The following is a 72,089-nucleotide window of genomic DNA, read 5'->3' as shown; positions in this document are numbered from 1 at the left end:
TAATTTATATTATGTATTATATTTAAAATAGATTATATTTTTAAAACATAATATTTAAAATAGATTATATTTTTAAAATAGATTATATATTATGTATTTTATTTTGTAAAATTTATTTTTAGGTAAAACATAAATTATAGAATATGTAATATAATTTATATTATATATTTTTTAAAAATAGAATATTATTTTAAGACTGAATATTTAAATTTTTTATTAGGTAAAACAAAATTTATATTATATTATTATTTTTTAAAATAGAATATTTATTTGTTAATGGAAAATAAAATATTTAATATGTTTAAATGGTAAGAAAAAAATTTAATGTTAAACAAAATTTATAATATATATTGGTAAAAAAGAAAATGTAATATTTATAGTTTAGTATGTTATTTTGTTTAAAAGGTAAGAAAGAAAATTTTGGTAGAAAAATAGAATATCATAGTATTATATGTTAGATTTTTATTAATTGTTTTTAATAAAAAAATAATAGTTATGTAATAAAAATATTCTATTAAATGAATTTAAAACAAACACATAATATTATTATATGTATTAATTGTAATATTTGTATTTAAAAATATTTTATTATTTGAAGCATATAATGTAGATTGTTAAATTTTGTATTAATATATATTTTTATTATATTAGAATAAAACTTAAAAAAAATAGAAAATAATAGTTATGTATTAAAAATATTTTATTAAATATGTATTTAAAACAAACACATAATGTTATTATATGTATTATTTGTAGTATTTGTATTTAGAACAATATTGTATTATTATTTGTAGTATATAATGTAATAGTATAAAATGTATTAGTTGAGCATATATTGAATAGTTACAAATTTACTCATATGAAATTGTATGATTGTACAAATATGCAGTATGGAATATTATCTGTACTATCGTAGTTGGATGTACGATAGATTAGAACCAGGAAGACGTGTACTTAAACCAAATTTCATAGAAGGGGTTGATGGGTTTATCAAGTGGGCATTTGTTCAGGAATGTTGTCAAAGCGAAGGGGGGGTTAGGTGTCCTTGTCTTAAATGTGAATGTAGACGTATAATTAGTTATCCAGAGGAAGTAACACGTCATTTACATAGAAGGGGTTTCATTAATAATTATTGAGTTTGGACGTCTAATGGTGAAAAACTGCCAATGAACGTGCCATAGACTAGCAATTCGCATGCTTCAAGTAGTAGACCGACTATGGAATATGAGGAAAACTTTAATCTGATCGGTAACATGGTTGAGGATGCTTTTGGTGTGAATGTGACCTATGATCAACCTGAAGATTTTGATGGGGATGAGTTGTCGAATAAGGAAGCGCAGAGATTTTATCAGTTGTTGAATGAGATGAATATACTGTTGTTTGAGGGGTCGTCGGACTCAAAATTATCAATGTATGTGAGATTATTGGTTGCAAAGGCAAATTGGAATGTTCCTGATCAGTGTTTGGAATTCTTCACTAAAATGATGTTGGACTCGACTCCTATGAAAGACAACTTGCCTTCAACTTTTAATGATGCAAAGAAGTTGGTGTCGAAGTTGGGTTTAAGTGTAAGAAAAATTGATTGTTGCATTAATGGTTGCATGTTGTTTTATGATAATGAGTTTGGTACTAATGATGGATTGTTGGAGGAATTTAAGTTCTATGAAAGTCCAAGATATCAAATTCAAAGTAAAGCTGTTAATCGTAAGCAAACACGTGTAGCAGTGAAGTCCATGTTTTATCTTCTGATTATACCAAGGTTAAAAAGAATATTTGCTTCAATGTATAGTGCAAGTCAGATGACATGGCATCATACAAACAAAACAAGTTCAGGCACTATGCGACATCCATCTGATGACGAGGCTTGGAAGCACTTTGGTCGAATACATCCTGATTTTGCCGCAGAACCTATAAATGTCAGGCTTGGATAATGCTCTGATGGATTTACTCCATATGTCCAAGGGTCTGGAACTGCATATTCTTGTTGGCCAGTTATTGTAACCCATTACAACCTTCCTCCTGAGATGTGCATGACAAAATCGTACATGTTTCTGACATGTATCATTCCACGACCGTCGAGTCCAAAAGTGATGTAGGAGAATTGTGCGTATCAAAGAAGAAATCGAACGTCGGAAAGCATTTTAATATTTAAGCAATTTTAGTTTTAATATTTAAGCAATTTCTATTTTATTTGTTTTATTTAATTTTGTTTTGGATTAAAAGCCCATAAGGCCCAATAGGGTTTATTTGTTTTATGTATTTAAAGACCTTTGGTATAGCCATAAGGATGATCTCTTTTATTGTAATAGAATCCAAAGTTTTCTTTATTCCTGGTGGACTCCAGAGCTTATCTATAGGGCTTGCGCTTGCAACCCTGTTTTCATTCAAGGTTTAGCGCTTGCTATTCCTTTGGCGGCTTCCGACTGCGTCAGTTGGCATCAGAGCAGGTTTTCTCCTGTTCTTTTCGTAGCTTGACAACTATGGCGGATCAACCGGTGACCAAAGCAGATCTTGAGGGAATTACCACGGCTTTCACCGCGGCTCTAACTGCTTTGACTGAACAGATGGCGAATTTAGCAAATCAGGCGAACAACGCCAACAATGGGAATCGGCGAAGAGACAGGAGAGGGGAACCGATTAGGGTTCTGCGGGGTGGAAACTGTGTCGATGATTCGAGTTCTGATGAGGAAGAAACTTACGATGAAGAGGTTAATCGTGGGAATCTACGGAACAACCATGACTATCGAGTGAAGGCTGATATTCCATTGTTCTACGGAACTATGGGAGTGGAGGAGTTTCTTGATTGGCAGATTGACGTCGACAGATTCTTCGACTTTATGGGTGTCCCTGAGAACAAACAAGTCAAGATGGTTGCGATCAGGCTTAAAAGTACTGCAGCTGTCTGGTGGGATAAACTTGTTGTTCAAAGGCAGAGACAAAGGAAAGGGCCAGTCAGAACTTGGAGAAGAATGAAACAATTGATGCTGGAGCGGTTTTTACCGGAGGATTATGAGCAGATTCTTTATAAGATGTACATTGAGTGTGTTCAGGGCAAGAGAACCGTGACCGAATACACAGCTGAGTTCCTGCGGTTTTCTGAGCGCAATGAATTGGGAGAATCAGAAAGCCAGAAAGTGGCTCGATACATCAGTGGCCTAAAGGGATCCTTGCAGGAGAAGATGAGTTTACAGACTGTATGGACCGTAGCTGAAGCATCTAGTTTGGCTTTGAAGGCAGAATTGATGGAGAAATCCCCTCGAAATTTCTCGTTTATTGAAAGGTATTCACCCCAAAGTAACTGTGAATCAGCAGGTGACAAGGAAAAGAATGCAACACCACGAGATTCCAATCTTGAGAATAAGGGGGCTAGCAGCTCTGACAGTGTGCAGCATGGTAAAGCACCAATTCAGAGGCCAAATAATCCATATGCTAGACCCGCTATAGACACATGTTATCGTTGTAACGGAAGAGGCCACAAATCAAATGTTTGTACAACAAGAAGAGTCGCTGCTGTTGTGGAAGAAAGGGAGGAAGATGAGGAAAGAGAAGATTCTACAGTTAAGAACGATGAGTATGCCGATGTTGAGTTTGCGGTGGAAGAATCTGATGAGAGGGTAAATTTTGTGTTGCAGCGAATGTTACTAGCATCCAAAGACGAAGGGCAGCGCAAGAATTTGTTCAAGACACATTGTTCTATCAAGAACAAAGTGTGTAATCTAATTGTGGATAGTGGCAGCATGGAGAATCTGGTGTCAAAAAAATTGGTAGATTATTTGAAGTTGTCCACAAAACCACATGAGAAGCCATACAACCTCGGTTGGGTAAGTAAGGGCTCCCAAGTTCGAGTAACACTAACCTGCAGAGTTCCTATCTCCATCGGAAAATATTATAGAGAAGAGGTACTTTGTGATGTTCTTGATATGGATGTTTGTCATATTTTACTTGGTAGGCCTTGGCAGTTTGATAATGATATCACTTATCGAGGACGGGATAACGTGATGATGTTTACATGGGGCACACATAAAATTGCTATGGCTCCTGTTTTACACTTTGATAAGAATCCAGAAGGAAAGAAGTCTAGATTCTTGATGATGATGCAGAGTGAAAAGGAGCTTGATGAGGCTGTAAAAGAAACTGAATGTTTCTGTCCAGTGATGATCAAAGGGTTGATGAATGTTGAAAAGGAGGAAACAACAATTCCAGAAGAACTGCTAGGGATCCTAAAGGATTTCACGGAGTTGACCGCAGATGACCCGACAAACGATTTGCCTCCTATGCGAGATAAACACATGGAAATCAAAGTTTTCAATGTGGGAGAAGATGTGATGGCGTTTCGGCGTAAGGAGAGGTTTTCAGTTGGTACTTATAATTATAGCAAGCTGCCAGATGAAGTTCTTTATCAAGAAGAGAACTCGGGGTCGAGTTCTTCAGAAGTGAAGGAGACTGATGTAGGAGAATTGTGCGTATCAAAGAAGAAATCGAACGTCGGAAAGCATTTTAATATTTAAGCAATTTTAGTTTTAATATTTAAGCAATTTCTATTTTATTTGTTTTATTTAATTTTGTTTTGGATTAAAAGCCCATAAGGCCCAATAGGGTTTATTTGTTTTATGTATTTAAAGACCTTTGGCATAGCCATAAGGATGATCTCTTTTATTGTAATAGAATCCAAAGTTTTCTTTATTCCTGGTGGACTCCAGAGCTTATCTATAGGGCTTGCGCTTGCAACCCTGTTTTCATTCAAGGTTTAGCGCTTGCTATTCCTTTGGCGGCTTCCGACTGCGTCAAAAAGTTGGAATTGATGTGTACTTACAACCTCTAATTGATGATTTGAAAAGATTGTGGATTGGAGAATGCACCTATGATATATCCCGTAAAAAAACTTTACTTTGCGAGCAGCCTTGATGTGGACCATTAATGACTTTCCAACATATGGCATGTTGTCTGGTTGGGGTACACATGGCAAAATGGGTTGTCCGTATTGCATGGGATATTCTAAGGCGTTTACGTTAGATAAAGGGGGGAAGAGCTCGTGGTTTGACTGTCATTGAAGATTCCTACCAAGAAATCATACCTATCGAAGAAACAAAACATATTTCAAAAAAGACGAAGTGGTAAAAGATCTTCCTCCACCCCGATTGTCACCGGGTGCAGTATGGGACCAAGTTTGCCACCTACCAAAATTCACAGATATTGGTAAAGCATGTAGAATTCCAGGATACGGGGTCGAACACAATTGGATAAAAAGAAGTATATTTTAGGACCTCCCGTATTGGAAAGATAATTTGTTGCGCCATAATTTGGATGTTATGCATATTGAGAAGAATTTTTTTGATAATGTATTTGTCGCACGCTCGCGAAATATGAACAGAGTCGCCACTAATATATTTATCCCAAAGAGGGAAAGGAATATCAGAAAACCTAGAATAAACAAAGGATAAGAAAAGGTCTTGCGACCAGAGATAAGGTACGGGAGTCGGTTATGCGAGGGGAAGGTACTAGCACCCCTCACGCCCATCGTACTCGATAGTATCCACCTACGTTTGTTGCTATCTAAAGGGTGTGTACTTATAAATCTAGAGCTTAATGCTAAGGGAATGCATGCAAAGGAAAGAAAAGAAATACGGGGAAAAAAAGGTTTATAAATAGTTGTGCTCGCTTAGGCCCCGCGACCTAATGCCTACGTATCCTTTTCAGGAATCAGAGCGCCGTAGTTCGGCTCTTTTGTTTTTGTTTGTTTTTGTGTTTTTTAGTTGAACAGTTACATTCGCACTCCGCTGCTCGACCTCTGGAGTCTTAAGCTGGGAATAGAGCGGAAATAACGCGTCCGATTAGGAGATAGAATGCCCTGAAGGCAAGAGAGAGAAGAGAGAAATTTGTCGAGCGTTTCGGGTGTACCCCTTAAACAAGGGAGACTCGAATTACTCTTGTTGGTGTTTTTTAGATTAGGAACTTTCACTCAGGTGGTTCCCTTAAACAAGGGATACGAGTGTGTCCATTCCCTTTTTCATTAGTCAAGCATTTATTAGTCATTTTTTAGGTATTTTCTTGGTATCTTTTAAGGGAGTTTAAATCAAGTATCTATTAAGTGTTTTAAAGTTGAAAAGGAAAAGAAATGAGAAACTAGCCTAATAACCAGCCTAAGTGTTAAAATGGGAATTTCTAGATCCTAATGTTATCATGGTTTCTCCCTAAAGTTAGGAATAAAAGAATACATGGAAATTAAAGTCACAATTAGAAACAAAATTGAGAATGATACTAAGGTGCAAAATTACACACAAGCATGAAGTAACAAGTCAAAATATAGTACAAAAATGAAGTAAAATACCCCTATTTTTTATATTGATTTTTATGAGAGGAATTGGATTCTAAATCAAGTAAAAAGACTAAAAACAAATAGCCTAAAAACTAATATATTTTTATGAACATTATATGTCAAAAATTAGCACTAAGGTCTAAAATTAAAAGGAAGAAAATTAGCATTTTATTTACTCAAAGGAATGGTAAAAAAATCTAATTAGAACCTGAATTATACTAATTGAACAAAATGGAAACAAGGGGTGTAAACTGAAATAAAGGGTGTGATTAGCAGGCGCTGGACCCGGTGAATTGGCCCAGCATCATAGTTTTTATTTTGTTCAGAATGCCAAAAACGTGGTATGTAACACCCTTCTAAACCCCGCGGCAAATTAAATAAATTTATTCAGAGTACATGAAATAAGGGTGCCACAATTTCAAAATAGATTAAAACATCATTCAGTCGTGTCATGCATTCACTGAGGCAATTCTTATAATTTAAAACAATTCATGTCAACACAGCGGAAATAGTTCAACAGATTAAGTTTAACATTTTCAAACCAATCCTTCAACATAAAAACAAAACTAGAATTATCAAACTTAAACTCTAAACGTTCGCGTCCCCAGTGTTACAACTATCAGAGCATGACACCTGACGCTAACCAAACAACTGACTCATGAGCTAATCCTCACCGAGTCGAATAGCCGCTATCCTCAATCTGAAAATGACAACATGTAAGGGTGAGTCTTCATCATAATTAACAAATGTTATAAGGCTATAAGGCAATAACACATCATAGCTGTATTGTTCACCCAATTGTTTCACAAACAGACATTCAGACAAGTTTCATCATCACAAAGCAATCAACCAACATCATCAATATTTATAACACTGGAATGCATCCAATCATGTTATAAAAGTCATGCATATGAATGCAACTGACACTATGCATGTGGTACCAACGTCATCAATGGGAATAACCCATGACCGATCCAACATCATCTAGATACGGCCCTGCCGGCACAGATTCCACACAATAGGAATCATGCCCTTCACTGATCCAACACACCCTTATGGATACAGTATCACCAATGAACATGAATGAATGCAAACATATATGAACATACTTATACCATCGTCAAGTCTATGAGTAACATCGTCAAAATACCCATTTCATCATAATCATCATCATTATCAAGCATGTTTACATATATATGCATCATTCAATCACAATCACATCATTAATCATCACATAGATTATTTAATAAGGTTCGTTTAGCTCAAAACGGCACGCGAAACGGACCAACGGATCAAAAGTTACGCATTTTACAAAATTCTGCATTTTTCAAAAACCTTCAGTGGTAATCGGTTACCCAAAGGCCAGTAACCGGTTACCCTGACTCACGAAACACATCCCCCTGTTTTTTGTATGGGTAATCGGTTACCCTGTTTTCAGTAATCTATTACCGACTTCCAGAAAATACATTCCCCTGTTTTTTGTATGGGTAATCGGTTACCCTGCTTTCAGTAACCGATTACCGACTCCCAGCCAGCAATATTTCCCTTTTTACACTGCAGTAATCGGTTACCCTGCTCTCAGTAACCGGTTACTGCGTACCTGCAACCCCAAATTCTGCAGAAAACAGCATCCCAACCATTCCCAACTCATTCCAATTACACCAATTCGAATAATAGGAAATGAAATGCACACATACCACGAAATACACATCACAATGCATCAATTACACATCAAACAAAGCCATGATCACACAATATCATAGAATTCATGCACAAGATCAATTATCATACAATTTGATTCAATCCCTAAACCTATCATATGACTCAATTGACCCGAATCCTACATCTATTCAATATTATTAACCCCTAACCCGATAATAGATGATAATCAGAGAAGTCCCCCCTTACCTTAGTCAAATCCTTGAGTGGGTCTTCTCCCTCTTGGTTCTCTTTCACGTTCTTCAGCTCCTCTTCTCACAACTTCTTGTTTTTCACGTTCTAACTCTTTTTCCTCTTGTTTTTCCTTATTTCATGAAAACATAAAATTAGAGATGGGCTCCCTTACACTTACACCCCCATATTACTAATTCCACCATAAGGCCCAACAACTTAACATTTTATATTTCTTTCCACATAATTCCAATAAAATGCTAATCCAAATTAATTAATTTAAAATTAAATTAAACTAATTAAATTAGAAATTTTGGGATGTTACATGGTATGGGCCACCTGGGGGTGTGAGTTACGATTCGCTGGCCCAACATTATCAACATCCAATTTGAAATTGATTCAGATTTTATTATTGATTCAATTATTGTTAATTAAGTCCATACTTATGTTACATTAATACATTAATTAGCAAGATTAGATGTTATCAGATTAATACCAGACTTTATGTAAAATATAATTAAGCAATAAAATTGAAAAGGGGAATTTAGGGTTACTTGTGGCTATCGGACTTGCAAGCTCGTCTTCTCTTTCTCCCTCATGGCAACACGGCGGCGGAGATTCCTCCGATCTTCACTCATCTCAATCGGAAACAAGTCTGGTACTTCTTCACTCTTGGTTCGACGACAAGAAATCCAGAGATAAAGTATTTCACAAACGAGTTTGATTATCGATCCTTCTTCTTCCCTTTTTGGCGAACTCTGCGTGATGCTGAGGTGATGACGTTGAAGATCGAGTGAGGGCGAACAATGATGAACGGATTGAAGCTATGGCCGTTTTGCGATGCATTCGGCTCGTTCGTCCTGTAACATTGCGGTGAAGATGCTGAAATCGTTGTGTTGACGACGAAGAATGTGGCGATGTATGAACTTAGTGAAAATTTAGAGGACGAACGAAGAATTTCGGATAATCTTCAGGTAACCACACTCTAACTTAATCTCCTTCTATTCCACCTCGTTCCTTCGCTTCTTCCTCCTCTCTTCTTTTTTTTTGCTTCGTCTCTCTGCTTGTGAACTATTGTTGTGTTCTGTTGTTGTAATGCAGAGGTTGATGAACGTGATTGCAGGTTAAAGGTGTTGCAGCTGATTGACGAATATTGATGGAAGGAGATGGATTATGCGGATTATGATGTTGTTGAGACGATAGTGAAGAACACCAATGAAGAGAATTGTGAGCTTTTTTTTTATCTTCTGTTATGAGATATGAAGAGAGGATTGAAGAGTGTGATTGGAGATTGAGAGAATCAAATAAAATTGTGAAGAAGGTGAGCAAGAGAGAAGAGATGAAGATGATTGATGATGATTGCAGAGAAGAAGCTGAAGAATGGAAGAGATTGAAGGTGGAGGAAATGGAGATCGAAGGAGGTTGAGTGTATGTGAACAATGGTGAAGAAGGAATGGTCCAGATGATGAATGGCGTGATCGAAGAGATGGAAGAAGATGGTTCAGAGAGAAGAAAGGAAGATCAATGATGAAGAAGGTGAAAAATGGTGGAGAGGTTGATGAGAGTGGTTGGAGTGTGGAGATAAAGAAGAATGGGGAGAATAAGAAATGGAAGTTGAAGGTGAGTGAATCAGAAAAATGGTGGAGGCTGAGAAATTAGAAGAATGGTTGAATTGAAGAGTGAAGAATGTTGAAGAGGGAGCTCAAGAACTGAAGCCAAATTCTGATTTATAGAGGTGAGTTCCCTCTCTGATTTTTCTGTTTGGATTCAGTTGTAGATTGTTAGGTTGGTTACTAGGTTTTTTCTGTTACATTCAGTTAGTATTTTGTAACTGATTTCTGTTTGAGTTGGTTTGCTGTTATAGGTTCTGTTATTGGAAAAAAGGTAGTTTGGAGGTAGTTAGTTATTATAACTAACTTTTTGGTGGCTGTTAGAAATAGGTTAGGGGTTATGCTGAATCATTGGTTAGAATTTAGTCAGGATTAGAGAAAAAAAATGGTTTCGAAGGGTTATGTTTGGACAGGTTTATTTGCAGTGATTTTGGGTGATGTTTATGACTATGCAGGCTTTGAATTGATGTTTGAATTGTTTGGTAAATGTATATGTAGGTGGGGCTGAATAAGGGACTGTTTTGAATGGTATGAATTACCTTCTATTTTTGTTGTTCTGAATTTTTGGAATGCTGTAGTGTCTTCAATAAATAAAATTAGTGAGACATTGAATTGGATTATGTGGGTGCCTTGGTAACTGACTGAGTTTGTTTTGATTATGCAGGCCTAGAAATTTGGGGATAACAAAGTACAAGTGGGAGCAGAAGTCGTACAGGTGAAGAGGTTTAAGAAGTCTATGGAAGTTTCGGACAGAGGTCAAAGGGCAAAGTCAAACTCTAATTAAATTATGTCAAGAGTGTATTCTTTTGTAAATTCAATTTTACAATGTATTTGGTTCTTGAATGGTATACTTATAAGTAAAAGTTTGACATTGTATAGAATTATTCAAATGATGAGAAGTTTGCATCCATTCTTTGAATGTAATTTTCCAAGTCTTTTCCACTTTTGTGTAATGTCCTTGTATTGGATTTTGAAATGGATCTTCTATCTTTGAATGAATTTAAGGTGCGGCTAGTGGTTGAAACAAAGTCGAAGTGCGATCCCTTGAATATTTCATAAAGTTCTTTTTTTTTTCTCAAATTCAAGTATGCTTTCACTTTTTCATATACTCAATTTTGACTCTCAAAGCTTGTTTCAATTTGCACCGAGAGTTGCTTGCGAGACACCACTGAATTACCAAGCCATAACAGATGAATTAAATCTTTAAAGAACGAATCATCTCTTTGAACATCTGACTATCAAACCATGAGATAAGTTCAATAAACCAATTTCTCACTAATTATTTAGAGAGATAAACTCTAAGCCATAAATTTCATTTGGTTATTTAATTAATGAACCATGAAAGTCATCTGATTAAATGCCAGAAACCGCCTTCTTTTTCATGACAATTAGACGAATAAATAAACTTCATTCTATTAGTCCTTTGACCTCTTTATTGTCACACGGAATAGGGAAATAAACCCTAACCCACGTTCCAGGAGAACTTTAGTTGAAGCAAACTTGCAAAAGACAATGAGTTCACCATAAGACCTTTGATCCCATTTCTTGAATTAATTCCTGAATGAATGAAAGGTTATGTACATGACCTATGGAAGCATGCAGATGAATGAGAAACATAAGCCAGTTAGAAGTAAAATTAAGTGGGCAAATTTTGGGGTGCAACAGCTGCCCCTATTTAATCATCTTAAACTTGAAAGTGAGATTGGCGCTAGCCTTTCGAGCATTCAAGGTGGAAGAAGATTAAATACCAAAAGAACCTAAAAATTTGCCTGATGAGAGATGTGATCTACTGGGGAAGAAGTAGTGTCAACTCTGGGTCGGAGAATAGAGGGAAGTCAACTATGGGTTGGATAAGAAAGAAAGAAGATCAACTCTGGGTTGGGAGAAAGTAATTGGATAATGACTATGGGTTGAAAGTGGAAAGATGAACAATTAGAAATAACCGTCAACTCTGGGTTGAGTGGGAAAAATAAAAGGTGACCGTCAACTCTGGGTTGAGTGGGAAAGGAGAAAAAGAGATAACTGTCAACTCTGGGTTGAGTGGGAAGGACAAAAGACGTATTCGTCAACTCTGGGTGAGAGGGAAAAATAAAAGGTGACCGTCAACTCTGGGTTGAGTGGGAAAGGAGAAAAAGAGATAACCGTCAACTCTGGGTTGAGTGGGAAGGAAGAAAAGAAATATCCGTCAACTCTGGGTGAGAGGGGAAAGGAAGGGATCAACTCTGGATTGAATAAAAGATAACCGTCAACTCTGGGTTGAGTGGGAAAAGGAGTAACCAATTCTGGATTGAACAAAGGACAACCGTCACCTCTGGGTTTAGTGGGAAGGAAGAAAAGAAATATCCGTCAACTCTGGGTGAGAGGGAAAAGGAAGGGATCAACTCTGGGTTGAATAAAAGATAACTGTCAACTCTGGGTTGAGTGGGAAAAAGAGTAATCAATTCTGGATTGAACAAAGGACAACCGTCAACTCTGGGTTGAGTGGGAAGACAAAAGATAACCGTCGACTCTGGCTTGAGAGGGGAATAAGAAATGACAACCGTCAACTCTGGGTTGAGTGGGAAGGGACAACAGATAACCGTCAACTCTGGGCTGAGTGGGAAAAGGAATCAATTCTGGATTGAAAGAAAGATGATTGTCAACTCTGGGTTGAGGAGTAAAAGATCAACTCTGGATTGAAAAAAGGATAACCGTCAACTATGGGTTGGATAAGAGGTAAACATCAATTCTGGATTGAGAACGGAAAGGGAAATCAGTATTAGTGGGACAAGATATAGGCCTCAACTCTGGGTTGAAGAAGAAGGGAAGAAAATCAACTCTGGGTTGAATAAAAGATAACCATCAACTCTGGGTTGAGTGGGAAAGACAAGAGATAACCGTCAACTCTGGGTTGAGTGGGAAAGGAGAAAGATAACCGTCAACTCTGGGTTGAGTGGGGAAGGAGAAATATAACCGTCAACTCTGGGTTGAGTGGGAAGGACAAAAGACGACCGTCAACTCTAGGTTGAGTGGGAAAAGGAAATTCAACTCTGGGTTGAACACTAAAACATCAACTCTGGGTTGAAGAAAGATGAACATGGTTGACTTTGGGAGATGACACCACAATGGTAACTCTGAGTGATCCAGTAGAATATCAATTAGAATACTTGTAGGGACCTCATCTGATGAGTAGCTTGGCTTATGCTTCACATGTTTGATTTATTTTATGCACTTCTGGAGATGCAATGAAATGATTTCTATATGCAGTGTACTGATTGATCAGGGTTTCTGCTTTGTGTGGAATAGATTAGGCGGAGTTCTGAAACTCTGCTTGAGATTCAAGGTGAGGTGGATGCCCTTGCTTTATTGATGATTGGATCCTTGTGGGAGAAATGATAATGATAATGCAATGATATGCATGATGTATGTATGACTATGGATGGAATGATTGTTTCCATGATACGAAGGATGGAGGATGCCCTTGCAAAAAGGTTATTGCTTGAAGGATAGAATTAGTGAGGGTGTTTGGCTTAACTCCTCAACACCTATCTCGATATCTGACAATTGGTTGAAGATGAAGAGATGAATTATTACTAGCTTGCCCCAACTTGTATGATCTTTTGATGTAGGACTTTGATAATGCTTGAATCATGGAGATTTGCAATGGTCTGCCCCAGTGTTGATCATATGAATGCCCCAGATTGAAAGGAACTCTTCCACCAAATGGATGCTTCAGGTACTTGCTCAGTGGATGACCAACCTTTGCCTTTGTAAGACTACTCGATGGAATTTCAATGTTGAACTTTCCTTGGTATCAAGTACTTACTTTCAGATTAGAGACGATTCTGTTTTGAAAAAGATAATGAGAATGCAATGCACATGTTAATCTCGAAGAAAAGTTTTTATTTGTCAGAAGGTTGTATTGATACTAACACAAGTGACAAGCAACATTAGGAGTCAGTTTTGACATGATTTTACAGTTTGTATGCTTTCGGAACGAACCCTACTTCAATTAGGACTTTGAAGGGTTGTAACATGGCCGGGTTCACGGTTTAAGAAACAAAGGATAAAGGCTCAAGTTCTACTTAACCCACCCCTTCTTCGTGATGTTCTCCAGTCCTACGTTCAGCTAGTTTGACACGAGTGTTCACCTTTCAGGAAGGATTGTGATGGATGAGGATCCTTTATGGCTTCGATGGAGGTGGCAGCCACCCTTTGGTGTTTTCGTTGATGGTCACAACAACTTGTCCCTTGGAGGGTTTTTCTTTTGCTTTATCTTTTGTTTTCCCTAACTTTTGTCTGGACAAAAAGTTTCTTTTAATTTTGGTTTTCGTTGTCCAGCGGGATATGCCCTAATTTTTGCCTAAGTCATTTGCTTCAAAGCTTTCCTTTTTTCTTTTTGACTTAGCGGGCTATTGTTTCTCTTTTTTTTATATATCATGGTTCGTACTTTCTTTTTTCTTTTTTTTGTCTCGTGCGGGAACAAGTTGTATGGATTTTGTGATTGACTTGTAGAAAAGGTAGCGACTGTCTTCTTCTCAGTGAAAGAGAGACATCCATTGTGGATTGTGCTCTTCTTCTTTTGTTGTGAGATATGATTGATCCTCTGATGGAATACCTGAAAATTGAGCGCTCGGTCGCACTAACTGAAGACTACCCTGCCCCTGGTTAAGATTGAGGGTTTTGTATTTTTTAAAAAGAAACTACTACTCCTTAGGCTCAAAGGGGTTGACGAGGGTTTCACTCCCTTATAACTCTGGTGTTTAGGAAATGAAACAATGCCTGTACATCGTCAGCAGGATCTTTGTTCCAAAAGCATACGATTATTAGTTCATGTGTTTTTGATTTTCATCATCCTCCTTTTTTAGTTGCTTAAGACAAATGAGTGAAGTATCAATGAACATAATGACAAAGATGAAATGATTTGAGAAAAACATGTATATTGCATTATTTTTATCTATTCAAACAGAATGAGTTTCTTACAATGAGAAGTACTTGATAACAACAAAAGTAATACAATTGAAAATACTTTGAAGTAATCTAGACAATGGCAAGCTTGGCCTTATGCAAATGAAATGTTCTCTGACAAACACAAAGTCTTCAGGCTCTAGTGGTGGAAGGTGCCCCCTTTAGGGGGCATGGAGTTTTCTGATGGTAGCTTGATCTTATTTGTAATTCCCCATGATTCTTCTTCTGCGGGCTCTTGTCAGATATCGGTGTGGAGGAATCGTCTTGACTGATCTGATAGAGAGGAAGAGTGGTAAGAGTCTTGGTAACCATGGATGCAAATGTATGAATGCAAAATGTTAGTGATGATGCGAATGCAGCATAAATCAGGATCAAGGATCAAGGCCTCTTGGATAGTAGCTTCTCATGGTCAATAAGATATGGTCGAACCCTCCAGATTCAGAGGTTCGACGTTGCTTTCTTGATAAATAGGCGGTGCATAAGTCAAATGAGGTTGAATCCTCCAGATTCAGAGGCTCGACATTGATTCTGATAGATAATCTGTGCATAAGTCAAATAAGGTCGAATCCTCCAGATTCAGAGGTTCGACGTTGATTCTGATAGATAACTGATCTAGAACTTCTGTATAAGTCAAATGAGGTCGAATCCTCCAAATTCAGAGGTTCGACATTGATTCTGATAGATAATCTGTGCATAAGTCAAATAAGGTCGAATCCTCCAGATTCAGAGGTTCGACGTTGATTCTGATAGATAACTGATGTAGAACTTCTGTATAAGTCAAATGTCCCAGGATCAAAGGTTCGACGCCTTTTATTGAATACCAGAAATCCGGGTATGATGAAGGTCAAGTTTCCTGTCCCACCCCAATCTCACGGGTATGAAGTCTAGACACGGACAGGTGGTCCCTAATGGTCACCAGGGTTAACGATTCCCATGGGGTACAATGTGTTTGAGGCAACAAACGTGCCAGATACAATGTTCCATGAAAGAACCTCGCCTGGTTGTGGTACCCCATGTCAAGCTCGATCATATCAAACGCTACGGGAGTTGACATGGGCATCCACACTAATCCTATGTGTCACTGGCCTGGGTAGTGGGCCTTTTACCTCACAAAAACCCCCACCTACAAAGACAAACAGAAAAATATGTGGCCCCCACGGGAGCCCATAATATAGTCCAGGATGCGAGAAAATAAATATGATATGCAAGCAGTAAATAGACATGATATGCAAGCATAAAATAAATGAAGCAAAGCATAAGCAATATATAAGCACACCCAATAAACAAACAAACAAAGGCTAGGATCGACTCGCTAAGTACAGACCCGCAATAGGTCTAACGTCCCCAGTGAAGTCGCCAGCTGTCGCACGCTCGCGAAATGTGAACAGAGTCGCCACCAATATATTTATCCCAAAGAGGGAAAGGAATATCAGAAAACCTAGAATAAACAAAGGATAAGAAAAGGTCTTGCGACCAGAGATAAGGTACGGGAGTCGGTTACGCGAGGGGAAGGTACTAGCACCCCTCACGCCCATCGTACTCGATGGTATCCACCTATGTTTGTTGCTATCTAAAGGGTGTGTACTTATATATCTAGAGCTTAATGCTAAGGGAATGCATGCAAAGGAAAGAAAAGAAATACGGGGAAAAAAAGGTTTATAAATAGTTGTGCTCGCTTAGGCCCCGCGACCTAATGCCTACGTATCCTTTTCAGGAATCAGAGCGCCGTAGTTCGGCTCTTTTGTTTTTGTTTGTTTTTGTGTTTTTTAGTTGAACAGTTACATTCGCACTTCGCTGCTCGACCTCTGGAGTCTTAAGCTGGGAATGGAGCGGAAATAACGCGTCCGATTAGGAGAAAGAATGCCCTGAAGGGAAGAGAGAGAAGAGAGAAATTTGTCGAGCGTTTCGGGTGTACCCCTTAAACAAGGGAGACTCGAATTACTCTTGTTGGTGTTTTTTAGATTAGGAACTTTCACTCAGGTGGTTCCCTTAAACAAGGGATACGAGTGTGTCCATTCCCTTTTTCATTAGTCAAGCATTTATTTGTCATTTTTTAGGTGTTTTCTTGGTATCTTTTAAGGGAATTTAAATCAAGTATCTGTTAAGTGTTTTAAAGTTGAAAAGGAAAAGAAATGAGAAACTAGCCTAATAACCAGCCTAAGTGTTAAAATGGGAATTTCTAGATCCTAATGTTATCATGGTTTCTCCCTAAAGTTAGGAATAAAAGAATACATGGAAATTAAAGTCACAATTAGAAACAAAATTGAGAATGATACTAAGGTGCAAAATTACACACAAGCATGAAGTAACAAGTTAAAATATAGTACAAAAATGAAGTAAAATACCCCTATTTTTTATATTGATTTTTATGAGAGGAATTGGATTCTAAATCAAGTAAAAAGACTAAAAACAAATAGCCTAAAAACTAATATATTTTTATGAACGTTATATGTCAAAAATTAGCACTAAGGTCTAAAATTAAAAGGAAGAAAATTAGCATTTTATTTACTCAAAGGAATGGTAAAAAAATCTAATTAGAACCTGAATTATACTAATTGAACAAAATGGAAACAAGGGGTGTAAACTGAAATAAAGGGTGTGATTAGCAGGCGCTGGACCCGGTGTATTGGCCCAGCATAGTTTTTATTTTGTTCAGAATGCCAAAAACCTGGTATGGGCCACCTGGGGGTGTGAGTTACGATTCGCTGGCCCAACATTATCAACATCCAATTTGAAATTGATTCAGATTTTATTATTGATTCAATTATTGTTAATTAAGTCCATACTTATGTTACATTAATACATTAATTAGCAAGATTAGATGTTATCAGATTAATACCAGACTTTATGTAAAATATAATTAAGCAATAAAATTGAAAAGGGGAATTTAGGGTTACTTGTGGCTATCGGACTTGCAAGCTCGTCTTCTCTTTCTCCCTCTTGGCAACACGACGGCGGAGATTCCTCCGATCTTCACTCATCTCAATCGGAAACAATTCTGGTACTTCTTCACTCTTGGTTCGACGACAAGAAATCCAGAGATAAAGTATTTCACAAACGAGTTTGATTATCGATCCTTCTTCTTCCCTTTTTGGCAACTCTGCGTGATGCTGAGGCGATGACGTCGAAGATCGAGTGAGGGCGAACAATGATGAACGGATTGAAGCTATGGCCGTCTTGCGATGCTGTCAACTCGTTCGTCCTGTAACATTGCGGTGAAGATGCTGAAATGGTTGTGTTGACGACGAAGAATGTGAAGATGTATGAACTTAGTGAAGATTTAGAGGACGAACGAAGAATTTCGGATAATCTTCAGGTAACCACACTCTAACTTAATCTCCTTCTATTCCACCTCGTTCCTTCGCTTCTTCCTCCTCTCTTCTTTTTTTTTTTGCTTCGTCTCTCTGCTTGTGAACTATTGTTGTGTTCTGTTGTTGTAATGCAGAGGTTGATGAACGTGATTGCAGGTTAAAGGTGTTGCAGCTGATTGATGAATATTGATGGAAGGAGATGGATTATGCGGATTATGATGTTGTTGAGACGATAGTGAAGAACACCAATGAAGAGAATTGTGAGCTTTTTTTTTTATCTTCTGTTATGAGATATGAAGAGAGGATTGAAGAGTGTGATTGGAGATTGAGAGAAACAAAGAAAATTATGAAGAAGGTTAGCAAGAGAGAAGAGATGAAGATGATTGATGATGATTGCAGAGAAGAAGCTGAAGAATGGAAGAGATTGAAAGGGGAGGAAATGGAGATCGAAGGAGGTTGAGTGTATGTGAACAATGTTGAAGAAGGAATGGTCCAGATGATGAATGGCGTGATCGAAGAGATGGAAGAAGATGGTTCAGAGAGAAGAAAGGAAGATCAATGATGAAGAAGGTGAAAAATGGTGGAGAGGTTGATGAGAGTGATTGGAGTGTGGAGATAAAGAAGAATGGGGAGAATAAGAAATGGAAGTTGAAGGTGAGTGAATCAGAAAAATGGTGGAGGCTGAGAAATTGGAAGAATGGTTGAATTGAAGAGTGAAGAATGTTGAAGAGGGAGCTCAAGAACTGAAGCCAAATTCTGATTTATAGAGGTGAGTTCCCTCTCTGATTTTTCTGTTTGGATTCAGTTGTAGATTGTTAGGTTGGTTAGAGACCCTAGGTTTTTTCTGTTACATTCAGTTAGTATTTTGTAACTGATTTCTGTTTGAGTTAGTTTGCTGTTATAGGTTCTGTTATTGGAAAAAGGGTAGTTAGGAGGTAGTTAGTTGTTATAACTAAACTTTTGGTGGCTGTTAGAAATAGGTTAGGGGTTATTCTGAATCAATGGTTAGAATTTAGTCAGGATTAGAGAAAAAAATGGTTTCGAAGGGTTATGTTTGGACAGGTTTATTTGCAGTGATTTTGGGTGATGTTTATGACTATGCAGGCTTTGAATTGATGTTTGAGTTGTTTGGTAAATGTATATGTAGGTGGGGCTGAATAAGGGACTGTTTTGAATGGTATGAATTACCTTCTGTTTTTGTTGTTCTGAATTTTTGGAATGCTGTAGTGTCTTCAATAAATAAAATTAGTGAGACATTGAATTGGATTATGTGGGTGCCTTGGTAACTTACTGAGTTTGTTTTGAGTATGCAGGCCTAGAAATTTGGAGATAACAAAGTACAAGTGGGAGCAGAAGTCGTACAGGCGAAGAGGTTTAAGAAGTCTATGGAAGTTTCGGACAGAGGTCAAAGGGCAAAGTCAAACTCTGATTAAATTATGTCAAGAGTGTATTCTTTTGTAAATTCAATTTTACAATGTATTTGGGTCTTGAATGGTATACTTATAAGTAAAAGTTTGACATTGTATAGACTTATTCAAATGATGAGAAGTTTGCATCCATTCTTTGAATGTAATTATCCAAGTCTTTTCCACTTTTGTGTAATGTCCTTGTATTGGATTTTGAAATGGATCTTCTATCTTTGAATGAATTTAAGGTGCATAAAGTTCTGCATAATCAAAACTTCCACTGAAGGTGAACTACCAACGTCCCACTGGAGGTATTGAAGAGAAATACATCGACGTACCACTGACGATGAAGATATAACAAAATACACCAACGTTCCACTGAAGGTGAACTACCAACGTCCCACTGGAGTTAGAAAGAGATGCCCCTTCGTATCACTGATGGTGAAGAGCAATCAATAATACTTTTTCAAAGATTTAAGGATGCAAATACAAATGCATAATCTCAATATTCATCGTCCAGCAACCAAAATTCAATCCATGACCAAATGGAAAGAAGCTGCCCCAAAAAGACTGGACCAAGTGAGGGAAAAACCCACTGGTCTTCTGTTCGTAGACATCTGAACAGAATAACTGAAACATATTATCCACCTAGAAACAAATTCAGTGGGGATTTTCAAGGAAAGTGAGCTTTTTCTGCTTAAGACACTCTAAATGAAAGAGCAATCTGATTGACAATAAACTTTATGATATCGAATGTGAATGCATGACTGTTTTTGATGCATGTTAATGATGCATATGCTGCCAATACTTAGCACAAGGAGTAACTCAAGAGATAGAGTACAAAATAACAATCAAGCATGTCTCGAGCTGAATCACTAGAGCAGAAACTGCTATAACAGTCTTTTGATGGCCTCAGAATAAATGCTACCCAACACTAAGGGAACATTGGAGCTGAGAGAACAAAAATAACTGAGTTCTTCATCATATTCGAACCAGGCCAAAAGTACATTAGGTGGGCTATATTCTTCCCCTTTTGTATATGAATACATCAACATATCCATTCCTTGTAATGCACTCATATATCAAAACAAAACTTCTTTTATATTTTTTCAAAAAGATTTTGTTGAGATCAATTTTCTTTTGTTTCAAAAATTACTATCAACAATAAATGACATTTTGAGAGATATGAAAGAAATAAGGTTGCCAATAAAGGGTAAAGGCTCAAACTTTTTTAATAGAATGGTGGCCTGCAAAAGGCAAGACCCCATAGATGATTACAAAGTTTGGAAAGTGGTAATTTTGTGGAAAAGGTACATTGAAATGTAATGACCCCGTCCTCTCTCTCAACTTGGAATTCCTAAGCAAAGGCTTCCGTTGAAATGTGTTGAACTTCTTCATGATAAACAGATGACTGTTGATGATCAAGTCTTGTCTGATGTAGTTACTTGCCATGAATCCCTAACTTTTGCCTGGACCGCTGTAGCGGGGAAAATCTGATATCGAAGCCATGAGATTGACTCGAATCAATATTTCGTTTGAAATCGCCACCGCGCTTTATTTTTTCAAAGGAAAAGGGAAAAGAACGAAAAAACCCAAAGTTTTGTTTTTAAAACAAGAAAGAGAACTCAGGTTCGGGTGTTGATTATACAAGGGGAAGGTTTTAAGCACCCCTCATATCTGTGGTACTCCACAGGAACCTTTTTGAAAATTTGTGTCGTGTGTGCTAAAAAAGGTTTATTTTATTTTAAAATAAGCTCGACAAAGCATTAAGCTTTGTGCCTACATACCTCCTCGGTGCAATGGAGAAGTCAGAGCTAATGTAGTTCCGCTTAAAGGGAAAAACGTTTTAAAAAAACGAATAAACACTTTATCGTCGTTGGAGAGAAATACTCAGCCATTGATCTTGAGCATGAGAACAAATGAGTTCTTTGCATCGCAAATGAAAGAAGGGCTCCAACTCGGATAAAATCTACGAGTATGCCACTAACTCTCTCACGCGGAAAAGATCTCATTATATCAATCAATTTCAAAATCGTGGGGTATAACCACTCGTTTCGACAATTAATAGTGTCTAAACTTTTTGAAGAAAAAGGGAAAGGCCACTAAGGGCAAAAGATATTTTAAGAGAAAAGGTTTTGAAAAGATTGCAAACATAAGAAGGTTTTTTGAAAAAGGGAGAAGATTTTGAAAATTTAAGAATGGGAGGAGATGAAGAGGCAATCCTATTGCGTAAAATAAGAGCTAAGGAAAAAACGATCTAACCAAAAAAGAAGCCAACACTTGACATTATAAGTCAAGGTAGATTTCCCATCCTTTGGACTTATCATTACCAAACCAAACATTATCACTTGGGGATCCGGATGAAATTATTATCTTAGCACCACTTTGCATTAAGCACATTAAAATTCTGACGAAAATCGGGCAGAGTAACGGTTGTTTTCGGGTAAAATCCTTATATCAATGCCTTGGAATTAACCATCAAGGGCTTTCAAGGAAATACCTGCACATACAAACAGACAACAATCCAATGCCAGACAGACAGAATAACAACAGAGTAACAATAGAATAAGGGTCCAGAGGCACTAAGTCCATAAGTCCATAACTCCAAAATGCTCGGGATAGTAACCAATAGTCCAAAAGAGAGCCTTAAGTGTTTTTTTAGATTTTTGTTGATTATTAGTGTTTTAGCATAAAAGTAAAGTATGGTCCAAGTGGACAAAAAGAAAATGGCGGAAACATAAACATAGTGTCCAAGTGGACAAAGAGAAAATAGCGGAAATATAAACGTCCAAATGGACAAAGGAAAAATAGCGGAATGTAAATATGATGAAATGATAAAATAAAGCAATAAAGCGAAAAATAAAGAGCAATATAATAAATTGCGGAAATTAAAGTTAGTTGTTAGATGTTAAATATAACCATCTTGAAACTTGTCAAGTATGTTATCAAAGTTAGTAAGAAAGATCGATGGTGAGTGAAGGATGTTCTCGGATTTAAATTCAATGGAACTTTATCAGAAGCTTGATAAAATCATAGCGACTACACGATAAATTTCCATAAGTCTTAAATCAACCGCATACAATTCTCTTCCATATTTGATCTTTTTTTATTCGGGACACGAAATATTGCGCTATGTTAAGCAGATCGCCAAGTGATTTATGTAGAAATCACCCTACAACGAGGCCTGTCAAAACTTTATGTGCTAATGCATGCGAGAGAAGTGATATGTAGATCACTCTCCGAAAGCAATACCGCACGAAAAGAAAATAAGGAGCGATCTAGTCTTTACCAAGAATCCATAAGAATTCTCAAGGTGTTAAGACTTTCATCGATCAAAAGAAAAAAAGGAGAAGAAGAAGATAAAATGCATAAAGTAAAATCATCTCACACTATCATTAATATCATTCATCTAATATTATGGATTTGGTACTTTCAAACCTATCAACATCCTAGATCCAATGATATTAATGAAGTAGAGGAAGAAAAATAAAATGCATAAAAAGATAATCAACTCACACTATCATTAATATCATTCATCTAATATTATGGATTAGGTCATTTCAAACCTATCAACATCCTAGATCCAATGATATTAATGAAGTGGAGGAAGAAGGAAGCCAAAACAAGCATAAAAAAGGCAAAAAAACACATTCTGTCCCAGGGGAAATCGATTTGCCTAAGGAGGAAATCGATTTCCTTAGTGCAGGTTTTCAAATCTGGCGCAGAAACGGAATGGAAATCGATTTTCCTAAGGAGGAAATCGATTTCCTCTGTGTAGTTTTCAAAAAATCAGCATTAGGAAGCATAAAACTTGACTTAAGCAAACATACAAACACCTTATGATCACATATCAATTGGAGCACAAATTTTCCATCAAATCACCATCAAATAGGACCAATATAGCATCAAAGATGCATCACACACAAGCACAAAAGAATCACATTATGATGGATGAATAAAGATGAAGAAAATTACCAAATCTTGAACAAAACTTAGATCTACTTCAAGAATCACCAACACAAATCTTGATCTCTCAACAATTGAAGAAAAAAGAGTGAAATGGATGGTGGTTTAGCTCAAAGTTTGTGAGGTTCAAGATGTGACTCACAAACTTTATGAAAGAAAAAGAGCTTTGGTGAAATTGGTAAGGATGAGGAGAGAAATTGCAAGGGGTTTTTTGGCTCTCAAAGCTTGAGAAATGAGAGAGTAGTGGCCTCTATTTATAGGATGAGAGCAAGAGTAGTGGCAATTTGGTCATTTTCTCTTAGTTAATTAACTTGTGTTTAATTGGTGATTAAAGTGGCATTTAAATGGTAAAAATTGTAAAATGAGGTTAAAATGGAATTAATGAAGGGAATTATTTTGGTGAGGTGGAAAATTGGTAAAATGACAAAAATGGTCAAAGAAAATAGGTGCCAAAATCAAATCAAGCTCCCCTCTCTATTTTTTTTGAATTTCGCCTTAAGGAAATCGATTTCCCCCAGGAGTGAAATCGATTTCACTCTGTTCCAGAAGAGAATTTGGCGCAAAATACACTAGGGAAATCGATTTGCCCAGGAGGGAAATCGATTTCATGCTGTCCAGAATGTGATTTTGTTGAAAATTGCTGTAGGGAAATCGATTTACCCAAGAGGGAAATCGATTTCATCAGTCCAAAATGTGGAAAATGCATTGTTTATTGCATGTCTTGGCTTAGTACCTACAAAACAAAAGCCTACAAAGAAACAAAGCAATATTTTTGGTATTTGGGTTAGTATAATATGCATACAAGATAAACAATCATTGGTGCTTGACGGTCCCTCTTATTGATGAGGTGAGTGCAACACCACAAAAAAACTTCCAAGTGAAGCTCTTGATTAATGATTGGGATATGAATGATATATGATCTTAGGGTCAAAAATTGGGGTATGACAGATGCCCCTATTTAAGTTTCTTCGATCCGGAGGTACGATGATTGCAAATCTTCGTTTTGACGAGATTGAAGAGACTTAAATATATAAAACACACAATTTTTGATCCTAAGATGCAATGCAAAGGTTTAATGAATGCATATGATGATGATGAAACATAGCAACACTGGGGATGCAAAGGAAATCCACTGGGAACACAAAATGTCTTTGTGGGAAGAATTCCACTGGGGAAGATAAGAATCTGTTGGAGAGACGAAACTTTGCTGGGAAAAGAAACTTCACTGGGGAAAACATTTCGCGCCAGAGAGGTTAAAGCATCACCTTTCACTAGGGTGAGAAAAGGGGACATCCTCTTTCACTAGGGATGAGAAATATGCATCCTCTTTCACTGGGGAATCAGAATACCTATCCTTCGTTAACAGAGAACACACCATCGTTCTACTGATGATATGAATAGAAATGCATCGACGTACCACTGACGATGAAGATAACAAAATACACCCATGTTCCACTGAAGGTGAACTACCAACGTCCCACTGGAGGTAGAAAGAGATGTATCGCCGTACCACTAACGATAACATATACCAACGTTCCACTGAAGGTATTGAAGAAAAATACATCGACGTACCACTGACGATGAAGATAACAAAATACACCAACGTTCCACTGAAGGTGAACTACCAACGTCCCACTGGAGGTAGAAAGAGATGTATCGTTGTACCACTAACGATAACGCATACCAACGTTCCACTGAAGGTATTGAAGAGAAATACATCGACGTACCACTGACGATGAAGATAACAAAATACACCCACGTTCCACTGAAGGTGAACTACCAACGTCCCACTGAAGGTGAACTACCAACGTCCCACTGGAGGTAGAAAGAGATGTATCGCCGTACCACTAACGATAACACATACCAACGTTCCACTGAAGGTATTGAAGAGAAATACATCGACGTACCACTGACGATGAAGATAACAAAATACACCAACGTTCCACTGAAGGTGAACTACCAACGTCCCACTGGAGGTAGAAAGAGATGTATCGCCGTACCACTAACGATAACATATACCAACGTTCCACTGAAGGTATTGAAGAGAAATACATCTACGTACCACTGACGATACACCAACGTTCCACTGAAGGTGAACTACCAACGTCCCATTGGAGGTAGAAAGAGATGTATCGCCGTACCACTAACGATAACATATACCAACGTTCCACTGAAGGTATTGAAGAAGAATACATCGACGTACCACTGACGATGAAGATAACAAAATACACCAACGTTCCACTGAAGGTGAGCTACCAACTCAATAGTTGAAGGTATAAGAAAATTGAATTACCGCCTCAATAGTTGACGATGAGCTACTGAGAATAATAAGTTGCCGCTAAGAATAGGGATCAACTTCTTCTTTAATCAAGGATATGGCTTGAGAAAAGGAACTGGATGCAAACTGTCACTTCTGATGAAGGGACTTACCATTTGCTGAGCTTCTTCCATTTGGATGCAAACTGTCACTTACACTGAAGAGACTTACCATTTGCTGAGCTTCTTCCACTTGGAATCAATAAGTTCATAAAGTATGAGAGATTATCACTTGATTGGAAGATAAGATTAATATGTGGAGACATACAAACTTGCTCAAATAAAGAGGCTTGCATTTGTTGTCAACAAAACATGCTAAGGACAGAACCTCCCCCTTGCTTTCAAGTACAAATTCCAACGGAGTGCAATGACAACACTGCCGGGAAATAAGCCTTTCAATATCTGATAAGAACATCAATCACAAATGAATTTTTCATTGTTGAGGAAAGCATAATCCTTAAGAAGTGCAAAATAAATGCCTCCTCAATCTAGGTTTCCCAGCCTAGAGAGGTTCAAAATAGTATTGCAAGAGGCCAAAGTTCAACTCCAAGAACAAACTGGATAGAAACGGCCAAACAAAGCTTTGCCCCTTGAGGAATAAACTCAACTGGGGATTAATTCCATCCTGACAAGTGAGCTGAGAAGGAATACCGAAGCAAAATTCTTCCACGAGGACCAAACTCAGTGGGGATTATCAATCTCTGCAAGGAATTTACAGATCATCTTCTTCTTATCAAAAAGATTGGACAACACATCAAGCTCTATTATGGGGAATCAGAAAATTTCTTTGGAGAAAATCACCATTCCGAACTTGCAGAGGAAATAAGAAGTTAACATCAAAGCAAACAAGTTAACATGCGGGGGATTTTAGTTCAAAACTCAACACAAGGTGAGAAAGAAAACCCAACAGTCAACCGTTGTCTCAAAACTTCTTGGTAGAGAGTGACATACTCTGGACTAATCATGGCAACAACCTTTGTACTTCAAGCTAATGAGGTGATCAAGGTAACTTCTGATTCACAACTTGCCCCAGACTACATAGTCTATGAAAGGAAACTACCTCAAAAAGGTTCATAGAGATCCTTGGCATCATGAAGACTTGGAATAATCTGCCCCAGATCAACAGATTCTTGGAGAGATTTGTCAAATCTCGACGTAGCTGCCCCATATTGACTAAACTTGGCACATTCTTTTACTCGACAAAGTCTTCGAGCTTTGCCCCATGATGGTAATCAAACTTGCAAAAGCATTATACTGGGAAAACAACATGCCCCTGGCAATGTTTTAGTTTTCTACTGATGATCAGATGTAAACTTCCTGGATGTCAAACAAATGTTTACAAGCAGAAAAATGTTTATTCTGAGAATGATAATGAAAATGCAACAATTATGTAAATCTTGAAGTTTCATTAAAAAGATGTCACAAAACCTTGTGAATGAATCACTAGTTAGGTATGACATTGATTTTTTTATGCATATGATACCAGCACCAGCTTTCAGCATAACCGATAGGAGTCAGGAACGCTTTCTTGTTTTAAGCATGCTTTCGAAATAAACCCTGCTTCAATTAGGACTTTTGAGGGTTGTAACGTGGCCTGGTTCACGGTTTTCAGAAAAAAAGATTTTTAGGCTCAAAGTTTATTTAGCCCACCCCAACTTCGTGATGTTCTCCAGTCCTATGTTCAGTCAACTCAACATGAGTATTCATCTCTCAAAAGGATTTTGTGCCATTAAGGACCTAATGAAGCTTTCTTGGAAGTAGCAGTCACCTCTTTTTGTCTTCGTTTTTGTACTCACACAGATTTGTTCATTTTTTAGGACTTTTGCTTTGTAGTCCTTTCTTTTCACTTTTCACTCTTTTCTCTTTTTTTTTTAAATTTATTTCCCTAACTTTTGCCTGGACTGATTCTTTTGAATTGGTCGTCCAGCGGGATGCTCTAACTTTGTCCTAAGTCACTTGTTTTCAAGTTTTTGACTTAGCGAGCTTTGTTTCTCTTTTCTTTTCTTTTCTTTTTTATTCTTTTGATTTGAACAAATCGTGTGACATTGACTTTGTCTTGACTTGTTGAGAGGGTTGTGACTGCCTCATTTCTTGGCGGATGAAGGACAACCATTGTGGTTTCACATTTTCCAGCCTTTTGATGCGCGGGGAATAACCATTGTGGTTTCCCATGATCCATCCTTTGATGCGCGGGGAATAACCATTGTGGTTTCCCCATGATCCATCCTTTGATGTGGATATGACGTATTCGACCCTTGGATGCACAATCCTTTTTGAAATATGAACACTCGGTCAAATTAACTGAAGACTACCCTGCCCCAGGTTAAAAATTAGGGTTTTTTCGTTTAGAAAAGAAACTCCTACTTCAAGGATCAAAGGGGTTAACAAGGGATTATCTTCCTTATATCTCCGGTGTTTGGGAATTTGAAACAATGCCTGTACATCATCAGCAGGGTCTTATTCAAAAGCATACAACCAGAAATTTTGCGTTTTTAGATCATCATCCTCCCTCCAATCTTTGCATAAGCAAGAGTTTGGAAAAAGCAATTGGTATCATAATGCATAAAAACAAATTAACATGAGTGAAACGAATGGATTACTTCAAGACAAACATTATCATTGCATTAGCATTAACATTCAAAAATAAACAAGTTTCTATATGCAAACAATGCATTGAAAAACAAGAAATATTACGAATGAAAACCAGTAAGAATTCTAAAAACTGAGAAAACTCTCTCCATCTGGGCATATGCTGAACGAAACATCTTTCGAACATCAGGATACCATCAATAGTGATTCAATCATGCTTTGGCAAAGAATTGGCTTGAACATCATAACCAACATCTTGGAAAGTCAAAATACCAACATGGATTAATCTTTGAACTTCATTTTTTAGAGGCCAGCAATCCTCTAAGCCATGTCCAGGAGCATTCTGATGAAAAGCACAAGTAGCGTCAGCTTTGTACCACCAAGGGAGTTTCTCGGGAACAGGAAGCGGCGACCTTATCTGAACCAAATTCTTACGAATCAAAGCAGGGTACAATTCTGTGTAAGTCATGGGGATGGGATCAAAATTCCCCTTTTGAGGTTGATTTTGCTCGTTCGGTGGAAAATCTTGTTGACGAGTACTCTGCTGATAATCTGGAATTGCATGAACTGAATTGGATACAGGGATAACAAAGGAAATATGCTGATGTTGATGATGATTGTTTCCTCCCCTGATTCTCTTTCTTGAAAAGTCATTACCAAACTTCTTCATACTACCAGCTGAGTTACCTTCTTCAAGCAAACATTCCTTTCGGAGTTCCTTTTCTAGAAGCGCATTCATATCCACCTCTCCACGGGAGTCAGTAGGTGTACGGACTACTATCCCCTCAGGAAAGGATGAGTTCAGAGTTTCAAGAAAGACCTTTGCCATCCTTTCTTCCATCATAGAAGGGTTGACTTGGGCAACAACTAAAGCCTCAACCAGAGCAGTCAGATGCTCCATACCAGCCTTCAAAGTAACCACCTCTTCACGGAGCTCAAGAATCTCTTGTTTGATGCTTTCCATTTCTTCTTAGCAAGAGTGTTGTACTGATGATACCAGGAGAAAGGAAATAAGGCTCTGGAAAACTTCTTTAGAAAGCAGAACCAAATGCAGAATGATGCATGCAATGCAGATGATTTGTTTTTTTTTGTTTTTTTTTATTTTAATTTTTGAGTTTCAAGGAACTTAAGATATTAACTTGTAAACACTCAAACATTGGACTAAAGCTTTGATTAAGTTATCATCAAAATCAATCATCCATTTTGGTGGATTAGAATTTTCACCCCATCAACACCCAAGATCCATTGAGTTTGATGAAACTTATGATGTTTACAAGGAAAGACCTCTAAGTTCCTTGAAAATAAAAAAAAAAGAGTTTTCATGGATGCATGAATGCATGGTTTATGCATCAACCACAACCAAGAGCATGCAAGGTCACATAAGATCATAGTTCAAAGGTTCGACGTCACGAGCATGGAGCCATGGGTCCAACCATCCCAAAAGGTATGATCTAAGGAATTTTGTACCTGCCGGTCGGGTTCTACAAAGGTTCCCAGAGTTTTCAATCTTCTATCGGATATTACCGGCACGCACAATTGCTTATGGGCGCCAATAATATGCCTAAAAAGACCTCGTCTGAGCGTAGTATCGCATGACAACAAGCTCAAATTGGTACTTGATCTTGTTTCTGCACTACATCCTAAAAAGGCTTAGATGGGTTAAAAGGTTCTAGGCCATTCAGCTTCTACGGACACTCACTATTGAAAGCAATAGCGTTATCACGATGGTTCGTAACAACCTCTGCTACCTTCCATGAGGCCTCCACTAATTGGGGTTCCACCATATGACGCTCATGGTAAGGATTGCTCCTGACATGCGACTATTGGTCTTACCACCTCCTATCTCAAGTTACTCACCAAAGTTCGGGTTAGAACTTTATCTCATCACAGAGGAACCATCGAGCACCAAAAAGAAAAAAAAAAGAAAAAGAAAATAAACAAACAAATCACACAATAATATATACAGATAAAAACACACAGATAAACAAAAATAGGCTTAACACACTTAAAACTGGATCCCCAGTGAAGTCGCCATTTTTCTGTAGCAGGGAAAATCTGATATCGGAGCCATGGGATTGACTCGAATCAATATTTCGTTTAAATCGCCACCGCGCTTTATTTTTTCAAAGGAAAAGGGAAAAGAACGAAAAAACCCAAAGTTTTGTTTTTAAAACAAGAAAGAGAACTCAGGTTCGGGTGTTGATTATACAAGGGGAAGGTTTTAAGCACCCCTCATATCTGTGGTACTCCACAGGAACCTTTTTGAAAATCTGTGTCGTGTGTGCTAAAAACGGTTTGTTTTATTTTAAAATAAGCTCGGCAAAGCATTAAGCTTTGTGCCTACATACCTCCTCGGTGCAATGGAGAAGTCAGAGCTAATGTAGTTCCGCTTAAAGGGAAAAACGTTTTAAAAAAACGAATAAACACTTTATCGTCGTTGGAGAGAAATACTCAGCCATTGATCTTGAGCATGAGAACAATTGAGTTCTTTGCATCGCAAATGAAAGAAGGGCTCCAACTCGGATAAAATCTACGAGTATGCCACTAACTCTCTCACGCGGAAAAGATCTCATTATATCAATCAATTTCAAAATCGTGGGGTATAACCACTCGTTTCGACAATTAACAGTGTCTAAACTTTTTGAAGAAAAAGGGAAAGGCCACTAAGGGCAAAAGATATTTTAAGAGAAAAGGTTTTGAAAAGATTGCAAACATAAGAAGGTTTTTTGAAAAAGGGAGAAGATTTTGAAACTTTAAGAATGGGAGAGATGAAGAGGCTATCCTATTGCGTAAAATAAAAGCTAAGGAAAGAACGATCTAACCGAAAAAGAAGCCAACACTTGACATTATAAGTCAAGGTAGATTTCCCATCCTTTGGACTTATCATTACCAAACCAAACATTATCACTTGGGGATCCGGATGAAATTATTATCTTAGCACCACTTTGCATTAAGCACATTAAAATTCTGACGAAAATCGGGCAGAGTAACGGCTGTTTTCGGGTAAAATTCTTATATCAATGCCTTGGAATTAACCATCAAGGGCTTTCAAGGAAATACTTGCACATACAAACAGACAACAATCCAATGCCAGACAGACAGAATAACAACAGAGTAACAATAGAATAAGGGTCCAGAGGCACTAAGTCCATAAGTCCATAACTCCAAAATGCTCGGGATAGTAACCAATAGTCCAAAAGAGAGCCTTAAGTGTTTTTTTAGATTTTTGTTGATTATTAGTGTTTTAGCATAAAAGTAAAGTATGGTCCAAGTGGACAAAAAGAAAATGGCGAAAACATAAACATAGTGTCCAAGTGGACAAAGATAAAATAGCGGAAATATAAACGTCCAAATGGACAAAGGAAAAATAGCGGAATGTAAATATGATGAAATGATAAAATAAAGCAATAAAGCGAAAAATAAAGAGCAATATAATAAATTGCGGAAATTAAAGTTAGTTGTTAGATGTTAAAGATAACCATCTTGAAACTTGTCAAGTATGTTATCAAAGTTAGTAAGAAAGATCGATGGTGAGTGAAGGATGTTCTCGGATTTAAATTCAATGGAACTTTATCAGAAGCTTGATAAAATCATAGCGACTACACGATAAATTTCCATAAGTCTTAAATCAACCGCATACAATTCTCTTCCATATTTGATCTTTTTTTATTCGGGACACGAAATATTGCGCTATGTTAAGCAGATCGCCAAGTGATTTATGTAGAAATCACCCTACAACGAGGCCGGTCAAAACTTTATGTGCTAATGCATGCGAGAGAAGTGATATGTAGATCACTCTCCAAAAGCAATACCGCACAAAAAGAAAATAAGGAGCGATCTAGTCTTTACCAAGAATCCATAAGAATTCTCAAGGTGTTAAGACTTTCATCGATCAAAAGAAAAAAAGGAGAAGAAGAAGATAAAATGCATAAAGTAAAATCAACTCACACTATCATTAATATCATTCATCTAATATTATGGATTTGGTCCTTTCAAACCTATCAACATCCTAGATCCAATGATATTAATGAAGTAGAGGAAGAAAAATAAAATGCATAAAAAGATAATCAACTCACACTATCATTAATATCATTCATCTAATATTATGGATTAGGTCATTTCAAACCTATCAACATCCTAGATCCAATGATATTAATGAAGTGGAGGAAGAAGGAAGCCAAAACAAGCATAAAAAAGGCAAAAAAACACATTCTGTCCCAGGGGAAATCGATTTGCCTAAGGAGGAAATTGATTTCCTTAGTGCAGGTTTTCAAATCTGGCGCAGAAACGGAATGGAAATCGATTTTCCTAAGGAGGAAATCGATTTCCTCTGTGCAGTTTTCAAAAAATCAGCATTAGGAAGCATAAAACTTGACTTAAGCTAACATACAAACACCTTATGATCACATATCAATTGGAGCACGAATTTTCCATCAAATCACCATCAAATAGGACCAATATAGCATCAAAGATGCATCACACACAAGCACAAAAGAATCACATTATGATGGATGAATAAAGATGAAGAAAATTACCAAATCTTGAACAAAACTTAGATCTACTTCAAGAATCACCAACACAAATCTTGATCTCTCAACAATTGAAGAAAAAAGAGTGAAATGGATGGTGGTTTAGCTCAAAGTTTGTGAGGTTCAAGATGTGACTCACAAACTTTATGAAAGAAAAAGAGCTTTGGTGAATTTGGTAAGGATGAGGAGAGAAATTGCAAGGGGTTTTCTGGCTCTCAAAGCTTGAGAAATGAGAGAGTAGTGGCCTCTATTTATAGGATGAGAGCAAGAGTAGTGGCAATTTGGTCATTTGCTCTTAGTTAATTAACTTGTGTTTAATTGGTGATTAAAGTGGCATTTAAATGGTAAAAATGGTAAAATGAGGTTAAAATGGAATTAATGAAGGGAAGTATTTTGGTGAGGTGGAAAATTGGTAAAATGACAAAAATGGTCAAAGAAAATAGGTGCCAAAATCAAATCAAGCTTCCCTCTCTATTTTTTTTGAATTTCGCCTTAAGGAAATCGATTTCCCCCAGGAGTGAAATCGATTTCACTCTGTTCCAGAAGAGAATTTGGCGCAAAATACACTAGGGAAATCGATTTGCCCAGGAGGGAAATCGATTTCATGCTGTCCAGAATGTGATTTCGTTGAAAATTGTTGTAGGGAAATCGATTTACCCAAGAGGGAAATCGATTTCATCAGTCCAAAATGTGGAAAATGCCTTGTTTATTGCATGTCTTGGCTTGGTACCTACAAAACAAAAGCCTACAAAGAAACAAAGCAATATTTTTGGTATTTGGGTTAGTATAATATGCATACAAGATAAACAATCATTGGTGTTTGACGGTCCCTCTTATTGATGAGGTGAGTGCAACACCACAAACAAAACTTCCAAGTGAAGCTCTTGATTAATGATTGGGATATGAATGATATATGATCTTAGGGTCAAAAATTGGGGTATGACAACCGCCCTTTCGGGTTTTCAGTCCATCGGGTATTTTATTCTGTTTATGTCTCTAATTTTTGCCTGGACCGCCCTTTCGGGTTTTCAATCCACCGAGACGCTCCTTTTTGCCTAAGCCGCCCTTTCGGGTTTTCAACTTAGCGAGCTGTTCTTTTATTATTTTTAGGCGAAGTATTTCTTGACTACATCAGCATTCACGGGACGTGGGAGCTCCTCTCCATCCATAGTTGCAAGAATTAATGCACCGCCAGAGAAGGCTTTCTTAACAACGTAGGTTCCTTCGAAATTAGGAGTCCACTTGCCCCTTGAATCGGAGGTGAAAGAAAAGATCCTTTTGAGCACGAGGTCGCCTTCTCTGAATACACGAGGTCGAACCTTCTTATCAAAAGCTTTCTTCATTCTTTTCTGGTACAACTGACCATGGCATAAAGCCGTCATTCTCTTTTCTTCTATCAAATTCAATTGATCAAACCTGCTCTGACACCACTCAGCCTCAGATAACTTGGTTTCCATTAAAACTCTCAACGATGGAATCTCAACCTCAATAGGGAGCACTGCTTCCATACCATAAACCAAAGAAAAGGGAGTTGCCCCTGATGAAGTACGAACAGATGTACGGTACCCATGCAAAGCAAATGGGAGCACCTCATGCCAGTCCTTGTACGTAACAGCCATCTTTTGCACAATCCTTTTAATATTCTTATTTGCTGCTTCAACAGCTCCATTCATCTTTGGCCTATAAGGCGAAGAGTTGTGATGTTCAATTTTGAAACTTTCACACAGTTCCCTCATCATACTGTTATTCAGATTCGAGCCATTATTAGTAATGATCTTGCTCGGTACACCATATCTGCAGATGATGTTGTTCTTGATAAATCTAATCACAACTTGCTTTGTCACATTAGCATATGAAGCAGCTTCTACCCACTTGGTAAAGTAATCAATTGCTACCAGGATGAATCGATGTCCGTTCGTTGCCTTGGGTTCAATCATGCCAATCATATCGATACCCCACATAGAGAAAGGCCATGGAGAGGAAATGACATTGAGAAGCGTCGGGGCACATGAATCTTGTCAGCATACACCTGACACTTGTGACACTTCTTTACAAACTTGTAGCAATCAAATTTCATTGTAAGCCAATAGTAACCTGCTCTAAGCATCTTTTTAGCCATCGAATGTCCATTGGCATGGGTACCAAAAGATCCTTCATGAATTTCATGCATCAACATGTCTGCTTCGTGTCTATCCACGCATCTGAGCAAAACCATGTCATAATTCCTTTTATACAAAACATCAGCATTGATGAAGAAACTGCCAGCCAATCTCCTCAAAGTTTTCTTATCCTTATTTGATGCCCCAGGTGGGTACTCTTGAGTCTGAAGGAAGTGTTTAATATCGAAATACCAAGGCTTTTCATCTGTTGATTCCTCAACTGCAAATACATGAGCAGGTCTATCAAGACGCCTTATTGTAATCTGAGGTTCCTCATTATGAAAGTTCACTTTGTACATGGAGGACAATGTGGCTAATGCATCAGCCATCTGATTCTCATCTCGAGGGATGTGGTGGAATTCAACTTTGTTAAAGAACGTCAACAGCCTTCTGGCGTAATCTTTGTAAGGGATCAAGCCAGGATGACGAGTTTCCCATTCTCCTTTAATCTGATTAATCACAAGCGCAAAATTTCCATAAACATCAAGAATCTTAATTCTCAGATTAATGGCCTCTTCAAGCCCCATGATGCAAGCTTCATACTCAGCAATATTATTTGTACAATCAAAACATATCCTTGCAATGAAAGGTACATGTGACCCATGCGGAGTGACAATAATGGCGCCAATTCCATGGCCATGAACATTAGAAGCTCCATCAAAAATTAAACCCCATTTGGATCCTGGCTCCGGCCCTTCTTCTGGCAACGGTTCATCCCAATCTTGAGCTCTCAAATACAATATATCTTCATCTGGGAAGTTCATTCTGATAGATTGATGATCATCAATTGGTTGGTGAGCGAGGTACTCTGCCAACACACTTCCTTTTACAACTTTCTGAGCTCGGTATTCAATATCATATTCTGATAACAACATTTACCAGCGAGCGATCCTTCCAGTTAATGCAGGTTTTTCAAATATGTACTTAATTGGATCCATTTTAGAAATCAATAGGGTGGTGTGGTTCAACATATACTGTCTCAGTCGGCGAGCAGCCCACACCAAAGCACAGCAAGTTTTCTCAAGCCACGAGTATCTTGTTTCGCACTCGGTAAACTTTTTGCTAAGGTAGTATATTGCATACTCTTTTCGACCAGACTCGTCATGCTGTCCCAACACACATCCCATTGAATTTTCAAGCACTATGAGGTACATAATCAAAGGCCTTCCCTCAACTGGAGGAAGCAAAATGGGAGGTTCAAGCAAATATTCTTTGATGTTGTCAAAAGCTTTCTGACAATCTTCATTCCACACACATCCCTGATTTTTCTTTAACAACTTGAAGATGGGCTCACAGGTAGCAGTCATATTGGAAATGAACCTGGAGATATAATTCAAACGTCTGAGGAAACCTCTCACTTGTTTCTCAGTCTTTGGTGCTGGCATTTCCTGAATTGCTTTGACTTTATCAGGATCTACTTCAATTCCTCTCTGACTGACAATGAAACCCAATAATTTTCCAGAACGGACACCAAAAGTACATTTGTTTGGATTTAGGCGGAGACAAAACTTTCTCAACCGTTGAAACAACTTCAAAAGATCCTCCATGTGCCCTTCCTCTGACTGGGACTTGGCAATCATGTCATCCACATAAACCTCAATTTCTTTGTGCATCATATCATGGAACAGAGTGGTCATGGCCCTCTGATACGTCGCGCCAGCATTCTTCAACCCAAAAGGCATCACTTTGTAACAGAATGTCCCCCATGGCGTAATAAAGGTTGTCTTTTCCATGTCTTCAGGTGCCATCTTAATCTGATTATATCCTGAAAAACCATCCATGAAGGAGAAAACCTCAAACTTTGCCGTACTATCTACCAACATATCAATGGGAGGTAGAGGAAAATCATCTTTCGGACTGGCTTTGTTCAAATCTCTATAATCAACGCACATGCGATTTTTTCCGTCTTTCTTCGGAACAGGCACAATATTAGCAATCCATTGAGGATACACATAAGTGACAAGGAAGCCTGCGTCAATCTTCTTCAAGACCTCATTCTTAATCTTTTCCGCCATATCGGGATGACTCCTTCTTAGCTTTTGCTTGACAGGAGGACATTCAGGTTTCAACGGCAAACGATGCTCCACAATATCTGTGTCCAACCCAGGCATGTCTTGGTAGGACCACGCAAAAATGTCAACATACTCTTTAAGAAGCTCTACCATCCTCTTCTTAACATCTTGACCAAGCAGTGCCCCAATCTTGACTTCCTTCTTATCTTCTTCAGAACCCAAGTTGATGACTTCTAACGGCTCTTTATATGGCTGAATGGTGTCTTCCTCGTGCTCAAGCAGTCGGGAAATCTCATCAAGAATACATTCATCACTCTCTTCTTCCGCCTCATACACAGGACACTCGAAGTTAGGAGAGGGTGCAGGGTCATTACTTTTAACGGTTTTATTGATTAATCTGCACAAGTGATTATTATTTCAGGAAAAGGAAAGATATATGCAAACATGTAATCGTGTAGATTATGGCAAAATGAAAACATTTTTTAAGGTTTTTTGTGTTACCACTTTCCAGAAAAAGCAAAAAGATAAAAAAGCATGTATATGCAGAAACAAAATGACTTTTATTGATGATTTTAATGTTTAAAACAAACAGGAAAAAGCCCCAACAATTTCACTTTCATCTTGGGCAGAATGAAAGGATTTTGAAAAACATAAAAGCAAATTACTTTGAAGCATGAGTACACTCAGGAATGTCAATGGTGATCCAATTCTTAATCATCTTTCCATGGGTCACAAAGTTTGGCACTTCTGGCTCTGGTTCATCTTCAATAACAGCGTTCACTTCTGGAAGAGTCGGATGTAGAAACCCAGCACTATGGAACATCTCCTGATAAGGACGAAAAGCAGATTCAGGCTTCATCACAGACTTGTCTGAGGCAGAAAATCCCAGACCAGCTCTATTCTTGTTCTCTTGCAGACTCACCACTTGTCCCCATACTCCTGAATGTCCATTCTGAACCACCTGTTGAGCATCTTTGAAGGAGACAATGGAAGCTTCATCCTTTTTGAATTCATCATTAACAGACAGGGCTTGGAATGTAGTTCCAATGACCACTTCATCAGCCTCTATGGTACGGAACGAAGAGAGATGACTAATCAGCAAAGCTTGTTCTCCATTCACAACAACCATCTTTCCATCTTTCACAAATTTCAACTTTTGGTGGAGAGTCGAAGTAACTGCCCCAGCCTCATGGATCCATGGGCGTCCCAATAAGCAACTGTATGCAGGGAAAATGTCCATCACTTGAAAAGTAATCTTGAAGACAAATGGTCCAATACCAATAGGCAAATCAACCTCTCCAACCACTGATTTCTTTGATCCGTCAAAAGCCTTGACAATCACATTACTAAATCTCATTGGTGTGCCACCATAAGACAGCTTAGCAAGAGTAAATTTCGGCATGACATTCAGCGATGAACCAGTATCGATCAACACATTGGACATTGAGTCCTCTTTGCAACTGACAGAGATGTGCAAAGCCAAATTATGATTTCTCCCTTCCTCAGGCAAATCTTCATCACTGAAGCTCAGATTGTTACATGTAGTGATATTACTCACAACCCCATTAAACTGATCCAGTGTCACATCATGATCCACAAAGGCTTGATCAAGTATTTTCATCAAAGAATCCCTATGAGCAGGAGAACTTGTCAGCAGCTCCATCATAGAGATCTTGTATGGAGTGCGATGCAACTGATCCACAATCTTATAATCACTCATTTTGATAAGTTTCAAAATCTCATCCATCTCCTTTCCTGAAGATGATCTAGCATTCACTTTTGTCGCATCATTATTGTTCACAGGAACTTGAGTAGGATTCCTCTGGACATCCACAACTGTTTGGGGCTGAGTAAAAACTCGTCCACTTCTAGTCACTCTACTAACATCTACTATATTCTCAACAGAAGACAGAGGCTTAATCTCAACTTCTTTTCCAGCTTCCAACATGGTGGCATTGTATCCGTAGGGTACAACTTTGTCAGAACTATAAGGTATAGACCCAAGCAAACATATCACAAGAGGTTCTACAGCAGCTTTGCCATAATAATCAATCTCTACACATTCCGGTATTTCAAAGCATGGCTCAATCACATTGACCTCGTCTTCATCTCTATCCCTCAGAATCTCGATGAGCCTTTGATCTATCATCTCTTGTAAATCTCTTCTCACAATATAACATCCTCGAGGATTAACTGAACAGATCCTACAAGCAGCATGATTATGCTCATAATGATTGTATTCACACAGAGTGGCATGCATCTCTACCAATGATCCTCTGATGTGTTCCACACGATAAATCTTATACTTCCCAGGGCACCCATACACCATATTCACAGCAGACGCTTCATGAGTCGGCAATGGATTGTTCTTCACATTAGGGCCAATGTCACGGAAAGAAAGCATTCCAAAACGAACCAATCTCTGAACTTCATTCTTCAAAGGCCAGCAATTCTCTAAGTCATGCCCAGGAGCATTCTGATGAAAAGCGCAAGTGGCATCAGCCTTGTACCACCAAGGGAGTTTCTCTGGAACAGGAGGTGGTGACCTTGGTTGAACCAACTTTTTATGAATTAGTGCAGGATACAGTTCAGTATATGTCATAGGGATAGGATCAATATTAACCCGAGGATACGAATTCCGCCTTGCTGGTTGTTGATTATCAGGAGCTACAGGCACTGAATTCACAACAAGAGTTACTGACGCCACTTGTTGAGATTGATTTCTGAATCGACTATTCCTCCCATGAGAAACAGCATTAGCATCTGATTCCTTCTTCTTCTGGAATGAAGAACCATACTTCTTCTCACCACCAGACGAATTGTCATTCCGAACCAGACGGCCTTCTCGCACAGCTTCTTCCAACCTGACACCCATACCCACCATTTCGGTGAAGTCTACAGGAGCACTCGCAATCATTTTCTCATAGTAAAACTGACCAAGAGTCTTCAGAAAAATCTTAGTCATCTCTTTTTCTTCCATCAGAGGAATCACTTGGGCGGCAACCTCACGCCATCTCTGAGCATATTCCTTGAAGGATTCTTTCTCTTTCTGCATCATAGCTCGCAATTGATTCCTATCAGGAGCCATGTCCACATTATATTTGTATTGCTTCACAAACGCTTCATCCAGGTCATTAAAAGTGCGAATATGGGTGCTATCAAGGCCCATATACCACTTTGAAGCAGCTCCAGTCAAACTGTCTTGGAAATAATGGATCAACAGACATTGATCATCAGTGTGAGTGGACATCTTCCTTACATACATCACCAGATGTGCCTGAGGACAGGAATTCCCTTTATACTTCTCAAATTCAGGTAACTTGAACTTAGCAGGTACTTTCACGTTGGGAACAAGGCAAAGATCATGCACGTTCCTTCCAAACAGTTCTTTCCCACACAAGGCTTTCATTTCTTTCTGCAGTTCTTCAAACTGATCTTGGAAACCATCCATTCTGTCTTGAATTTCACTTGGAGCAGCATCATAAATGGGCTCTGGGACAAAAGGACCAGTATGAACAATAGGAGATGTGTTGACCATAACAGGAGTTAACGGACGAGTCATCTCAGGAACAGACAGATAACCTTCAGGCATACCCCAGGGATATCCATTAGGCATACGTTGCTGAGTAGCACCAACAGGAACAACAGGAATGGTTGTAGCAGCAATTTCAGAAACCACAGTGGTCTGACCCTGAGCTTGGGCATTGGGAGGAGGAACTTGATTCTGATTCTGATTCTGATTCTGAGTAGCCATCAATGTCTCCACCAGAGCAGTGAGACGATCCACACCAGATCTCAAAGTAACAACCTTTTCACGTAGCTCACGATTCTCTTGTTCAAGACCTTCCATCTTCTTCTTGCAGTTAGCTCGAGTGTTATACCGGTGAGATAGCTTGATTCTGTATGAAGAACACTGAATAAGACCTCGGGAATACTCTCGGAAGCAAGACCAAAATGCAGAATGATGCATGAAATGCAATGCAAATGATTTTTATTGGTTTTCAAGGAACCTTAAGACATTAATTGTAAACATTAGCAAAAAACACAAAACATAATAACATTCTTTCATTCGTAATGGAAAAGCTTACAAAAGGATTCAAATATCCAAAATTACAAAACAAAAGAAAAGTAAAAACTAGAAGGGAACACTTCTGACGAAGATCCAACTCCTTTCTGTAGCTTCCTACGGAGCTTCTCTAACTCATCTTCATAAAAGGCCTTCAAATGAGCATTCTCGACCATCAGCTTATCAGCAACTTCCTTCCAGGCAACTGAATCTTCACGACTACCAGAGGAAAATAAATCCTCTTGTTGTCTCTTTCTCTTTTCACCATGTTGTTGAAGTAACTCTTCTTGATGACGGATTTGATCATCCTTTTCCATCAACCAACCATCTTGGATATCAAGCATTTCATCCTTTTCTTTCAAATGTATCTTCAACTCTTTATTCTCCATTTCCAAAGCATGGAACTTCTTCTCCCAAGCGTCTCTTTCCAATCTCATCTTAGCCACGAGCTCTAGATGCCCCTCACTACTTTCAATAGGAGTAGTGAAAGATAATGGTGGAGTAATGGGTAGAGAAGGCTCCTCAAGTAAATAAGGCATCTGAAAAGTATGAGCTCTAGCTTGAACCCAATCAGTGTAGTCTTTGAGAGCAACACATTGCTTCTTTCCCAAATGTCTCTTCCTATCAACATGGTGCCAAGCACGCACAAACCGATTTCTCATATCCGAATTTCCATCCTGATTAAGATAGAATATTCCTGACACAAGAATACTAACGGGTCGCTCCTTCATGGGGTAACAAAATTGACGCCTTGAAAGAATGGGGTTGTAGGTAATTCCTCCTTGTATACCAAGAAGAGGTACATTAGGGAATTCTCCACAACTATCAATAATCTCACCAATGTCATAAGCAGGATTGTACCAATGGATATTCCCATTAGTAAGAGGCATGATCTTCTGAGACCATGAGAGACCATCAGGGTTGTTCAAGAAACTCTTAGCTTGAGGTAAGTGCGAAATAAACCACTTATAGAGCAAAGGAGTGCAACAGTTGATAAGTCCACCTTTCTTATCATTCCTATGGTGAATGGAATGATAAGTGTCCCCAAGCAAAGTAGGAACGGGATTCCCAATCATGAAGATCCGAATAGCATTAACATCGTCAAAATTGTCAATGTTGGGAAAGAGTATCAAACCATAGATGAGCAAGGCAAAAAATGTCTCAAAAGCAATCATACTTCCTTTACTAGCCAACATAGAAGCCTTTCCAATCAAGAACTTAGAAGTCAACCCCCAAATTCCTCCCTTTTTGGTCATATTTGCTTTCACATCTGATATCTTCAACTGAAGGAGTTCTGCTATCTCATCAACCCGAGGCTCTTTCTCTAGACCACTAAACGGTATGTCATTCGTAACCGGCAAACCAATCCAATAAGAATACTCCTCCAAAGTGGGCATAAGCTGATAATCAGGAAAGGTGAAACAATGATAAACCGGGTCATAAAACTGCACAAGAGTCTCAAGAATCCCTTTTTCCACTTTGGTCTTTAAGATAGAGATCAATTTCCCATAACGGTTTTTGAAGTTGTCAATATTAGGAACCAAAGTTGCTAGCTCTTTCAATTCCTTTGCACTTGAATTCCTGAAAGTGTACTTCTTGATGCTTCTCTTTTGATCCATGGTACCTGTGATGTTTACAAAAAATGTCTCTAAGTTCCTTGAAAACCAATTGTGAATGTCATTTTTATGAATGCATGAATGCATGGTTTATGCATCAACCACAATCAAGAGCACACAAGATCACATAAAATCACACAAAATCACATAGTCCAGGTTCTTAGGTTCGACGTCACGAGCATGGAGCCATGGGTCTACCCATCCCACAAGGTGTGTTCTAAGGAATTTTGTACCTGCCAATCGGGTTCTACAAAGGTTCCCAGAGTTTTCAATCTTCTATCGGATATTACCGGCACGCACAATTGCTCATGGGCGCCAATAATATGCCTAAAAAGACCTCGTCTGAGCGTAGTATCGCATGACAACAAGCTCAAATTGATACTTGATCTTGTTTCTGCACTACATCCTAAAAAGGCTTAGATTGGTTAAAAAGGTTCTAGGCCATTCAGCTTCTACGGACACTCACTATTGAAAGTAATAGCGTTATCACGATGGTTCGTAACAACCTCTACTACCTTCCATGAGGCCTCCACTGATTGGGGTTCCACCATATGACGCTCATGGTAAGGATTGCTCCTGACATGCGACTATTGGTCTTACCACCTCCTATCTCAAGTTACTCACCAAAGTCCGGGTTAGAACTTTATCTCATCACAGAGGAACCATCGAGCACCAAAAAGAAAAAAATAAACAAACAAAGCACACAATAATATATACAGATAAAACACACAGATAAACAAAAATAGGCTTAACACACTTAAAAACTGGATCCCCAGTGAAGTCGCCATTTTTCTGTAGCGGGGAAAATCTGATATCGAAGCCATGGGATTGACTCGAATCAATATTTCGTTTGAAATCGCCACCGCGCTTTATTTTTTTCAAAGGAAAAGGGAAAAGAACGTAAAACCCAAAGTTTTGTTTTTAAAACAAGAAAGAGATCTCAGGTATGGGTGTTGATTATATGAGGGGAAGGTTTTAGGCACCCCTCATATCTGTGGTACTCCACAGGAACCTTTTTGAAAATCTGTGTCGTGTGTGCTAAAAAAGGGTTTGTTTGATTTTTAAAATAAGCTCGGCAAAGCGTTAAGCTTTGTGCCTGCATACCTCCTCGGTGCAATGGAGAATTCAGAGCTAATGTAGTTCCGCTTAAAGGGAAAACATTTTTTTTTTAAAAACGAATAAACACTTTATCGTCGTTGGAGAGAAATACTCAGCCATTGATCTTGATCATGAGAACAAATGAGTTCTTTGCATCGCAAATGAAAGAAGGGCTCCAACTCGGATAAAATCAACGAGTATGCCACTAGCTCTCTCATGCGGAAAAGATCTCATTATATCAATCAATTTCAAAATCGTGGGGTATAACCACTCATTTCTACAATTAACGGTGTCTAAACTTTGAAGAAAAAGGCCACTAAGGGCAAAAGATGTTTTTTTAAAGAAAGGTTTTGAAAAAAGGTTTGCAAACATAAGAAGGTTTTGGAAAAAAGGGAGAAGATTTTGAAAATTTAAGAATGGGAGGAGATGAAGAGGCTATCCTATTGCGTAAAATAAAATCTAAGGAAAGAAACGGTCTAACCGAAGAAGAAGCCAACACTTGACATTGTGAGTCAAGGTAGATTTCCCATCCTTTGGAATATCAATACTAAACCAACATTATCATTTGGGGATCCAGAGAGACTTATTATCTTAGCATCACTTTGCATTAAGCACATTAAAATTCTGACGGAAATCGGGCAGAGTAACGGCTGTTTTCGGGTAAAATCCTTATATCAATGCCTTGGAATTAACCATCAAGGGCTTTCAAGGAAATACCTGCACACATAAACAGACAACAATCCAATGCCAGACAGACAGAACAATCACAGAGTAATAACAGAATGAGGGTCCAGAGGTCCTAAGTCCATAAGTCTAAATCTCCAAAATGCTCGGGATAGTAACCAATAGTCCAAAAGAGAGCCGTAAGTATTTTTTAGATTTTGGTTGATTATTAGTGTTTTAGCATAAAATAAAGTATGGTCCAAGTGGACAAAGAGAAAATGGCGGAAACATAAACATATGTCCAAATGGACAAAGAGAAAATAGCGGAATAGAAACGTCCAAATGGACAAAGGAAAAATAGCGGAATGTAAATATGATGAAATGATAAAATAAAGCGATAAAGCAAGAAATATAAAGAGCGGTATAATAAATTGCGGAAATTAAAGTCAATTGTTAGATGTTAAAGATAACCATCTTGAAACTTGTCAAGAATGTTATCAAAGTTAGTAGTAAAGATCGATGGTGAGTGAAGGATGTTCTCGGATTTAAATTCAATGGACATTTATCAGAAGCTTGATAAAATCATAGCGACTACACGATAAACCTCCATAAGTCTTAAATCAACCGCATACAATTCTCTTCCATATTTGATCTTTTTTATTCGGGACACGAAATATTGCGCTATGTTAAGCAGATCGCCAAGTGATTTATGTATAAATCACCCTACAACGAGGCCGGTCAAAATTTTATGTGCTAATGCATGCGAGAGAAATGATATGTAGATCATTCTCCGAAAGCAATACCGCACGAAAAGAAAATAGGTAACGATCTAGTCTTTACTAAGAATCCATAAGAATTCTCAAAGTGTTAAGACTTTCATCGATCAAAAGAAAAAAAGGAGAAGAAGAAGATAAAATGCATAAAGTAAAATCAACTCACACTATCATTAATATCATTCATCTAATATTATGGATTTGGTCCTTTCAAACCTATCAACATCCTAGATCCAATGATATTAATGAAGTGGAGGAAGAAGAATAAAATTCACAAAAGATAATCAACTCACACTATCATTAATATCATTCATCTAATATTATGGATTAGGTTATTTCAAACCTATCAACATCCTAGATCCAATGATATTAATGAAGTGGAGGAAGAAGGAAGCCAAAACAAGCATAAAAAAGGCAAAAAACCACATTCTGCCAGCAGGAAATCGATTTCATGCAGGGGGAAATCGATTTCCATAGTGCAGTTTTCAAAAAAAACAAGTTACATTCAGCAGGAAATCGATTTCAGCCTTAAGGAAATCGATTTCATCAGTGTAAATTTCAGCAAAAACATCATTTAAAGGCATGAAACTTGATTTGAACAAATATACAAACACCTTATGATCACACATCAACTTGAGCACGGAATTTCCATCACAAAACCAGAAAATATCATCAATATAGCATCAAAGATGCATTGAACACAAGCAATAAAGATCTACATCATGGATCTAGCAAATTACCACTTCTTGAACAAAAATCTTGGAGTAGCTTCAAGAGCAAGCACAAAGTGTGTAGATCCTTCAAATTTGGAGATGAACAACCAAAGAAAAGAGAGAAATGTAGGAGGTTTAGTTCTAAATTAGCAAGATTCAATGTGAATCTCACTAATCTTATGAAAATGAACTTTGGGTGAGGGTTTTGGAAAGGGTGAGAAATGAATTTACAAGCAATTTTTTGGCTCTCCAAGCTTGAGAAATGAGAGAGTAGTGGCCTCTATTTATAGGATAAGAGCAAGAGTAGTGGCAATTTGGTCATTTGCTCTTGGTTAATTAACTTGTGTTTAATTGGTGATTAAAGTGGCATTTAAATGGTAAAAATGGTAAAATGAGGTTAAAATGGAATTAATGAAGGGAAGTATTTTGGTGAGGTGGAAAATTGGTAAAATGACAAAAATGGTCAAAGAAAATAGGTGCCAAAATCAAATCAAGCTTCCCTCTCTATTTTTTTTGAATTTCGCCTTAAGGAAATCGATTTCCCCCAGGAGTGAAATCGATTTCACTCTGTTCCAGAAGAGAATTTGGCGCAAAATACACTAGGGAAATCGATTTGCCCAGGAGGGAAATCGATTTCATGCTGTCCAGAATGTGATTTCGTTGAAAATTGTTGTAGGGAAATCGATTTACCCAAGAGGGAAATCGATTTCATCAGTCCAAAATGTGGAAAATACCTTGTTTATTGCATGTCTTGGCTTGGTACCTACAAAACAAAAGCCTACAAAGAAACAAAGCAATATTTTTTGGTATTTGGGTTAGTATAATATGCATACAAGATACACAATCATTGGTGCTTGATGGTCCCTCTTATTGATGAGGTGAGTGCAACACCACAAACAAAACTTCCAAGTGAAGCTCTTGATTAATGATTGGGATATGAATGATATATGATCTTAGGGTCAAAAATTGGGGTATGACAGATAGTAGCTTCTCATGGTCAATAAGATATGGTCGAACCCTCCAGATTCAGAGGTTCGACGTTGCTTTCTTGATAAATAGGCGGTGCATAAGTCAAATGAGGTCGAATCCTCCAGATTCAGAGGCTCGACATTGATTCTGATAGATAATCTGTGCATAAGTCAAATAAGGTCGAATCCTCCAGATTCAGAGGTTCGACGTTGATTCTGATAGATAACTGATGTAGAACTTCTGTATAAGTTAAATGAGGTCGAATCCTCCAGATTCAGAGGTTCGACGTTGATTCTGATAGATAATCTGTGCATAAGTCAAATAAGGTCGAATCCTCCAGATTCAGAGGTTCGACGTTGATTCTGATAGATAACTGATGTAGAACTTCTGTATAAGTCAAATGTCCCAGGATCAAAGGTTCGACGCCTTTTATTGAATAGCAGAAATCCGGGTATGATGAAGGTCAAGTTTCCTATCCCACCCCAATCTCACGGGTATGAAGTCTAGACACGGACAGGTGGTCCCTAATGGCCACAAGGGTTAACGATTCCCATGGGGTACAATGTGTTTGAGGCAACAAACGTGCCAGATACAATGTTCCATGAAAGAACATCGCCTGGTTGTGGTACCCCATGTCAAGCTCGATCGTATCAAACGCTACGGGAGTTGACATGGGCATCCACACTAATCCTATGTGTCACTGGCCTGGGTAGTGGGCCTTTTACCTCACAAAAACCCCCACCTGCAAAGACAAACAGAAAAATATGTGGCCCCCACGGGAGCCCATAATATAGTCCAGGATGCGAGAAAATAAACATGATATGCAAGCAGTAAATAGACATGATATGCAAGCATAAAATAAATGAAGCAAAGCATAAGCAATATATAAGCACACCCAATAAACAAACAAACAAACAAAGGCTAGGATCGACTCGCTAAGTACAGACCCGCAATAGGTCTAACGTCCCCAGTGAAGTCGCCAGCTGTCGCAGGCTCGGAAATGTGAACAGAGTCGCCACCAATATATTTATCCCAAAGAGGGAAAGGAATATCAGAAAACCTAGAATAAATAAAGGATAAGAAAAGGTCTTGCGACCAGAGATAAGGTACGGGAGTCGGTTACGCGAGGGGAAGGTACTAGCACCCCTCACGCCCATCGTACTCGATGGTATCCACCTATGTTTGTTGCTATCTAAAGGGTGTGTACTTATAAATCTAGAGCTTAATGCTAAGGGAATGCATGCAAAGGAAAGAAAAGAAATACGGGGAAAAAAAGGTTTATAAATAGTTGTGCTCGCTTAGGCCCCGCGACCTAATACCTACGTATCCTTTTCAGGAATCAGAGCGCCGTAGTTTGTCTCTTTTGTTTTTGTTTGTTTTTGTGTTTTTTAGTTGAACAGTTACATTCGCACTCCGCTGCTCGACCTCTGGAGTCTTAAGCTGGGAATGGAGCGGAAATAACGCGTCCGATTAGGAGAAAGAATGCCCTGAAGGCAAGAGAGAGAAGAGAGAAATTTGTCGAGCGTTTCGGGTGTACCCCTTAAACAAGGGAGACTCGAATTACTCTTGTTGGTGTTTTTTAGATTAGGAACTTTCACTCAGGTGGTTCCCTTAAACAAGGGATACGAGTGTGTCCATTCCCTTTTTCATTAGTCAAGCATTTATTAGTCATTTTTTAGGTGTTTTCTTGGTATCTTTTAAGGGAATTTAAATCAAGTATCTGTTAAGTGTTTTAAAGTTGAAAAGGAAAAGAAATGAGAAACTAGCCTAACAACCAGCCTAAGTGTTAAAATGGGAATTTCTAGATCCTAATGTTATCATGGTTTCTCCCTAAAGTTAGGAATAAAAGAATACATGGAAATTAAAGTCACAATTAGAAACAAAATTGAGAATGATACTAAGGTGCAAAATTACACACAAGCATGAAGTAACAAGTCAAAATATAGTACAAAAATGAAGTAAAATACCCCTATTTTTTATATTGATTTTTATGAGAGGAATTGGATTCTAAATCAAGTAAAAAGACTAAAAACAAATAGCCTAAAAACTAATATATTTTTATGAACATTATATGTCAAAAATTAGCACTAAGGTCTAAAATTAAAAGGAAGAAAATTAGCATTTTATTTACTCAAAGGAATGGTAAAAAAATCTAATTAGAACCTGAATTATACTAATTGAACAAAATGGAAACAAGGGGTGTAAACTGAAATAAAGGGTGTGATTAGCAGGCGCTGGACCCGGTGTATTGGCCCAACATAGTTTTTATTTTGTTCAGAATGCCAAAAACGTGGTATGGGCCACCTGGGGGTGTGAGTTACGATTCGCTGGCCCAACATTATCAACATCCAATTTGAAATTGATTCAGATTTTATTATTGATTCAATTATTGTTAATTAAGTCCATACTTATGTTACATTAATACATTAATTAGCAAGATTAGATGTTATCAGATTAATACCAGACTTTAAGTAAAATATAATTAAGCAATAAAATTGAAAAGGGGAATTTAGGGTTACTTGTGGCTATCGGACTTGCAAGCTCGTCTTCTCTTTCTCCCTCATGGCAACACGGCGGCGGAGATTCCTCCGATCTTCACTCATCTCAATCGGAAACAAGTCTGGTACTTCTTCACTCTTGGTTCGACGACAAGAAATCCAGAGATAAAGTATTTCACAAACGAGTTTGATTATCGATCCTTCTTCTTCCCTTTTTGGCGAACTCTACGTGATGCTGAGGCGATGACGTCGAAGATCGAGTGAGGGCGAACAATGATGAACGGATTGAAGCTATGGCCGTTTTGCAATGCTGTCGACTCGTTCGTCCTGTAACATTGCGGTGAAGATGCTGAAATCGTTGTGTTGACGACGAAGAATGTGGCGATGTATGAACTTAGTGAAGATTTAGAGGACGAACGAAGAATTTCGGATAATCTTCAGGTAACCACACTCTAACTTAATCTCCTTCTATTCCACCTCGTTCCTTCGCTTCTTCCTCCTCTCTTCTTTTTTTTTGCTTCGTCTCTCTGCTTGTGAACTATTGTTGTGTTCTGTTGTTGTAATGCAGAGGTTGATGAACGTGATTGCAGGTTAAAGGTGTTGCAGCTGATTGACGAATATTGATGGAAGGAGATGGATTATGCGGATTATGATGTTGTTGAGACGATAGTGAAGAACACCAATGAAGAGAATTGTGAGCTTTTTTTTTTGATCTTCTGTTATGAGATATGAAGAGAGGATTGAAGAGTGTGATTGGAGATTGAGAGAATCAAAGAAAATTGTGAAGAAGGTGAGCAAGAGAGAAGAGATGAAGATGATTGATGATGATTGCAGAGAAGAAGCTGAAGAATGGAACAAATTGAAAGGGGAGGAAATGGAGATCGAAGGAGGTTGAGTGTATGTGAACAATGGTGAAGAAGGAATGGTCCAGATGATGAATGGCGTGATCGAAGAGATGGAAGAAGATGGTTCAAAGAGAAGAAAGGAAGATCAATGATGAAGAAGATGAAAAATGGTGGAGAGGTTGATGAGAGTGGTTGGAGTGTGGAGATAAAGAAGAATGGGGAGAATAAGAAATGGAATTTGAAGGTGAGTGAATCAGAAAAATGGTGGAGGCTGAGAAATTGGAAGAATGGTTGAATTGAAGAGTGAAGAATGTTGAAGAGGGAGCTCAAGAACTGAAGCCAAATTCTGATTTATAGAGGTGAGTTCCCTCTCTGATTTTTCTGTTTGGATTCAGTTGTAGATTGTTAGGTTGGTTAGAGACCCTAGGTTTTTTCTGTTACATTCAGTTAGTATTTTGTAACTGATTTCTGTTTGAGTTAGTTTGCTGTTATAGGTTCTGTTATTGGAAAAAGGGTAGTTAGGAGGTAGTTAGTTGTTATAACTAACTTTTTGGTGGCTGTTAGAAATAGGCTAGGGGTTATGCTGAATCAATGGTTAGAATTTAGTCAGGATTAGAGAAAAAAATGGTTTCGAAGGGTTATGTTTGGACAGGTTTATTTGCAGTGATTTTGGGTGATGTTTATGACTATGCAGGCTTTGAATTGATGTTTGAATTGTTTGGTAAATGTATATGTAGGTGGGGCTGAATAAGGGACTGTTTTGAATGGTATGAATTACCTTTTGTTTTTGTTGTTCTGAATTTTTGGAATGCTGTAGTGTCTTCAATAAATAAAATTAGTGAGACATTGAATTGGATTATGTGGGTGCCTTGGTAACTGACTGAGTTTGTTTTGATTATGCAGGCCTAGAAATTTGGAGATAACAAAGTACAAGTGGGAGCAGAAGTCGTACAGGTGAAGAGGTTTAAGAAGTCTATGGAAGTTTCGGACAGAGGTCAAAGGGCAAAGTCAAACTCTGATTAAATTATGTCAAGAGTGTATTCTTTTGTAAATTCAATTTTACAATGTATTTGGGTCTTGAATGGTATACTTATAAGTAAAAGTTTGACATTGTATAGACTTATTCAAATAATGAGAAGTTTGCATCCATTCTTTGAATGTAATTTTCCATGTCTTTTCCACTTTTGTGTAATGTCCTTGTATTGGATTTTGAAATGGATCTTCTATCTTTGAATGAATTTAAGGTGCAGTTAGTGGTTGAAACAAAGTCAAAGTGCGATCCCTTGAATATTTCATAAAGTTCTTTTTTTTTCTCAAATTCAAGTATGCTTTCACTTTTTCATATACTCAATTTTGACTCTCAAAGCTTGTTTCAATTTGCACCAAGAGTTGCTTGCGAGACGCCACTGAATTACCAAGCCATAACGGATGAATTAAATCTTTAAAGAACGAATCATCTCTTTGAACATCTGACTATCAAACCATGAGATAAGTTCAATAAACCAATCTCTCACTAATTATTTAGAGAGATAAACTCTAAGCCATAAATTTCATTTGGTTATTTAATTAATGAACCATGAAAGTCATCTGATTAAATGCCAGAAACCGCCTTCTTTTTCATGACAATTAGACGAATAAACAAACTTCATTCTATTATTCCTTTGACCTATTTATTGTCACACGGAATAGGGAAATTAACCCTAACCCACGTTCCAGGAGAACTTTTGTTGAAGCAAACTTGCAAAAGACAATGAGTTCACCATAAGACCTTTGATCCCATTTCTTGAATTAATTCCTGAATGAATGCAAGGTTATGTACATGACCTATGGAAGTATGAAGATGAATGAGAAACATAAGCCAGTTAGAAGTAAAATTAAGTTGGCAAATTTTGGGGTGCAACAGTATTTAACACGGCGATGGATGTTAAAGACAAAACAAAAGATAATGAGAAGGCTAGACAGGACATGGACAAGTGGTGTAATCGAAAAGAGTTGGAGTTGAAGCCTCAACCAAATGGAAAATTATTAAAACCCAAGTTTAGTTACACTCTGACTTCACAAGAGGCTAAAGCAGTTTGTAGATGGTTAAAAGAATTGAGGATGCCTTACGGGTATTCTTCAAATTTAGCAAGGTGTGCCGACGCTAACACTGGGAAGTTGCATGGTATGAAAAGTCATGATTGCCACATATTTATGTAACAATTGCTACCAATTGCGTTCGGTTATCTATCCAAACATGTGCTTAATCCACTAACTGAAATTAGTCAATTTTTTAGAGATATTTGTGCGTCAACTTTAAGAGTGGATGACATCATTAAGTTGGACCAAAATATTCCAGTCATTCTCTGTAAATTGGAACAAATATTTTCACATGGTTTTTTTGACTCCATGGAACATTGCATCTTGCATACGAAGCTTATCTTGGAGGACCTGTTCATTATAGGTGGATGTATCCATTTGAAAGGTTTATGAGTGATTCTAAGCGATCAGTGAAAAATAAAGCTAGAGTTGAAGGATCAATATGTGCACATTACTTGCATCGGGAGACATCACATTTTTGCAGTCACTATTTCAACAATTTGATGTTAACTCCAAAAATCATAAGAAATCATGTAAATGTAAACGTGAGAATCATGACGTTTCGACGTGATTTCCATGTCACTATTTAGTGACGTGAGAATCATGACACAACCAAGTTGACACGCTCTTCCAAGCGACATATATGTCCATGTCGCTAATTATGTGTTGTGACGTAATATTCCATTTTGTGGCATGGGAATCACATCGCTACACAGCTTATTTTTTGTAGTGCTTGATGCCTATTACATGCCACACAAGAAATAATTTTATATTGCTAATAACATAATCTAATTTGCGCCTGTCATTTTGAGAAATCTAAAACATTGGGGAAAAAATACAAATTTTTCCTATTTTATGAAGATTTATAAATTTTGTTCCTTCAGTAAAATTTATAACATTTTTTATGATGTGACGATGACACATTGTTTTTTTAACCTTTATATTTTTTATTTTAGATATATTATTTTTTATTTATAAATTACAAAATTTAGTCGAATAAATTAATATTACTAAGTTATGTTAACCATTAAAGTCTTCATCAATATTTAACAAAAATTCAGCATGTCAACTTAAGAAAATTTCGAACTTACTTATCTGATTAAATTGAAACTCAATGACTTCAACCCAATATAAATAAAACTAAAAAAAATCCACAAATCTTTTATTTTTCTTTCTATTCGGTTGGACTAGGCAACATACCTATATGAAAGTGTGGAAAGTTTTTGGAGATAGAGGTATTGAGTGGCTCACTAAATTCTTCAACAAAATTTTGAGGGCAAAGCAAATGTCGAATGAAAGGAGATGAATCACTTTAGTTCAAATCTATAAGAATACGGCAAAATTGTGCAAATTATAGGAACATTAAGCTTATGAGACTTACCATGAAGTTATTAGAAAGAATGATTGAACGAATACTAAGAAAAGAGACTCAAGTCAATGAGAATCAATTTGGTTTTATGCTTGAGAGGTCGACCATGGAAGCAATATATCTTCTACGACGGGTGATGGAGTGATATCGAATGAACCAAAAAGACTTGTGGAAAGCATATGATAGAGTGCCTAGAGAGATTTTGTGGAAAGTCTTAGAGAAGAAAAGGGTTAGGATTGTATATATTCGAACTATCCATGATATAAATGAAGGGGTATCAACTAGACTACGAACACAAGGTGGAGAGACAGATGATTTCCCCATTACAATAGGTTTTCACCAAGGTTTTACCTTAAGCCCCTACTTGCTTATGTTAATTTTGGATGTACTCACAGAGCATATCCAAGAGCTAGCACCGAGATACATGATTTTTTCATATGATATAGTCCTATTGGGAGAGTCGAATGAGAATTTAAAAGAGAGGTTGGAGACTTGGAGGAGAGCTTTAGAAACACATGGTTTTCTCCTAAGCAGAAGTAAGACGAAATATATAGAATGTAAGTTTAGCAAAAGGAGAAGTGTTTCTAACCTAGAGGCGAAAGTTGGAGACCATATTATTCAACAAGTCACACAGTGTAAATATCTTGGATCTATAATACAAAAAAATGGAGAAAGAGACGAGGATGTAAACCATCAAATTTAAACTGCATGGTTGAAATGAAGGAGGGCTTCAAGGATTGTATGTGATAGAAAGGTGCCTCTCAAGTTGAAGGGAAGTTTTATCGGATTTCGGTAAGACCAACAATCACTACTTCTAAAAAAATATAACAACGGTTGTGAAAGATTTATAACAACAGTTGAACAACCGTTGTTAGGTAGGGTGTAGTTGCAAGTGAATTATTTACAATCACGATCTACTACCTGTGGTAGGATAGTCTGCTACATACAACCACGGTTGTATTAAACAATCATTGTTGTATGTCTTTTAATAAAATAAAAAATGCACCAGTAGAACAACAACACTAGCAAGAAGAAGGAGGAGGAGAAGAAGAAGAAGAAGAATAAGAACACCATCAACAAGAACAACAACAAATACAACAATACTAACAACAACAACAACAATAACAACAATAATAACAACAAGAAAAACAAGAACAAGAACAACAACAATAACCAAAAAAGAACAACAACAACTAATATTGCTAACTTGAATCCATACTTTCCTTGTCTCATTGAAGTTGGAGAAGTACTGATGATGGAGTTCTAAAATTTGTTTATGAAAGAAATGATATTTTTGAATTTTTTATGGAAGAAATAATATTTTCGAGCTTAATTTAGTGGAGAAATAGAGTCACTACTACAGAAAAACATCTAATGTCGGACGCGAAATGTGTTTGACCTCGGCTACGAAAGCGAGGTAACGAAAGGGCGTCATAAAAAGCTACCCCTTATCATCTCGGATATTAAAACACCGAGGGGTAAAGTTAACTACACGTGGGTATGATTTCCAACATCAACATTTTTATTTAATTTCGAAACTGGATGATGTGCCCAATATTAACACTCGGAGTTTTGAAGAACCGAGGTAATAAATAAATGTTCTTAACAATAAAACAACAACAACAGTAATGGTGAGAAATAACAATAAGAACAATAGTAATAAAGAACAACAACAACAACAACAAGAACAATAGTAATAAAGAACAACTACAGCAACAACAAGAACAACAGTAATGGAGAACAACAACAACAACAATATTAACATCAATGACACAATTCCATTAGGAAGCAACAACATACAATGTACACATCATTACATCAAATTACGCACGAGAAAGAGTGTAAGAAATATCAAAGAAGGGAAAAGAACTTTGAAAAGACAAAGAGATGTAATCATTCAACAGCTCGAGGGATCTAGTCAACCAAAAGATCTTTCCAACTTAGAGAAGAAAACATGGAAAAATACAGAAGCAATAATTAGAAGAAAACAAAATTTGTCAAGGGTTCGTTAGAATCCTCGGTAGGATTTCCACAAATTTAGTGTTGTTGAATAGCTGATATCAATGACGGTTTCAACTCGAAATCGTTTCGGTTGATTGCAGGAGCAGCAATGCTCTTGTGAGACTCTTGTTGTGATGGAGCAGCGTAATCTCTAAGTGGACGGTTTTGTGGTCCTTCGGCCATGTCTACTTCTAGTTTGGATTCTGGTTCAAATTTAGGCTCGGATTCTGATTCGGAGATGGATTCAGAATCAGACTTGAATTCGGGTTTAGGAAAAGGAATCGCGTGGTTTAGACTGTAATTCCTGATTGCTCGTCTTACGCTAAGAAGACGTTCAGGTTCGCTTGTCAGTTGTTCTAGAGCTTCGCCTTGTGAGCGAGTATTTGGCATACAACCGACAAAAAAAAATAAGGTTTTGTTGCTCTAGTATATATGGTGCAATAGAGAAATCGCACTAAATGACTAATTAGTCCCCGACAACGGCGCCAAAAATTTGATCGGGACTTTATAAGTCTATCGGGATACTGACTGCAAGTGCACAGTCAAGTCGTTTAATTTTAAAAGATATCGATCCCACAGAGACTGAGGATCTATATAGTACGATCTTATATTACTAAGTTAGCTAAAGCTATCGATTTCTTGGTTTTAGGGAGATACAAATTAAATGTAATCTTAATTAGATAATAGGATATTAGGGTACCGATATGTAATAGTTAGACTTCAGGGCTCAACAAGTCATTGGCATAAATTAGATATAAAGGTACTTTTCAGAATAAATTATTTGAATTAAAAACCCTTATCTCACACTCTCGTGTTTATTGATTTAGATTATACTAGAAGCTCTAAAGTTTGCTCTCGCTAAATCATTTAAAGACTGAAAATACTTTTTGAAAATCAAATAAAATATAATCAACTCTAAAGCGCTCTCGCTGTATTTAGAGTTGATGTTTGATGACTACTGTCCGGTAAAAACCTTAAACTCTCGTTGTGTTGATTTTAGACCTTAGTTTGTAATTTACTCTCGTAACAAAATAATTTGGTATTAGTTTTAGAAATCAAGACCAAAAAAATGTTTAATTAATTTTTATGCCAAATCGTTATCGGACCTTTCGGTTCAGTGACCCTACATACCAGTGTTGGAAATTTAGCTAGACATATTATTTGTTACGAGCATGCAGAAACAATATAGAAACATAGGTTCAATCATGGCAATCAAATAACAGAGTAAATAAAGCATGTAAATAGAAACCTGGAATTTAATTAATAAACTGGAATAATCTTCAAGTATCGAATACTCTTCAATACACGTACAAACTTCTTCTTCGATTACAATAGCAGAGAAAGTAGAAAAGTGCAGTAAACAGAAATTGCAAGGTAACCGGGAGCGAAGAGAGAACTTTGAGGCTTCAGTAAATGCTCCTTTTATAACCACCAATGCTATGACCTAAGTCTTCCTAAAATCTAGGGAGCACCACTTGAATTGTGTGAAGAAATTGTCAAACGAGTGGGCTTCTATTTCAATTGTTCGTGGACTATTCTGTTTCAATTGTTATAACACTTGTGTCGTTCGTGATAGGTGTGTGTGACGTGGGGCACATATTTTAATTGTGTGTCGGTCGTAATAGGGAGTTGTGTCGGTCGTAATAGGGAGTTGTGTCGGACGACACAACCTTCTGTCATGGGAAATTCTGCAGACACTTCCGCGATAGCAGAAGTGTGCTATTTGGCCACATTCCTTCATATCTCTACATGCAAGCTTGGTTAGATGCAAATACCTGAAAACATAGTAAAAATATCAGCGTGAAGCAATATAATCGATAAAAACGGAGAACTAATTCATGTTAAATAAGCTTAATATGCGATACAATTTCGTGGTATCAGCCACCTTTTGTCACGGTTGGAACTTCCAACTGTGGTGAAAAGTGGCTTAAAAAATATCTAATTTAGGACCCGTTTGTTTTGGCTTTTTTTAAAAATGATTTTTATAGTGTAACATAATTTTGTGAAGAAAAAAAATTTACAAAGAAATTTTTTATAAAAGCGTTAAATAAAAATTTTGTTTGAATAGTTATTCTTAAAATGTGATTTTAGGTATTTCATCTATTTATGAAGAAAAAAAATTGATATCAAAATTTTAAAAAATTACTTAATTTTGAAGCTATTTCAAATAGATTTTCATAATAATCATTTTTGAAATACAACTTTTTTAAAAAATTCCGATTTTGACTAAGTTTTGGTCTTCAATAATGTATATTTATGTTATAGGATGTCAAAATTTGTGTTTCATTTTAGAAAAAACAAATATAAAAAAACTTGTAATATTTTGAAAAACAATTTTAGAAAATCTATTTTCAAAAATACAAAGAAAAAATTCATTTTTTTAAAGTTGAAACAAACAGGCCCTTAATAGATTCTACCACGGTGGATTTTTCGGCCGTGATAACGTGAACGTTGTTATATATCCTTTTGTAGTTGTGATAAATTCAAATGAATAGAGTCTAGACTCGTAGATGATGTGTAAGGGGTAAACATATTTAGGATATGCCCGGTTGAGGTTTAAGTAATTAATTCTCCATTTGATGTTTATCTTTTTGACAAGTATAACATTTGTTAGCTATGTGGGAGACCTTGTCTCATATGCAAAGTTGATTCTCATGAGATCTTTTACAATTTTCTTGAGTGGCTTCTTTCTTCTCATGTGATTGCTTCCATTAATGTTAGGAAAATAAATCATAACTTATATCATAAGACTTATAGATAAGTGTGACTGCTCACTGCTGTAATGGAAAATTAACATTTGCTGTTTGTGGTCCTTGTCAATTATCATTATATCTTTAGGCTTCTTTGCATTATCACCTCACTAATAGACTTTCAAGTTTCAACATTTCAAAATTAATTAATTTTCATAGAGCAACTTTGCTTAAGGTATCACATCTTCTTCACTAGTATAAGGAGTTGTCATTATCTGCAAATTCAGAAGAATAAAAAAAGGACCCTTGAATGAGTTTTTAATATAGAAGACTTGATCACAATGGAAACAACTTTAGGCATGAAACCAGATATAAATTCTGGTATTCTGAAATCAAGCAAAGGAAATCTACCAAGTGATTATGCAGCATATTAAAATCTCGGACAAGGCTCAAAGAAACATATATTCATAATGGTTTAAGCACACTGAAGTTGGAAGGAATCGTTTATATAACATATCTCCACCAGAAATTTAACATAACTGTTTTAACTAAACAGCAAGACAATACTTAAAATCTTAATTAGGAAAAATAAAATAAAAAGCTAAATAGTCTTGGCAATAATGTGTTCCATGCTAGTTTTAAGCTCCTTTAGATGGTGCTCCAAATCATCTATTTCAACCACATGGTTACTCTCATCAACCAAATATGTTGTAACCACGATTGTAGATTTGATCTTCTCAATTTCTTCTGAGGAGAGCTTTGTATCAATATCCTCTTTCTTTAAAGCAGTTCTCATTTTGTAAATGTAGTTATCCAATGCATTTAGTGTATTGGCCTTCCGTAGGAATTTCTTGTCTTCAATTTGGTAATTCTCAGCTTCTTGAATTAATTTTTTAATTTCCTCACTTGACAATCTATCTTTGTGATTGGTTATTGTAATCGCCTTAGAAATTCCAGCAGCATTGTTATTAGCTAAAACAGTCAAAATACCATTTTCATCAATAGCAAAACAAACATTTGAGAGATGGCTGCCGCGAGGACCTGGGGGAATGCCAGAAAAAGTAAAAGAAGCAAGCAAATTGTTGTCACTGGCTCTTGTCCTCTCACCCTCATAAACTTTAAACAAAGTACTGAATTGGTTATCTACAGTTGTAACAAATGGTTTTGTCTGGTTGATAGGAATGCAAGTGTTCCTAGCAATCATCACATTCATGATATCTCCTAATTCAGATATACCAAGAGACAAAGGTGTAACATCCTGCAGCACCAACTGTGGAACATTGTGCAGGACCAATTGTAAATTATTCTGCGGCTCCAACTTTGGAACATTCTTAATGTCTACACTCAACATAGCAGCCTGAACAGCTGCTCCGTAAGCCACAGCCTCATCAGGATTAATGCTTTTGCACAACTCCTTTCCATTGAAAAACTCCTGTAATAGCTGCTGTACTTTAGGAATCCTAGAAGACCCGCCAACAAGTACAACATCATCTATCCTGCTCTTGTCCATCTTAGCATCCATTAGACAACTTCCAACAATCTTCATACAATCATTAAAAAGGTCCATATTCATTTCCTCAAATTTGGCTCTATTGATTGATGAAGAAAAGTCAATGCCTTGAAATAAAGAATCTACTTCAATAGTGGCGGTAACGAGGAAAGAAAGTGACCTTTTTGCCCTCTCACAAGCAGTTCTCAACCTCCTCAAAGCTTTCGGATTTCCACTAATATCCACTTTGTTCTTTCTGTTGAACTCTTCTACAAAGTATTTCACCATTCTATTATCAAAGTCTTCTCCTCCAAGGTGAGTGTTTCCAGCTGTTGCCTTAACTTTGAACACATTACCCTTAATGGTTAGTAAAGACACATCAAACGTTCCACCACCAAGATCGAAGACTAAAATATTTCTTTCTCCATCAAAGTTAGTTCTCTTGTCAAGGCCATATGCAACAGCTGCAGCAATAGGTTCATTCATTACCCTCATAACATTGAGGCCAGCAATAACACCGGCATCTATAGTTGCTTTTCTTTGAGAATCATTAAAATAAGCTGGCACAGTAACAACTGCATTTTTAACTTTTGATTCTAAATATGTCTCAGCAATCTCTCGCATTTTGGTGAGTACCATAGATGATACTTCTTCGGCATATAGTTTCTTTTCCAGATCCTTGTAATTAACCATAATCATGGGTCTGTCGTCAACACCAGCAACTACTTTGAATGGCCATAAAAGTATATCATCTTGAACAGTAGGATCACTAAACTTTCTACCGATTAACCTCTTAGCATCTGAAAAAATAAACCTATGAATAAGGTTTGATTGCTCGGTTGGTGCCTAAACTAATATGAAAATTCTAACTAGATTAATAAACTTGTTATAAATAATTAGTAATAGGGTTTCAAGGTTTTAAAAGTGAAAAAGAGTAGAAATTACCAAAGACGGTGTTTTGAGGGTTGGCAGCAGCTTGATTCTTAGCAGCATCACCGATCAATCTCTGAGTTTCTGTGAAAGCAACAAAAGAAGGAGTAGTTCTATTGCCTTGATCATTGTGAATGATCTCAACTCGGTGATGTTCTTCTTGCCATACTGCAACACATGAATACGTTGTGCCAAGGTCTATTCCCACAGCACAATTTCCTTCCTGTTTTCTCTTCATATTAAAAATACAATATTAGGGTTTTTTATGTCAGAGAAGTTGCAGGGTTTCTTCAAAAGCACGATGTATATACTATATAGTTGTTGTTTCTAAAAACTCGGAGCGGTTGTTTAAATATAAATTTACATCCTTTATTATATCATCTTATTCTTTCTACTTCTTTTTTTTTTTGGTATAGTTTGATATATATTCCAATTACAAAACAATATTATATGACGGGATATCTTTTTTGTGGAGAATATTTACAAAAATATAAATCTATACTGAATAAAGTTAAATGGATTAAAATAAAGAAGACACAATAAAATTACATTGATTCAAAATGAAAAGCTAATTGATTTGTAAAACCTGTATGTGTGTTATTGCTGGCCTCCACCGGAGCCGCCTCCGCCGGAAGATAAGGAAGCCCGGATTTTATATGTGTGTTTTCATGTAATAGTTTGTTTTGTTGTGTGTTCTATTTTTTCTTGTTTGGTTTGTTTTGTTGGGTGTTGTTATTATTAGATTTAGGTTGTTTTAAGTTTGTGCTCAAGGTATTTGATGAAATGTCTCAAAGAAGCTTGGACGGAGGAAATGTGTTTTGGAGTAAGAATCTTACTAGAGATGTGGTAAATCAAACTCCTCTTTTCTGTCAACAATTGTTTCATTCACAAGTGGTGAGATTAATCAATATTGTGAATCCGAATAATCGATTTGAGCGTGATAAAGCTAGTGTCAAAGCTAAAGATATGATCCGTAATTGGATAGATTTAAAGATTGGAGTTCCAAAACTCACATGTCTCTTGTGGAAGAACTTTGCTTGGTTGATTGGATTAAAGTTTTGGTTTGGTACCTTCCTTTTGGTTTCTATTCTCTCAAAGCTTTGTAATGTCCATAGCTTGTTAGTCTTAATTATTAGTGATGTTGTCAATGTGTTGATGGGAAATGCCCTAACACATTTTATTTCTTTATGTTTGTACTCTCTCTTTTTCATCTAATGAATGAGATTGTTTTCTATCAAAAAAAAATATTATTTGATCGGGTCAATAGTTATGTAATTATTTGAAATCTACTCAAATCAAATATATTTATGAGTTTAAAGGTACATTGACCTTGTAAACAAACTTTACACATACATCCCATCATAATACTTACATTTGTCATGTCATATTAGTTTTTTTAAATTAAAATTGTGTTTTAATTAGATACATGATTGTGATTGATTGACGGTGTAAGTTCATATCCTTTTTTCTCTATATTTATTACTAAAATTTTATTTTATTTTCTTATAAGATTAATATCCCATCGCTCTGGTCATATTGGGGAATATAAAAAGTTTGGATAAAAAATAATATAATTTTATTTTTATATAAAGATTCTTTAATTTTGACACTTCATTAAAATTTAGGATAAAACTCATGTACAATTTTTTAGGGTATGGTTTTTATTATTTTTCATTTAATATATGACAATTGTATAACTTTTTTTTTCTATTTTCACTACTTAAATGATATGTAACTAGACGTACACCCCGTGCGATGTACAAATATGTTTTATAAAATAAGTTATTTACAATTGTTATAATTTAGAAAATATTACTATAAATGTTTTATATGAAAAAATTAAATGTGAAGTTGAAATATTATAAAAATAAAAAACATAAAAATGTGAACTAATTAAAATAGAAGAAAAATTTAAGTGATAAAAAGAATAAAGTTTAATAGTTTATATCTCAATTACTTAAACTTATTAATAAATTTAATATATGTAATAACCAAGATATAGTTTATTTAAATTTTGATACAAAGTGAAATTAAATAAAAAATAGAATGTAAGTGTAATACCCCGTATTTAATAAAATGCTCTAATGCTATTAGCTGACACTGAGGTTTTATTAATTGGTGCATTAGAGATACTTTTGGACATTTGAGTTAGTAGTGTAACTTAAGATATTTTTCTTATATCATTTTCCTTTTTGCTTTTCTTCTTCATTTTTCTACAACAAGAAGGCAAGATAGAGAGAAGAAGTAGAGAGAAGGAAGAGCAAGAGGAGAAAAGAGGAAAAGCTTGGATCTTCATCACTTCTCCGCCAAATCGACTCATCTTTGTCATCAACGACTCGTAATCGAGGTGGGTTCTAGTTAGAAACTTATAGTCGTTGATTTATGGATGGAAATCATAGGTTTTGCATTTGGGATTTTTATTAGAAAACTTAGGTTTTTGAATCAAATCTTGAATGTTCATGATTGAGTGTTGTAAATCACAAGTGTACCATGTGTATGTTGTTTCTAGGCTTTAGTGTGATCTGGGACAGGTTTAGATGTGGAAATGGTTGGATTGAACCATGGGAGTAAGCAAGAAAATAGAGCTGGAAATTTTGTTTTCGCACGCTTCGCGGCGCGAACTATAGGTAGCGGCGCGAACCATGCAGAAGAATTTTGGGGTTTTGGTTCTGCCATCAGTACGCGGCGCGTACAAGGGTTCGCGGCGCGAACACTATGAGATTTTTGTGAGGTTTGCCACTGCCTGAGGTTGGCGGCGCGAATAACTGTTGGCGGCGCGAACTGAAGCCTTTTCTTAACAAAATTTAGTTTATTGAGATAAATTGTTTCGACCATAACTTTTGAACCGTAACTCTGTTTAAATCGCTGTTCGAAGCAGTAGGAGGCTAGAAGCGTGTACTTTCTAGTAGTGTAGGTTTTGGGAACAAAAAGGGGATTTATTTAATCGAGATTCGGGAGTTTGCTTGATTACTTGGGTTGTTTATCGTTCGGGACCATGTGAACGGTATGCTTTTGGTACGATGAACATGTACTCTATAATTGTGATAAATTGCCATTTGTTTATAGAAAACGATGATAATCGTTGGTTGAATCCTATTGCAGGTGAATTGGTATGCCTTTGTTATAATATGTTATATCAAGGAGGTTTGAATAACTTCATTGTTATATGAATAAAGGATAAGTGAGGAAAACTAGGATTTGTTAGGTGTGTGTAACTTAACAAAGAAAACCTAGGATGAGACATTATATGGACATGTGTGTGTTTAGAATTCTATGAAGAAAGTCTAACAGGCCTAGTGATTTGCGTGAGCAATCACCATTGTATGATGTACTAATCGGAACTACTTTATTTCTTTATTTCTTTATTTTTCTTTTGAATGCTAATAGGCATTCCATGTGCAGAGAGGCATTGTGCAGAGAGGCACTGTGCAGAGAGGCACTATTAATCTTGACAGGTTTGATTCCCGCTTTTGTGTACGAATGGAACCTAACAGGGTAGAGACTTGTGATGGTGTACGGGCCATGTGAAGTGACGATTCATGAGGGAAGGCTCATGAGTCCGAATCCATTTCGTATGTCAAGATTTCCCAAAGGATCCATGACTCGTGCCACCTCCTAGACGTAGAAGGGGACGGGAATAGAGGGATACCTTGGTAACGGTTTTCCGATTTGTAATATTGTGGTTGAGTTGTTGAACTCTATGTATGATTCCATATAATGTTAGTATGTGAACTCAAGGTCTAGTTCCCTTTATGACTTGAGATTGGTAGGTTAGAACCTTGTAAAGCCGAGAGGATCCATAGGATAAGGAACTCACTGAGATTTTGTATCTCACCCCATTATATATTGATTTCAGGTACTACAAGTTCCGCGAAGGGTAAGGAGAAAGCAGTTTGATTCCTTATTCCTTATGTTTCTTTTGGATATGGCGAAGCTTCCGTTGTGGTTTTCTTTTGTGATCATTGTTTGATCTAGTTCTTAGTAATTTGTTTTGAACATCTTGTATGTATTATGCCATTGGTAGAACTTTTGTATTAGGGCATTAATATGTATAATGTGTTGACTAGGAACTTATAAGTATTTTCAGTACCAAATACTTGAATTCATGTATACCTATATGCTTTGATGTATGTATTTATATATGGGTGTTACAGTAAGATTAATAATATAAATAAAGAATGTAAATTTTTTTTAACACACCCCCTTTCATAACTCAACTTTTTAAATTATATCGTCACTAAAAATATAATATTTGCAATTCTTTAAAATTTATAACTACAAAATAAACATAAAAAATTAATATACAACAATAAAATAAAAAAATAGAAATAGAAAATGATGGTAAGACATGAACAATATCTTTATCTAAAAAATGTGTTTTTGTGATTCCTAAAAATATATACCTACAAAAAACCCAATCAACAATTAAAATTAGAAGTGAAAGAAAATAAATAGAAAAATAGAAGAAGAAGAAAACAGTAAAAGAGAAAACATATAATAATATAATAAATTAATAAAATATAAAAATTGAAAATTTTATGGAAAACTATCTTAATTTTACATGTATTTCCTTCATCTTTAACATGTTTATACCTAAAAAAACAAAAACAAATAAAAATAAAAATATATAAAGTAGAAAAATAAATAAAATATTTAAAGGAGAAATTTAATTTATGACATGTTGATATTTTTACAACTATAATACATTATATTTTATACCTTAAAATTTGATTCATGAACAAATTACAAAAATAAAAAGAAACACAATAATTATGTAAATTGTTAACTCACCTAATAAAAAAATGTTACTGTTAAAAATTGACAAATGAGTTGTTAACTTGTAATAGATTGTGTTATATGTGAATTTTATAAGTAATATATGGGGTTAGTGTGAGACTTAGTGAAAATATGAGAAAATTGTGGAGGCTTAAAATTCGTCTACTTTGTTAGTGCAAATATGGGAAAAAAATGGAGTGGTAAATTTTTTATTTATTTATTTTTAATGGTGAATGTGGAGCATTTCTTAAAGAAAATATATAGAGGTCGAGGTTTTGGAGGAAATTTTTGTGAGAAGAAGTTTTAGGATTATAATTAAGTATATGATACATTTTTCATATTTTTATTGAAAAATACTAAGAACCACACTTAAAAATATTGTATGTAACTTTTCTCCTAAAATTTACCAAATTTTTTTTATGTGATAATGAAATGTCTTTTTAAACTTTTTTTCATTTTTTAAAAAAGTTATGTGACATTTTATTTAAATACATTATTTTTTATTTATAAATTATGAAATTTAATTGATAAATTAATAATTAATATTTATTACATTTATTAATAATTAAAGTCTTCATCAACATCCAACATGTCATTTAGGATTGTTTAGTTGAAATGAGAGGGAGGGAAATAGAAGGATTTTAATGGAAGGAATGTAAGAGATGAGACATGAGAGATTATTTTTTTAATTATATAAGTCTTTGGTTCAAAAGAGAACAGGGGAGGATAATCGAGAGATTTTAATTAAAAATATGTTTGGTTCACTAGGGAAAAGAAATATTTTTTTAATAATTTACATTTTTATTTTTATGATTTTGTATAAGTGATATAATATTCAAACGTAAAAAATTCATAAATATGTTTTTGGTATTAAAACTTCTAATATTGAGTGACTAAAAAAGTTATAACTAACCATATAAGGTTAAAATAAAATGAGTACATTTGATTCAGATTATAACTCTCAAGACAAATTAAATAATGTGTTAATAACAACTTTTAAATTGTGATGAATCATCTAACAACTTTTAAAAATAATTTATTATTAAATATTAATGATGTAAAATTTTAATAAAATGAATGAAAAAAATAAGTGATTTAAAATTTGATATAAAAGAAAACATAATAGAATATATAAAAATATTTTAAAAAAATAAACATAAAAAAATTATAAAAAACAAAAAAAAATACAGTTATTATAATTTTATGTTAATTACAAAAATTCAAAAATAGCATAAAGATAGAGAACAATTATAATAAGTTGATAGATACAATTGAGAAAAATCACACAAATACTACTACAAAAAACACATGTAACGTCGGACGCGAAATACATTTAACCTCCGCTATAAGAGCGAGGCAACAAAGGGTGTCATGAAAAGTTGTCACTTTATTCCTCGGTATTTTAAAAACTGAGGGGTAAAGTTATCTGCACATGGGTTTGAACCCCAGCTTCTGCACTTATCGAGGGTTAAGATAGATTGTTTCTTTTTTAAATTGTTACATTGTTTACATAGAGTATTAATAAATTAATTTGTTTACAAACTACATTGTTTACCTAGAATACTACATTTTTTACCCAAAATATTAAAATAAATATTAATTTCTCTGAAGATTTGATTTTAGATCTTCGAATCATTGAATTTTGGGATAGATCCAATGATAGGTGCAAGTAAATTCTCAATGACTTTTGTTTGCATTTTTTTTTTATGTAAAACCAAAAAAGTGTTAGATAAATAATGGATTTTCTACTCAAATAACTATTTGAGAACACAAACCCTAAACCCAAATAATTTTCTACTCTTACCGTCCATCATAGTTTCAAATGCTCGTGAAAACCTTAAAGTGTTGGAAGTAGATAGTTTCAAATGCATCATGATGTTTCATTTTTTTAATATTCAGAATGCTATTATAATGGAAGTTTTTTATGTTTCACGCGGATCACTAATGGTAGTGTCTTGAGCATTGATACTTATGAAATTGACTGCAAAGATTTGAATAAGGACAATGATCAATATCCTTAATAATCACGTCAAAATTATCTCCTCGATTTGGTCAAAAATCGATAATATTAAAATACATTATTACAACAAATGCAGTTTCATCATAATTGATGTTATTCTTGGAGAACAACGAACCTTTGTTAATATCCAAATTCGGTTGCATACCTTTTATGTGCATTCTTTTAAATATATTACAAGTAACACAAAAGAAAATAAATATTTTTGAAATACTAAAGTTAAACTGAATATATTTTAATAAATACAATAATTTTTTTTAACATCAAAATGCATATTTCTTCTCCTCCCCTACAAACCCCCCTTATTTAAAGGGATACAAAATGTGTATTTTTGAGCATTTTGCTCCTCACCCCTCCCCTCCTAAAATTTGAATCAAATACATTTAATTAAAATTTTCACATCCCCTTCCATCTTAGGAAAAATTCAAAATTTCATCTACCAAATAAGAAAAATTATAGTTATGGAAAAAACTTTGTTACCTTGTGGCCTTTGATTTCCACATCACCCTCTTTTGCCATTTCTTGGTCATTTCATACCCCTATCTTAACTAATGAATGGGTAGTTGTATCCTGACTATCTATTTGTCTCACATACAATAACCAAATACATGTCTCAACTATTCCCCTTTCCTTTGTACTTCTTTCACAGTTACCCAATATTACTTTATTTCAGAATTCACTCTCTCTCATCGTCCTTTCCCCCCCCTCTCTCTCTCTCTCTCTCTCTCTCTCTCTCTCTCTCTCTCTCTCTCTCTCTCTCTTTGTCTCGTATGCACAGAAGGATACTTCTTCCTCTTCCTCTTCCCCAACCTTCTCCCTCTTCCTCGTCTTCTTCAACTTTCCTCCTCTTTCCATCTATCTTCCCTCTCTTACTTCTCTTTCTCTTTCTCTGTATCATGCCTCTAACGTTGAAAGAAATTAGGGTTTCATAGTTCCTATTAAAATGATTGCCGATACACGAAATCAGGGGGAAATTCATGTTTATTTTGTTGTTTCTTTCACTATATGTTTTCTGGTGTTTGTGGTTTTGAATGATTTCGTTATTGTTGTAGTGAACTTCTGAATTTCATGTTGAAGATCGAATCATGTTGTTACTTCAAATGGTATGTAAATATTTATGGGTTCAATTTGTGTATTTTTATTGAAATGGTTCGGTTTATGTGTGTTTATTTTATGGGTTTCGATGTATAATTGTGCTTTTTGAATCTTGGATTTTGAATCTGGCTTTTTTTATGTTTAGGATTCAGTTTGGGTATGTTTCAGCATGGGTTCAGTTTGATGTGTAGAGAAGGCACATAAAGAGATCAAGAAAATGGCTCTAATGAATGTTATTGTGTCTGCGAAGGCTACAATCGGAAACCTCTAAACATGTATCCAGTTTATTTTAGGGTTTCAAACTGTGCTAATCGATTAGAAAGTTAGGGTTTTGATTTTTTAGTTAGGGTTTTTGTGGTTGATTTGACAATTTTGTGGTTAGTTTTTTCATGATATAAACTGGATCAAGTTTTACCTCTGAATTTGAAGAGGCATCGTATCAGTTTAGTCATTGTTGCAGTTGGTTTTTTCGGAATTCAGTTCTTATCAAGATTTTGGGCAGTCTGACGCAGGTGAATGTTTTGGAAAAATGTTAATTTTCTACATATTTGTAGGTGTATCATTATTATTGTATAGTTTTTAATGCACATCATGAGGCACCATTTCCCGGTGAAGAGGTTTCAAACTATTGCAGTACTAGTGATAACTCCTTAACGAAAGTGTTGTGAATTCAATGCCAAGAACAAAGTATAAAACAAGGAAGAATAAAGGACAAGGAAAAAGAGGAACACAATAATTGGTTATAACTGCTATTCTTTCACTTTCTCTTAGAACAAGATTACAAGTTTACAAGAATAACAAATAACCTCTCTCACCCTAAATTAGGATTTGCAACTTAGCAATGATGAGAGACTAGTATGCTATTTATATTAAAACCTAACATACTAACTAATGGGCTTTTTTTCCACAAGGCCCATTACACATGCCAACTTAATAAACAAGCTAACTTAACAAATTAGGGTTTAAACACTAAAACCTAATTTAACATGCTAACAACCCTAGTATCCTCGACACAAGCATGTGAACAACCTTCGACTTCATGCTTAATCCTGTCGAACCAAGAAGCTACCCTTCGACCATACTAGAGTTCGATCCAATATCTCACAAATCTCCACCTTGGATCTAACTCTACAACATCAAGGAAACAAACTAGCTTTCTTCGTGTAGCTTTATCAACTGCATACAGTGGAAAAACTTACAACTCGGCAATGTCTTGGTGATCATATTAGCAGCATTGTCTTCTGTCGAAACCTTCAGCACTTGGACTTCTCCATGCTCGATTACTCCTCTGACGAAATGCAGCCTCACATCAATGTGCTTAGCTCGCTCTTGATAGGCTGAATTCTTCAACAGGTGTATTGCACTTTGACTATCACATTTAACAGTGATACCTCGACCTTGAAGTTTCAGCTCCTTCGCAAAACCTTCAAGCCACAATGCTTCTTTCACAACTTCAGTTAGGGCAATATACTCCGCTTCAGTGGTTGATAGAGCAACAACCTTCTGAAGTGTTGCTTTCCGACTAATTGCAGTGCCAAACATAGTGAAAACATATCCAGAAATAGATTTTCTGGAATCCATACAACCTGCATAATCAGAGTCGACATATCCTTCTATTACTGCTTTACTATCTTCACCCAAGGCTCCACCATAAATTAGGACTCTATTCAGAGACCCATTTATGTACCTTAAAATCCACTTCAATGCTTGCCAGTGAGCCTTTCCAGGGTTCGCCATGTACCTGCTTACTGCATATGCTATGTCGGGTCTAGTACAGACCATAGCATACATCAAAGAACCAACTATATTAGCATATGGGATGTTATTCATATAGGCTCTTTCGACATCAGTACTGGGACACTGATCAATACTCAGCTTGAATTGAGGGTTTGTTGGAGTCACAAATGGTTTCGAATTCGACATACCAAACTTTTCGAGAATCTTCCGTAGATATGCCTCTTGAGATAAGCATAACTTCGACTTCTTTCTATCTCTTCGAATGTCAATTCCAAGAATCCTGGAAGCAGCTCCCAGATCCTTCATATTGAACACCTTATTGAGTTCAGCCTTCACCCTCGTCACATCTTCAACATTGTTGCTTGCTATGAGAATATCATCCACATAAAGCAACAAAATAACAAATGAATTACCAGGTCGAAATCTGAAGTAAACGCAGTGGTCGAACTGACTTCTAATGAAACTTATGCGTGCCATGAACTTGTCGAATCTCCTATTCCACTGTCGAGGAGATTGTTTCATCCCATACAAAGATCTCTTTAACTTGCACACACAATCTTCCTTCCCCTTTTCGACATACCCTTCAGGTTGCCTCATCAGGATCGTTTCATCTAGATCACCATACAAAAACGCAGTTTTCACATCCATCTGTTCCAGTTCAAGATCGAATTGTGCCACCATGGCAAGCAACATTCGAATGGACCTATGCTTCACAACAGGAGAAAAAACATCATTGAAGTCGACACCTTCTTTCTGAGTGAAACCCCTTGCAACTAACCTTGCCTTGTATCTTTTCGACGTCACTCCTTCAATTCCTTCCTTAACTTTGAAAATCCATTTACAGCTGACTAACCTTGCCCCAACAGGTTTCTTGATCAGTTCCCAAGTATGATTATCATGAAGAGATTTCATCTCATCATCCATGGCCTTCAGCCATTCAGTCTTGTTTCGACTCCTCATAACTTCCTTGTAGTCTCTAGGTTCTTCGTCTAGAACCTCACTTGCAGAGATTAAGGCATAAGCTATAAGATCTGCATACCCAAGCCTCTGAGGTGCCTTTATGACTCTTCTCGACCTATCTCTCGACAATAGGTAGTCATCGTCAGTTTCCTCAACTTCCTCGGCATCTTCTGCTTCTTCTTCGACTTCATCAGGGATATGCAATTCAGCATTAACATGCTCCACCTCAACAGGAATCTCTACCTGTTCCAGCTCTTCGTCAGATGTTTCTGTACTTCGACCAACATCATCAGTTTTCTTAAAAGCCATTTCAGCTTCATTGAAAACAACATCTCGACTGGTGATACACCTCCTGTGACCTGGCTCTAGGCACCATAGCCTATAAGCTTTGACTCCTTCTGGGTATCCCATGAACATGCATTTCAGAGCTCTAGGTTCGACCTTGTCTTGCCTAATGTGAGCATAGGCTACGCAGCCAAATACTCTCAGTTTGTCGAGATCTGGTGGATGTCCCGACCAAACTTCTTCAGGTGTCTTCATATCTAACACTGTCGAAGGACATCTGTTTATCAGATATGTTGCTGTCGAAACAGCCTCAGCCCAGAACACCTTCATTAACCCCGCACTAGTCAACATGCATCTGACTCTCTCCAA

The 72,089-nt window shown here is 36.6% G+C and overlaps 1 protein-coding gene and 1 long non-coding RNA gene across 3 annotated transcripts; one reads left to right on the top strand and one right to left on the bottom strand.

Moving 5' to 3' along the window:
- Positions 1-49,426: 49,426 nt before the first annotated feature.
- LOC131599788 (uncharacterized) lies at positions 49,427-51,907 on the top strand. 2 transcript variants are annotated; one of them, XR_009282922.1, is made up of 3 exons: positions 49,427-49,888; positions 50,016-51,059; positions 51,196-51,907. It is a non-coding gene; the product is annotated as an uncharacterized LOC131599788 (long non-coding RNA). The 2 variants fall into 2 exon arrangements; XR_009282921.1 differs by having other exon boundaries at positions 50,016-50,651; positions 51,196-51,906.
- A 6,999-nt stretch (positions 51,908-58,906) lies between these two features.
- On the bottom strand, positions 58,907-61,133 carry LOC131595313 (heat shock 70 kDa protein 18-like). The gene is made up of 2 exons (XM_058867634.1): positions 60,866-61,133; positions 58,907-60,720 (listed from the first exon to the last, which is right to left on the bottom strand). The coding sequence occupies exons 1-2, from the start codon at positions 61,086-61,088 to the stop codon at positions 59,033-59,035; spliced, it is 1,911 nt and encodes a 636-aa protein (XP_058723617.1). The 5' UTR covers positions 61,089-61,133; the 3' UTR covers positions 58,907-59,032.
- Positions 61,134-72,089: the final 10,956 nt, after the last annotated feature.

Source organism: Vicia villosa, linkage group LG4, assembly GCF_029867415.1.
Source record: "Vicia villosa cultivar HV-30 ecotype Madison, WI linkage group LG4, Vvil1.0, whole genome shotgun sequence".
In the NCBI taxonomy this organism is placed as follows: Eukaryota; Viridiplantae; Streptophyta; class Magnoliopsida; order Fabales; family Fabaceae; genus Vicia; species Vicia villosa.
This window is presented reverse-complemented; position numbering and strand designations above follow the sequence as displayed.

What these genes read in the sequence shown, in the direction of transcription:
- LOC131595313 (XM_058867634.1), bottom strand. Translation starts at nt 61,088, where the DNA reads ATGAAGAGAAAACAGGAAGGAAATTGTGCTGTGGGAATAGACCTTGGC. An exon ending in CCCTCAAAACACCGTCTTTG is followed by an intron (nt 60,721 to 60,865) that starts GTAATTTCTACT and finishes TTATTTTTTCAG; the next exon opens with ATGCTAAGAGGTTAATCGGT.